The sequence below is a fragment of the Canis lupus genome, chromosome 10, assembly GCF_003254725.2.
Source record: "Canis lupus dingo isolate Sandy chromosome 10, ASM325472v2, whole genome shotgun sequence".
Lineage (NCBI taxonomy): Eukaryota > Metazoa > Chordata > Mammalia > Carnivora > Canidae > Canis > Canis lupus.
This window is the reverse complement of record NC_064252.1, coordinates 65,990,231-66,062,319: the sequence shown is the minus strand read 5'-3', so window position 1 is coordinate 66,062,319 and position 72,089 is coordinate 65,990,231. Positions and strand designations below refer to the sequence as shown.

General features: G+C 41.4%; 1 long non-coding RNA gene across 1 annotated transcript; it reads right to left on the bottom strand.

Moving 5' to 3' along the window:
- Positions 1 to 28,859: 28,859 nt before the first annotated feature.
- Positions 28,860 to 42,548, bottom strand: LOC118350028 (uncharacterized). The gene is made up of 2 exons (XR_007413658.1): positions 39,759 to 42,548; positions 28,860 to 29,312 (listed from the first exon to the last, which is right to left on the bottom strand). It is a non-coding gene; the product is annotated as an uncharacterized LOC118350028 (long non-coding RNA).
- Between the last annotated feature and the right edge of the window lie 29,541 nt (positions 42,549 to 72,089).

Below are 72,089 nucleotides of genomic sequence, written 5' to 3'. Positions count from 1 at the left end.
TTTGTGTTGTTTTGCTTCATTCTGCTATTCATGAGTTTCATATTCTCCCTCACAATAAAACATATTTATGCTGCTTCATTCTCTCCCGTGTCTGTGCAACATGAGAATTCACATAAGCACTATAAGCTGAAAATGTGTACACACACATACACACATCCCATTACATCACACTCAGGTTAGCCTCTTGATCCTTGGGAGCTCACATACTTAAATAATTTCTAAACTGCTGTAAAATGAATCCTAGGAATGATACTACTCAAACAGCATCAGGAGAACCTATGTGTGGAGTTGGTTTCCAGCCACTAGAATAATTCTGACTTAATGTATTACTTAATTAATAATTCTGACTAATGTATTACTCAGGTTCCCACACAGTCTCATCAAATCATAAACATCCAGGCCTGAAAAAGGCTCTAGAATCATCTGCTTCCAAATCCCTCATTTTCAGACAAAGAAATCAAGCCCAAAGAGAAAGTGCTTGCCCATAACCAGATGATAAGTTGGTGCCTGGGCATCCAATCCAGTTGTGTCTCTCCTATGCCATATTGGGACCAATATTTTGCACTTAATAGATAGCTAGCTGGCAGTTCAACAAGAAAATTCATCTAGAGCTCTCTTAGTAATGACTGCAAGATCTAAATTCAATTTCTATAAATAATTGCCAATTTTTGTTACAGTTCCTGAAGAATGCTGGACTCCAATAATCAATAGTATAATAAATGAATTCTAGCTCTTCTTTTTTGTTAACTGCTTTCTTAAGTGCTAGTGGCTAATGCAAATAAAATATTAAAAAGAACAGAGACTTTAAGGTTCAGAAAATCGACCAACTAGATATTCCCATTGGCTATATGCTTTCACTTCATAACTCCAACCCTGGCCATATTTGAAGAGGTGATATCCTCTTCAGTGTTTCTCAAACTTTTATATCTCATGAACCTGAAAAAAAATGCAAATTACGATTCAGTAGGTTGGTGGGAACTTGAAAGTCTGCATTTCCAACAAGGTCCCAGGTGACCCTGATGCTGCTGGTCTCAAGGCCACACCTTAAGTAGCACCCATAGTGATCAAGGTATTGACACCACGCAAAACAAGGTGGCAAAGAGTAAAAGATCAGTGAGCAGAGTCTGAAAGCAAGGTTTATCAAGAAAATGGCAGAACTGGCCAACCACAGTTAGTTACAAGCTAATAAAATAATGCCCTCTGGGCCTTAGGTCTATCTTATCTAGACATCAATGTCAGAAAAACCCTCCATGTCATCATTCAATGGCAGTAAGTTCTACTTATTCAGGAAACTCATCTCCGAGAAATAAATTGGGGAGCGCATATGCAGCAGAGGTTCTAATTCTCTGCATTAATACTTGAGAGTGAAGAATAAATGAAACAAGAGCACTTTCAGTTGCTTATGAGTAATTTCAATGCCAAGTACAGAGAAACAGATCTTTAACCATTCAGCCAGAGAGTGCAACACTAGGTCCAGCCTATCCTTAGTTTATTAAACAAGCCAAACCATCATGTCTAACAACTTTGCTTGGAAAATAGGTTTTGTGCCAGATGGACATTTATTTCGGAAAATCAAATGGGCAACTTAATTTCAACCTTTCTGATTAAGCAGATTCTAGCCATTCTATGAACATGCATCCAACCTTTCCCCCAGGGAATTGAGTGGTAACATGGAGAGCATGACCGTTTATTTGGCTTAAGGAACACATTAATTTATCTGGTTTATAGAATTTAAACATCTGACGAATGACAGTGGGGTTGATTTTATTCATCAGCTAATTGCTTTGCCACCTGGAGCTGAAGCTTTATATATGCAGCTTATAAAAGATCTGAAAAGGATCTCAATTATTCTTTAATTTGTTCCTTGAATATAAAGTAGGAAAATCTGGCTTAATCAAACATTGTCTCAATTCTACTGGGATATGTCTAGTTACCTTATAACAAGGTAAGCTTTCATTTAATCATATGATATGATAATTCCCCACTTTCAAGCCAAGTATCCTCTTAGTTACAATCAATTTTCCACTGAAAAAATAAACATTGTCTCTTTACTAAAATCCCAGTAGAGAAAAATAGCCCTTTTTAATGAAACTTGCTGCTAATACAACCACACTAGGAATTTCTGTGTAGGAATCCATTAAACCCCTTAATTTGACATTGCTGGTAAATTGCAGAATAAAGCAAGTTCCATGAACAATTCTCTATGCACATGGCCATTCTTGGCACACACAGAAGAAATGGATAATGAGTGCACACACATACACACACACACACACAGCATTACTGGAATCTATTAAATCTCACTTAATAAATGTTTTAATCAAGTTGAATTCTACAATTTATCTGAGGAGGAAAAAAAGAGGAGAAACTAGCAGTCATGCAATTTCTTTAATTGCACTGAATGAATCTGAAATGCCAGCATGTGCTAGAAGGCTGCTAGAAATCCCAAGACATAAAAGCAGTAACTGGCAGGCAACTGGGACACCTCCTGAAATGTAATCTTGCAACAAGCTGAAAGTTAAAAGTGTAATGCCATTATTTTAATGATCCTGGGTATTGTGGGTTTAAAACCAAGTATTTGGCCCCCATCTTCCTCATCTCTCAAATGCCATACAGCTCCCAGGATAGGCCAAGTCAGGAGAACTGGGGACCAGGCACGGCACAGGCTTCCTGGAGCAGAGCCGGTCATCAACTAGCACCCCACTTGAGAAGAAGGGGGCACCTGAGGCATCTGGCAGGTGAATGGCAGACGTACAGGCAGACAGGTGGCAATAGACACAGTCATTGGGAGCAGGGACTTGGGTTCAAAAGTAGATGCCCTGTTCACAGAAACCCTGTTTAAAACAAAGGAGAATTCAAATCCATGAGGAACGGTTCTGTGTGATAAGTCAAGGAACCAAAAGAAAGCACAGACAAGAGGGTATGCCACAAAGATCCAAAAACAGACAAGGATCCAAAGAAGGGATCTAGCCATAAGGAGTAATGCAAGAGACCAGGGAGTGGCACAGGGATGAAATTTTAGAGTAAAACCAGCTGCATATCATCATCTTCTAAAGTACTAACTCTGAGCCTTCCTTAGAAGTAGTTTATTCAGGGACGCCTGGGTGGCTCAGTGGTTGAACATCTACCTTTGGCTCGGAGCGTGATCCCAGGGTCCCAGGATCGAGTCCCACATTGGGTTTCCTGCAGGGAGCCTGCTTCTCCTTCTGCCTGTGTCTCTGCCTCTCTTTCTCTCTCTCTCCCTCTCTCTGTGTGTGTGTGTGTGTGTGTGTCTCTCATGAATAAACAAATAAAATCTTAAAAAACAAAAAAAGATTAGAGGAGGAAAGCAGGATGAAGGTTCCTCAAGAAATTAAAAATACAGCTACCATATGATACAATAATCCCTCTTCTGGGTATATACTTATAGGAAAATTACCTTGAACAGATATCTGCACCCTCATGTTTATTGTACCATTATTCATAATAGCCAAGATATGAACCTAAGTGTCCATCAATGGATGAATGGATAAAGAAAATGTGGTATTTTATATAGTGGAATATTATCCAGCCACAAAAAAGGAAATCCTGCCCTTTGTGGCAACATGGACGAACCTTGAAGGCATTACACTAAGTAAATAAGTTAGACAGGAAAAGACACTCTACTCATTCGTATGTAAACTCTAAAAAAGCCAAACTCAAAGAAATAAAGTAGAATGGGTATTTCCAGGGACTGGGGGAGGGTAGGGGGAGGGAATGAGGAGTTGCTGGTCAAAGATACAAACTTCCTGCTATAAGACAAATAATTTTTGGGGATCTAAGATACGCATGGTGACTGTCATTAATAATATTGTATTATATGCTTGAAAATTGTTGAGAGTAGGCCTTAAAAAAAAAAAGAGTAGGTCTCAATAGTTATCACCACACACACACAAATGATAATTATGTAAGGAGATGGAGGTGTTAATCAACTTCATTGTTGGTAATCTTTTCACAAAATCTACACATATCAAATCATCATACTGTACACCTTAAACTTACATATATGTTATATGTCAATGATAGCTCATTAAAACTGCAAAAATATTTTTTTAATTACCCAGAGATAAAATTATGTGCTTGCTGGAATTTGCTGCAGATTAATTCCATGGGAATCAGATTGATTATGAGCTGATACTTTTTGAGGCAAGGTGATAGATACATGGGAGTGGATTTTTCTACTCTCTCTGCTTTTGTAGACTATATTTAAAACTCAAACAAATTTTTAATAAAAATTGTATATCCAGTTCATTGTTCATATCACAAGGGTTAGAAAACAGAACACTGCAAATATGTTTTTACGTTAAATGAGGTCATATGGATGGACCCTCATCCAAAATGATTGGTGTCCTTATCAGAAGAGGGAAGACCACCAGAGATGCGTGCACATAACGAAATAACCATGTGAGGACACCGCAACAAGGTGGCCACCTGCAAGCCCAGGACAGAGGCCTCAAGAGAAACAACACTGCTAACACCTTGATCATGGACCTCCAGACTGCAGAACTGTGAGGAATACATTTAGGTTGCTTAAGCCACCCAGTCTCTTCTGGTAGCCCTACAACACCAATATAGTCGCTATTGATATTATCTGGCCCAAGTCACACTGCAGATGAAGACTCAGCCTCAATTCTCTTCCATCAGCTCCCACTGCCATATTATTTCCCCAATTCCCTACTTGGTCTCTTATACTAAAACAGTAGCTCCTTATCTGGTGAGAGGCTAAGATATTATTTGAGAAAAAGAAAGTGTAAGAAACATGTAAATCTCAGAGGAAATCAAGGGTCTGCCTCAAAGAGAGCTGCTAGTTCCAAAACGTATACCCTCCCTTACAGACACTCAATATGCTCAAACAGATCTAAAGTAGCTGCATTGAGGAAGCCTAGGGCTGAGGCCCCCAGCTGGGCCTCCAGTTCACAGGCTAGACCCAGTACACAGCTGGCATCACCTCACGACAGCAGGAGCATTCCAAGGAGCTGGCCTGGATCTTTTGATGTATAACCAGACTTCAAGCACCTCAGTGGCTGTCACCGTAGTCTTGCCTCTCTGCCTCTCCTGAAGTACCACATAGGTTGGAAGACTCCCTATGCAGACAGGGCACAGCTGTTCTGCAAGCAGTTCCGCCTCCCTAAGACTCAGTCACCAACATTTCTAAAGCATGGACTGAAATGCGGGATGTACAATTTGTTTAAAAACATCACCAGAGATCAACAAATAGGACTGATACAACTAGATATCCAAATGGAAAAGACTGAAGATGGACTCTTCTCTCATTCCATATTCAACAAATGACTCTAAATGAACCAAAGACCAAAATGTAAGCACTAAAGTTATTAAAATCTTAGAAGAAAACAAGGATAAATCTTCATAACCATTTGCCAATGGTTTCTTAGATGTGACATCATATGCATGAGCAACAAAAGAAAAAAAGAGATAAATTAGACCTCATAAAAGTTAAAAGCTTTGGGCATCGAAGGACACTATCAAGAAAATGAAAAGGCAAATTCACAGAATGAGAGAAAATATTTACAAATCATATATCTGATAGAGGATTAAATCTAGGATATATAAAGAACTTTTACAACTCAATAACAAAAAGACAACTCAATTTAAAAATTGGCAAAAGATCTGAATTGACATATTGCCAAAGAAGCTATGCAAATGGCCCATAAGCACATCAAAAGATGCTCAACATCATGAATCACTGAGAAAAAGAAAATTAATATCACAATGAGATACCACTTCACACCTACTAAGATGGTTATAATAAAAAATATGAACAAGTATTGGCAAGGATGTGGAAAATTCAGAACCCTCATACACTGCTAGGAGGGAATGCAAAATGGTGCGCTTTCTAAAACAGTCTGTTGGTTAAACAGATAGTTGCCATATGATGCAGCAATTCTACTACTAGTTTCTTCCCAAGAGAGATGAAAATATATGTCCACACAAAAACTTATACACAAATATTTACAGCAGTATTATTCGTAATAGCCCAAAGGTGGAAACTACCCAAATGTCCATCAATTAATGGATGGATAAACACAATACAGCACACCCACACAGTAGAATATCAAATGGAATATTAAAAGGAAGTAATGATACAAGCTACAAGATGGATGAATCTTGAAAACATTATGCTAAATAAAAGAAGCTAATGATAAAAGAGCAAATATTATATGAAAGGTTGGTATGAAATGTTCAGAAAAGGCAAATCTATAGGGATAAAAAGTTGACTAGTGGTCTCCTAGATCTGCAGGGGCTGGGGGTAAAGTATGGAGGTTCTTTTGGGGTAGTAAAAATGTTCTAAAATTGTGATCGTGGTTGCAGAACTCTGCGAGTCAAGTGAATTATACACTGTAAATGGTGAATTCTATGGCAAGTGAATTTTATCTCAGTAAAGCTGTTCCCAAAAAAACACACCTCCGTGTTCAACCCTTTTCCTTAGTCTTAAGCATTCCATATTTTGTACTCATTCCACCGGGAGGCCCATTTGCGATGCACAATATGCCTCTGTATGACCTTGCAGGTCAAACTCACATTTGTAATCCTGTGCTCTTGGCCTTTCGAATTCCCTGTATATTCTTAGTTCTCCTTATCCTTCCTAAGGAACACTTTATTTTCCAGAATTTCATCATTTTTTCCAAGGTAACTATTTGATATCTTAATCACAGATAACAAATATATGTCCAATAAAACCAAAATGAAAAGGTTGAGATCAAACTTCTGCTCTCAAACCTTTTGCTCCAAGCAAACAGATGGCCCAGCTGTAGGTGGAATGTATGTCACACGAAAAACATAGATTTTCTTCCCTATTTTCAGATACTAACAGTTCAGATATCCAGTGAGGTTTGGGATTTCTAAATTCACTTTTATTAGAATTAAAAAGAAATTAGCAGAGTGGAAGCTATCTGAATAACCAGTAAGAAAACCACAAATTAACCTCCCAGCCTATGCTTATAATGAACAATTCCCACACTCTCTAGTGGTTAGTCTTTTCTACATACTATACGCACTCAAAATTATCTCTCTTTACTGAACTTACAAACTCAGGTATTGTCTGAGTTTTGTGCCATGGGACCTGCTTCTTAATAGTAAACCAGATTGTTGGTGTGCCATAAAAAATGCCCCTGAAAAAGTCCAGTTAAACAGCTCTTTGAGAAATCAAGTAATTCAGCCTACCATTTTCAGGCAGAAAAGAAGCGATCAAAGTAAATAAGCAAAATAAAAAGTAAGATGATAGATTAGGGATCTTGGCTTTTGTTATTGCTTTCTTTCCTCCCATCTCTCCTGCACATCTCCTTACTTCTCCCCAAAAATATGATTCCATGGAAAACAACAGAGTGATTTTTTTCTTCTTAAAAATGAAAAGAAAAAAAAAGAAGACTGGAAACAAATAGGGCATCTGTTGAAAATGGATAATTCTGGATACTGAGAATATGAAGAGACTTTCATTCTCTTTTTTTATTATTTTTCTGTATTTTTAATTGCTCAAAGATAATTTTTTTAGATAAATAAAATTTAAAAACATGTCCCAGGTCATTCAAAGCTCTGTTACCACAACCCCAACTCAGAACCTTTTTTTTTAAGATTTATTTGTTTTGGGGGGGCAGAGGGAGAGGGAGAGTCTTATGTCTCCAGTAGTCTTCTTTTTTTAAAAGATTTTATTTATTTAAGAGAGACAGAGATAGGAACAGAAATAGCAAAAGAGAACACAGGTGGGGAGGAGAGGGAGAAGTAGGCTCCCTGCTCAGTACAAAAAAATGCAGGGCCTGGATCATGACCTGAGGCAAAAGCAGAATGACTGAGCCACCCAGACATCCCAAGCCTTAAGCAGTCGTAAGTCCTGACACAGAGCTCAATCTCACCACCCTGATATCACTCTTGATTTCAGCTCCAGCTGAATTGGATGCTCAGTCAGGTGCCCCCCAACTCCCAATATAATGTCCTGACAAGTCCTGGCCCAGAAATAAATGAGAAATATTGTAATTTTTCTTTGGAAATCGTCCCCCCCCCTTCGATATTCTCTCCCCCTCCTACCCTCATAATAACTCTATCCCTTGCCCAAGAATCTATACTTTCCCATCTAGGCCTTAGAAGTCATCCCATTGAGGATTATTGGCTTTTTTTTTTTTAACCTTTTATTTTGGGATAACTAGAGATTCACAGGAAATCACAGAAATATACAAGCAAGTCCTGTGCACCCTTCACCTAGCCTTCCCATTGGTTAGCATCTTACATAATAACTATTACACGACCGTGCAATATCAAAACCAGGACACTGACATGATACAAACCATAGTGCTGACTCAGACTTCACCAGTTACACATCTGTGTGTGTTTGTGTACGTGTGTGTACTACCTAGTACAATTGTATTACACACCCAGCCTCGTGTAACCACCATCACGTTCAAGAGCCAGAACCACTCCATTACCACAGGACTCCTTGTGCTATCCTTTTATAGCTACATCCATCCCCTTCTTCCCTCATGTCTGATATCAGCATAATTTCCTTTAAGTTCATCCAAGTTGTGTGTGTGTGAACATCTCATTCCTTTTTATTGCTGAGCAATATTCCATGGTATGGATGTACCACAGTGTGTTTAGCCATTCACCCACTGAAAGGCATTTGTGGAATTTTCAGTTTGGGGCTATTAATAAAGCTGCTATGAACACTCCTTCACACGTTTCTGAGTGAACACAGTTTTCATTTCTCTGGGGGGGAAAGTCCAAGAATGCAATTAGTAGGTGGCATGGCAATTGCATGTGTAGGGGTTTGGGGGGCCATTTTTTTGTTTTTCTTTTGTTGTTTTGTTTTGTTTTGTTTTGTTTTTGTTTTTTTTTAGAGAGGGAGATGGGACAGGCAGAAAGAGAGGCAGAGAGAGAATCTGAAACAGGCTCCATGCCCAGGGCGGAGCTCGATGTAGGGCTCAATCTCACAACCCTGAGATGGCGACCTGAGCCAAAACCAAGAATTGGACACTTAACCAACTGAGCCACCCAGATGCCCCTGCGTGTTTAGTTTTTTAAGAAACTGCCAAACTATTTTCTAGAGCTGCAGTATAATCTTACAGTCCCACCAACAATGTATGAGTGATCCAGTTTCTCCATAATCTTGCCGGCATTTGGTGTTGTCACTATTTTTTATCTTAGCTGTTTTGAAAGGTATATAGTGACAGCTCATGGCTTTAATTTGCATCTCTAATGCCCAATGATGTCGAACTTGAACATTTTTTCATGTGCTTGTCATCCATGTATTCTCTTCAGAAATGTATATTCACGTCATTTTCCCATTTTCTACCTGGAATGTTTGGTTTTTTAATACTGAGTTTTGAGCATACTTTATATGTTCTAGATACAAGTCCTTTGTCAGATATGTGACTTGAAACTGTTTTCTCTCAGTCCGTAATTTGTCTTTTCCACCACTCTTAATAGAGTGTATCACAAACAAAAAGTTTTAATTTTGATAAGGTCCAATTTTCTCTTTTATGGACTTGGCTTTTGATGTCAAATCTAGGAGCTCTTTGCTTAGTTCAAGGTCACAAAGACTTCTTCCTTTTTTTCTAGAAGTTTTATAGTTTTATGTTTTACGTTTAAGTCCATGATCCATTTTGAGTTGATTAATGTACAAGGTGTGAGATTTAGGTTTACGGCTGGATTTTTTGCCTCTCCAATTGCCCCAGAACCATTTATTGAAAAGACTGTCCTTCCTCCACTGAATTGCTTTGGCTCCTTTGTCAATAACTAATTGAGCATATTTATGTGGATTTATTTCTGGGTTCTCCATTCTGTCCTATTGATTTGTGTGTCTGTACCTCTGCAAATACCATACTGTCCAGATTACTGTAGCTGTATAATGAGCCTTAACATCAGGAAGAATAATTCCTCCTACTTTATTCTTCTTTTTCAAATTTGTTCTGGATATTGTAGAGCCTTTCCTTTTCCCTATGAATTTTAGCACAAGCTTTTATGTGTGTACAAAAAAAAAAAAAACTGCTGAGATTTTGGTAAGAATTACATTAAGCTTATAGATCAATTTAAAAAGAATTGACATCTCTGTTGTATTGAGTTCTCCCATCTATATTATGTCTCTGCAAATATTTAGAACTTCTATTTCTTTCATCAGCATTTTGTAATTTTCAGGATACATATTCTACACATTTTGTTAAATTTATAGGCAAGTACTTTTTTGCAGCAATAGTAAATAGTGTTACATTTTTATTTTGGTTCATTGTCAGTATAAAAAAAATGCAGTTGATTTTTGCGTATTGATTTTGTATCCTTCAACTTTACTAAGCTTGCTTAGTTCTAGAAGGGTTTTTTTGTAGATTCTTTTAGATTTTCTGTATAGACAATCATGTTGCCTACAAATACAGTTTCATCTCTTCTTTTCCAGTCTATATCCTTTTTATTTCTTTTCTCCCCCTTTGTATTTCTTGTTTTTACTTCATCACATTGGCCAGAACTCCCAGTACTATACTGAATAAAAGCAGTGAGAATAGACATCTTTGCCTTGTTCCCAGTCTTAGCCTAAGAGCATTCAGTCCTTCACCATTAAGTATGATATTAGCTATAGTTTTTTTTAATAGTTTGAGGAAGTTCATGATTGTTTCTATTATGCTGAAAGTTTTTTATCATATAAAGGTATTAAATTTTGTCAAATGTTTCTTCTGCTTCAATTCATATTATCATATGATGTTGGACTGGTGGATTACATGGACTGGTTTTCAAATATTCAATCAGCCTTGCATACCTGGAATAAATACCACTTGCTCATGGACTCTCATGCTTTTTATACAGTGTTGGATTTTGATTTGCTAAAATTTTGTTGAAGATTTTTGCATGTAATTTCATGAGAGATATTGACCTGTAGTTTTTTGGTGTGTGTGCTGTCTTTGCCTGGTTTTAGAACCAGGGTAATACTCACATTATAAAATGAGTTGGAAAGTATTCCCTCCTCTTATATTTTCTGCAAGATATTATGTAAGTTGATGTTAATTCGTCTTTGAATATTTTATAAAATTCTCCCAATAAAATCATCTCAGTCTGGAGATTTCTGTTTGGGTAGCTATTTAATTGCAAACTCAATTTTTAAATAGTTTGAATAGTTTTAACCTAACCTTTTAGGTTAGCCATTTAATCTTGGCTAAGTTTTGGCAGCTTCTGGTTTTTGAGGAATTGGTCGATTTCTCCTAAGTTTTCAATTTCTGGGCATGGAGTTGTTTGTAATGTTCCCCTTTATCCTTGACTAGTTACAAGATCTGTTGTGATATCCCTGTTTCCTTTCTGATATTGGCAATTTGTGCATTTTTTTTCTTTTTTCATCTTTGTCAACTTTGCTAAAGAGTCACCAATTTGTTTTTCTTTTAAGATTTTATTTATTTATTCATGAGAGACACAGAGAGAGAGGCAGAGACACAGGCAGAGGGAGAAGCAGGCTCCATGCAGGGAACCTGACATGGGACTCGATCCTGGGTCCCCAGGATCACGCCCTGGGGCTGAAGGCAGCGCTAAACAGCTGAGCCACCCTGGCTGCCCAAGTCACCAATTTCTACTGAATAACTTTTCAAAATAATTTTGTCTATTGTTTTCCTGTTTTTAATTTCATTGATCTCTGTTCTCTATTATTTCTTTCCTTCTATTTGCTTTGATTTTCTTTTTCTAGTTATCTGAGATAGAAACTTTGATCATTGATTTGAAATCTTGCCTTTTCTCTAACATAAGTATTTAACGTTATAAATTTCCCTCTCACCGTTGCTTCCCACAAATTTGGAATGTGATGTTTTCATTCTTTTTTCAGTTCCACATACTTTTAAAAATTCCCTTTGAGGGGTGCCTCATTATGCATTACGTATCCAACTCTTGGTTTTGGCTCAGGATATGAACCTGGGTTCATGGGCTTAAACCCTGTACCAGGCTCTGTGCTCAGGGTGGAGTCTGCTTGAGGTTCTTGCTCTCTCCCTCTATCCTCACACCTGCATGCTCTCTCTCTCAAATAAATAAATAAATAAATAAATAAATAAATAAATAAATCTTTTTTTAGAGATCCCTTTGAGTTTTCCTCTTTGACTCTTGGATTGTTTAGTAGGACTGTATGGTTTCCAAGTGTTTGGAGATTTTCCTGTTATCTATTATTGGTTTCTGGTTTTATCCCATTATGATCTGAGAACATTACAATTTCAATTCTATATAATTTCCATTCTTTTAAACTTGGTAAAATTTATGACCCAGGATACAGTCTATTCTTCTGAGTGTTCAATGGGTGCTCGAAAAGAATGTATGTTCTATTATTGTTGGGTTTAGTGTTTCATAAATGTCAACTAGATCCTATTGTTTAAGGATTTGGTCAAACCATCTGTCTACCAGTTCTGTCAATCACTGAGAGTGAGATGTTGATGTTCCCAATAGTTGAATATTTCTCTCTCCCACCAACCATGCTATATCCCCAAATGTCATTCCTAAATCTCTTTTACCACAGAGCCCAATATTTTCCCTTCTGGAACTTAATCTTTTGTAGGGTTCAAGGCACAGGAGTCACTCCTTTGAGGATTATTGGCATTTTACTTTATTCTTTAAAAATATTTATTTTTTTAATTTATTTATTTAAGAGAGAGAGCGTGCACACACAAGCACAAGCAGGGGGAATAGCAGAGGGAGAGGGAGAAGCCAGCTCCCCACTGAGCAGGGAGCCCAATGTAATGAACTAAGTCACCCAGATGCCCCAAAGATTATTGGCATTTTAAACCAAGACCCTGAACACTGGTAAAATGTGATAAATGCCAATCCCAGGACTTGCTGAAGACAGATGCCAGAAAAGAGGTAGTCACATATCAAAGTTGGTCTATGAGGCAACTGATGAGACAATTAGGTAAAGCCAAACTTAGTTCCAACCAATAGACTGGGAGTTGTGAAGAGCTAAATGGAACAACCAACAGTCAGGGTCTTAACCAACCACCAAAGTCAGGAACCAAGAAGTGTCAAGATCCAGGACCTAATGAGGTCAAACGTGTGTCCCATTTAATTTCATCTAAGCCTTGACAGCCCACGACTCATGAGAGGGTAAAAGAGCTTGTTCTTAGCCATGCTGTTGTTCATCTTAAAAGTATCCATACCTTTCAAAGTAACCCCAAGGAATTGCTATTAGGAAAATTTCCAGCATCAGCACAGGATTCAGGGGAAGATATTCTGAGGTATATTTCTTGGATGTCCTAAAATCATATTCCATGAGTATGGTTTTACAACTTGAACGGAATGCCTAATAACCTACAAACCTACCTACTTATTTAAGACTTCTGATAAGCAGAAGTCTAGCATTTTCTAAAATCGTGCTCAAAGACACATAAGATTTATCATCTTAATCCTTTAAAGTATACAGTTCATTAGCATTAAGTACATTCACATTGTGCAACCATCACCACTACCCATCTCCAGAACTTTTTCATCTTCCCAAATTGAAATGCTATATACGTTAATCAACAATCCCCCATTTCTCCCTCCCCCCAGCCACGGGCAACCCCCATTCCACTTTCGGAGAAGATGGCCATCTTGATGGCCCTTCATGCTTAACTACAAATTACGTTATTTGATCAAAGATAACTCAAAAATTATGCTGACAATATTCTTAACCACACTGGCAAATGGCCGGTGATTCTTGTCCTTTGAAACCAACATTCCAACCTATATTCCAAGAAACTCAGCTCAAGACCCTGGTCCCTTCCTACAAGTTGGGGAAAGGTTTATCCTTAAATGCACAAAAGCCTCTGCCTGTGATCTGGCCTGGAGCAGCGCCCTCAATGTGATGTAACAATACCCTCTAGAGAAGTGGAGGCAGAGAGCCACAAGGGGAGCTGAGAGCTCTGTTTCCTTACTCAGAATGGGAGACAACAGCTTTACCCATCTCACAACCACCCCAAAGTCAGGCCATCCCAGGCCCTTGCACCGCACCACACTGAGTTGCCCCTCCCAGGCCTCACATCTTTGCTCTCCAAAGTCTCAGAATTCCCCAAGATAAGGCTTAGTGATGCACTGCCTTAAAGAAGTTCCAGGGCACCTTTGCAATCCTTCACATAACCACTTGTGCCAGTCTAATATGTGTCCAGAAAAAGATGAAACAGAACGCCCCCATATGAGATTACTGATTTATTTTATCACATATTTTAAATGAGGCACAAAGTCTACACTGAAATAAAGTGGAACCAGGGCATTTGCAAAAAGCACCACTCCCATGGTAAATGAAAGTCTAAGTACACTGAATTGGATCACTGCCTCATCAAACCAAGACGCTATGTAGTGATGATGTGCTGCTACAATTCAGTACTGGGCCCCAACAATAAAGCCGGGACTGTAATTACTATAATGACCTCCCACTGCTATTGTGTCTTTAATTAAGTCTTTATCAGTAGGCATTTGCCACTTAAACCTAACTCACTGTAACTACGGCAGCGTATCATCTACATTTTCACAAAGAATTACTGAATCCTATTTCTGTCACAAAGATGAAAGGGAATATTTTAGTTCAAGTGCCATTTGCAGACAAGCTGCATAAAGAAAAATCAAGCTGTCCTTTAGCAGCACTTTCTGACAACTGAAACTCAACTGAGAGATGCCAAGGGGTCTTGTGTGTGTGTGTGTGTGTGTGTGTGTGTGTGTTTGGGCTTCACCGAGTTTCTTTTTAGCACAACTCCACTTCCTGTCTACATAAACTACAAAAAAAAAAAAAAAAGAATGACATCAAATTAATAACACACTTGATTCTATAAATTTCTTGAGGCAGCAGGGTTGAAACATTCTCGAGAGGCCTGCGATGCTGAGTTGCCCCAAAGTGCATGGTGGTGACTCACCGAACGGGGCCTAGCTCCATCTCAGCAAGGAGCTCTTGCCACTCCATGGTGAGGCCCCGTGGAGCTGGAAAAGCCCAACAAGGCTCGCTAGAAGTAGACCAGGCCTGAAGAGACCACATTCCAAGTTCAGGTTTGCAGTCGTAATCACTTCCTCACATCAGCATTAAAACGAGCTCTCAGATGGCTTTTTGGCAGAGCCTGGTCAAACGGGCCAGACAACGCCAGAAGAAAAACCTGTCCCAATGCAAAGCCTCGCCGTGGGTTTCAGAGGTTTTAGCCGGGGTCTCGACCTGCCGAGCTTGCCTTTAGGGGAGGAGAACCTGAACATAGGCTCTGATCCTCAATCCTCTGAGGCTACTTGATTCCCTTAGGACGCAGAGAGGGCCCTCACCCAACCCCCGTCACCCCCTTGCCCCATCGACCAACAAGTCTGAACTGCGCTGGCTGCCACCTAGGGGCCAGGCTATGCTGTCATTATTTGTGCTTTCACACATCATGAAAAACCTTTTGGCTTTAAAACCTGCTCCTCCAAAGCGGCATAAATCCTTCCGGAGTCGAGGAAGGGTGTTCACATGATAGGGGTGGGTGCGGAGAGGGCAGCAGGAAGGAGAGGGGGAGTTCTAAGGGAGGGGGGCTGGGACATTTCTGGGGTCTGAGCGGCACCACTGTGCTAGAAGCTCAAGGACAGAAAGTGGCCCCGCAGCTCTGCTTTACTCCAACAGACCTGTAGGCACCAGAGACGTCGATGACTTTCTGCTTATTTATTTGAAGGCTTCTGACTCCGGTTGGGGAAACCTGATGCTGCCACCAACTGCTGCCTTTGTCAGTGTCATCTTTGGCCACAACTGCTCCCCCCTTCCCTTTCGGTTCTAATTTCATTTTTAACAACATAAAGGCTTTAACTGGACACAGAAGAACTGAAAATGAGAACAAAATGGAGAGGGAGGGAGGAAGCACGCTTCCTGGAGGGACCCGGGGGGAATTCTATTCAATTCTCTCCCACATATTTGCACCCGCCAGGAGCGTCTCAGATTTTCCCACCTTGGCAGGGCCGCCCGCTGCGAAGGCCGCCCCAGTTTAGGTGTGGCCACGGCCGCCCTGCCGGCTTACTTCCACCGCGCACTGCCTGCCCTCGGGCAGCCAAGCCTGCAAAATCAGCAGAGGATCCCACCTTCGGAGAAGAAATCCAAACTGTCCTCAGCCCGGAATTCAGCAATAATTTCAAGATGTTTCACGAAGCTTTGCTTCCGCCTATTGAACAAACGCAGCCCCCCACCCGCACCCCGCCAGCCTGGAATCTGCACACTTCTGATGACATAAGTGATGCCAGGAAGCTAGACTTTGTCTTTGAATACTTTCAGACACAGCCTATTCCTGCTCACTGGTCTTTGTTCTCTAAAGGGCTCTTCTCAGCTACAGACAGGGCAGCGAGCCTCTGGATAACCCTGTCACCGGGTTCCTGCAGGCGCCTCTTGGCCCTGCTTGTCCCTCCTCCGCTGACCACGGGGCAGGTACGGCTGCTGCTGGACGATCGCTCCCCAGGCTCTGCACACAGCCAGGATGCATCTTGGCCCGCGCCCCGGGGAAAGAGGGAAAGAGGGCCCTGGGCCTGGTGCGTCTGTGTTGATGAGGATCACCGCCGCTGTCATCAGCCCACACCCAGACTGCCACCCTCCTCAACTGAGCCTGCTGCTCTTACAGGGAGCTTAGGCCCAGGATTGTTTCTGCTAACGCTCTCAGCTGCTACCTTTTCATCTGACAAAGGACTTGGACAAGCGATGAAAGACATAAGCCAAAATCTACTCTATGCCTCATCGTACAAATACTTGGCTTTCCTGGGGCCAAGACACCTTCTCGTGACTGACACATTTCTAGGTTCTTTACCGCACCCTGTTATGGATGCTGGGACGTTTCTCTGAGTAAATGCCAAGATCCTCCCTGGAAGGCAAAAGAAATGTCAGACGCACTATTCCTATTAGACAACCTGAAATTATCGTACGCCTAAAAAAACATACTCACTCAGAAGACTCTCTCTTAGAGATTAGGCTTTCCAGACATAGAGCAATTCCCATCCCCAAAACATGGAGACAAGCCCAAAGCACTTCATAAATATTTGCTGAATGTGGATAAATGATGTGCGCATAAATGAATGAATGAATTTTTCTCTAGAGAATGACCGATTTCCTCCTCCATTTCTTCTACCTCCTTATTGCCAACCACTATGTTGTTGATGACTCATAAAAAGTCATGTATTACTTCCCACGTGGGAGATGAAGGGATAAATGGAAAGCATAAGGTAAATAATACTTATTACCATGAAAGAAAAATCAGGATACAAAAACTGAGGTAAAGCTAGGCATGAGGTTAGTTTATAATACCTGTTCTCAACCTTGTCTGTGTCTGTGTGTTAGAATCCCCTGAGGAGTTTTAATAAGTATTGATGCCCAAGCCCCACTCCCAGAGATCCTGACTTAATTGGCACAGGGTGTGACCTATGTGGATGTTCTTTAAGTGCCCCAGGTGATTCTACTATACAGCCGAGTTTAAGAAACACTGGTTTACAGTACAACTAACTAGAGAATAGCAAACTTGACTCTGAGCCTCCTAGCAGCCGAGGTGAAAGAGAGAATACAATCCATTGCACAATCCAGTGTCTAGAAGAAAATCACGTATTTTAAAAATACATTTAATCTTGGGGCACCTGAGTGGCTCAGTCAAACATCTGCCTTTGGCTCAGGTCATGACCTCAGTGCCTTGAGATCGGGCCACATCAAGCTCTCTGCTCAGTGGGGAGACTGCTTCTCCCTCTCCTTCTACCTGCCGCTCCGCTCACCTGTGTGCTCTCTCACGTACTCTGTCAAATAAATAAAATCTTTATAAAATAGCAAACAAAAAAAAAAGTTAATCTTGAGACGGACCAGAAATAGATTTGTCCTCATGACGCAGATATGGAAGGAGTCAAGTGGTAACATCAGTGATGTCCCTATAGTGTTCAATATTTCCTGAGCACCTACTAAGTGACAAAAAGATTGACAGGCTTGAAACTGTCTAATGCCGATTAACAGCTACTATTATTGAGTGCTGTTCTGCACTAAGCACTTTATATCCATTGCCTCGTTTAATCCTTACAACCACCTGAGGAGGTGGGCATTTTATACTCAAGGGAAACTGAAGTTCAGGGAGAGTAACTGGCCTATCATGGCAAGTCTCACAAATGGCAAAGCTAGGATTCCAACACTGGACTAACTCCAGATTCCATGCTCTCAACCACTGTATTATATACCTGGAAATACACATGATAACAATGTTCACAGGTTTCTATCTTAAAATACACTTCAGTGTGAGATTATAGCATCATTCTAATTACCACTCAGTTAAAGCAAATTTTTAAAGAAGTTAGAACCACGTCGCTTAGGCACCACTAAAATTATGGATCACTTACCCTTTACCTCAACAAAGGTAGTCCTACAAGCATAGCCTCACACATGCCACATACATACCAGTTTGGTTGTTGTGTTGTCGTTTCTAATAGCTAAAGACTAAAAACAATGCAATAGTGTACTGATTGAATAAATGATGGTACATTCACACAATGAAATACTGTTACCATAAAAAATGACGAAGCTCTTTATGTTCTGATGTTAAGAATGAAAAAACAAGGTTAAAGACAATGTATATAACAGTTTACCCTTGAACAACATGGGTTTGAACCGAGTGGGTCTACTTACACATGGATTTTTCTAAAAAAATATAGTATAGTACTGTAAATGTATTTTCCTTGTGATTTCTTAATAACATTTTCTCTTCTTTCACTTATTTTATTGGAAGAATACAGTAGATAATAAACATAAAATACAAAATATATGTTAATCAACTACTTTTTAAAAATTATTTATTTATTTATTCATGAAAGACACACAGAGAGAGAGGGAGAGGCAGAGACACAGGCAGAGGGAGAAGTGGGTTCCATGCAGGGAGCCTGACGTGGGACTCGATCCCGGGACTCCAGGATCATACCCCAGGCCAAAGGCAGATGCTAAACCACTGAGCCACCCAGGGATTCCACAACTGTTTATTCTATTGGCTTCTAGTCAACAGCAAGGAATTACTGGTTAAGTTTTTGAGGAATCAAAAGTTATATGCAGATTTTTGACAATGCAGGGGGTCAGCACCCCAACCCCCACATTATTCAAGAGTCAACTGTAATATAATGTCTTTTGAGTAAAAAAGGAAGAAAATCAATAATACATATTCATATCTGCTTATTTGCTTATATTTCCACTAAAAACCATCACAAAAAAAAAACAGTAAGAATCTAATAACAATGGTTGCCTATGGGAATCAGGGAATGGGCAAGCAAGATGGATAGGGATAAAGCAGAAAATAAGATTCTAAGCCCATATATTTTTACATGAAAAATTCTGTCAAACTTGTTAAAGCGTTACCCATTCAAAAAGAGAAAATAATGAAAAAGATAATTGTGCATGGGTTGAAGTCCCTCTGTTAGGAAGTGATAGATATGGAATTTGCACCCAATTCTATCTGCTCCCAACTCCATATTCTTGACACTATAGTCCTCTGTCTTCCCCCAAACTCAAGCAACTTATCTGCTGTTAGCTGGTCTGCAGGACTGACTTGGATGCATAGGGCCCTGCTCCCACTCTTGGGTCTGCATCCAGAGGTTCCAAAACATCAATTCTTTCAGGTTTGTTGTTTTTTGTTTTTTTTTTTTAACTCCATCAAAGAATCAGATGGCAGCAACAAGTCAGAGTAGAAAGCCATCTGCAAAGAGAGGTAAGCCCTAATAAAGATAAATTGAGTAAGTTTAAATTTACAGCACTTTGTAATCCAAGTATTTAGAGCTCATCTGTTTAGGGGGAGTTGCGTGCTATAAGCCCTTCTAGTAACAAATAACAAATTCCAAACTCATTATACCTGTCGGCCTGGTTTATGGCCATGCCTTGGCTTATATTAAGGAAAGCATTGTTCTGCCAATACAGAGCAAGGATGCTGTTCTATAATGAATAGAAATTTCAAACAAAATCTAGAATTTCACAGCCTGTCTACACTAATTTGCAATGATATGTCAAGAAAGAAAGAAAGATTTCAAAGAAAAAGGTCATTTCCTACCCTCAACTTTCTTTTCTCAGGTTTGAAATCATCCAAAGCTACTGAGAAGATATTTAGAAGGATCATTTTCAAAGCTACAGACAGTAGAGCTATCTCCAGAAGTTATAGCTGATCTGAAAGTGTGGGAAGTTCCCCCACTGCCTGCCATGTTGGAGGAGCACATGAAGGAGATAATGGGTGGTGCCCTTGGCATTGACAGGATAGACTCTCCTCTTTCTAAGGTATTGCCTTCTGGTTTATGGTGGATCTTACCTAACCAATTGCTTAACTAGTCTACCTTTTCTAGGGTAGAAAGGTAGATCAATGTCCCTTCCCTCTCCTGAACCTAGGCTAGCCATGTTTGCTTTGCTCCCGAGAGAGTAAAACCTGGGTTTGTGGGTTTTCAAGATCTGGATAGAGAAAAAGAATTATTCTAGGTAGAACTAATGTTATATAAGGGGCACAGATTGATAATACATTGGACTCTAAATTCAAATATGTAGAACCAAGGTCTGTTTGATACAAGATTATGAAATGAGAGACATTGTTGTCAGCATTTCTTGAGTCCCCCTGCCCCCTTTCTGGACCCATTCCCCCTTATTTCTGTTAACCTAACAAACCTTCTCAGTTCAGTTCCAATGTGGGTACCTATCATGGGCCACTTCCATGGTCTTAGAGATATGACAGGGGCTGGAATCAGAAAGCAAATTCTTCAAGCAATTACTCCAATAAAGTACAGTGAATACAACATTAAAGGTGCCTAGGATGTACAAGAGGAGCACAGAGAGGGACTCGGGGAGATCAGGGAAGGCTTCCTAGAGGAGATGACACTTGAGTCAAAGTTTGAAAGTTCCATAGGAATAAGCCAAGCACTAGATTCAAGTTCAAGCCTCTGCACTTCAAAATGCCACCAATACCAGGTAGCTTTTGACTGTTCCCAGTTGCGAACAATTTACCTGTCCTGTAAATTTATCTGCCATTCTTTTCAGAGCCTAGCTTTCTGCTAGTATGCATGTATTCAACTGATTTGAGATAGTGTTGCCCACTACAGGAGGCTACTGTTCTATCACTCCCAAATAGCATTCACATATATTTTTAAAGACTTATTTTATTTAAGAGAGGGAGAGAGCAAAGTATGGAGGGAAGGAACAGAAGGAGAGGGAGAGAGAAACTCAAGCCGACTCAACATGGACCCTGACATCAGGGCTCAATTTTATGACCCTCAAGCTGAAACCAAGAGTCCAACAGCAAACTGACTGAGACATCCAGGAGCTCCAGCACTTATATCCTTAAAAATCCCTAATTCACTACCCTACCAAGGCTGAAGGTATTTTTACCTAGAGGAAATTTCTAGTTTACTTCTGTTCTGCTCTTAGATTGTGACACACTATGCTGGAATACATTTAAATAGGCTGAAATCACCATCACATTTAAAATGGGACTCCATGAAAGTCCATCCCCTGTTGTTTGCTCCTCCTCCTACCACCCACAGTTCCAAAGTTTCCCTCTCACACACACATCTCTCTTTTGACCTCAGAAAAGATCTGTGTCTAGATCAGGACTAAAGCACCACACAGGAGGGGGACACAGCAAATTCCTCATCTGGAAGTTCCTGTCACTCAGAGCATTGCAGCCACACCCCTGTATAGTAACCCTCATGAGCTACTTCCATATACTGACAAAAGCTGATAGTTCATGACTTCCCATGTTGTACCCGTTCCATGTTAAACACTTTGCCTGCAACGGGACTTTTCATTCCCACAACAGGCCTAAGAGCCTAGAATGGAAACTACCATTTCCTCCTCTGAGGAACCAGGAAGGAAGGGCATTTGTTCAATAGAGTAATTAGTGGTGGGTTTGAGGTTCAAACCAAGGAGTCTGACTCTTGAGCCCACGCAACAGCTGTATCTCATGTACTTGCAGTGGTGAAGAGTGGAACCATCAGAGCCCCTGACCTGGGTTTAAATCTCAGCTTCTCCACTTACTAAGCTGAATGACAACAGGCAAGCTACAGGCCCACCCCAAGCCCCAGTTTCATCATCTGCAAAATGAGACCAGTAACAGAACGTACTTTGTTAGGATTGTGGGAAATAAAAGACATTGTCCTGCATGTAAAGCATTTGATATGGGGCCTGATATTTGAGGCAGGGGAGGTGTTCACACATATTTACAAGCCTAGGTATCTCCCCCAACATCCTTGATGGCAAGGATCAAGATTACTGATGTCTTTCTTCCCAGGTACCCAATAGAGCACAGGCACTTGAAAAATATTTGTTGAATGGATGGTTTATTTTTATCTGCTATTTCAAATGATCAAGTAAGGGCCTCCTCTATTTTGACACACAATAGCCTCTTTTTGTTAAATTCTATTCCATTCAGAAGTAAATTATCAAGTGTATAAAGAGATTACTCTCAAATTCTTAAATTAGCAGAATTGTATTTCTCTACAGAAAAGGAGAGAAAGTTAGCCTCCCTTCACTCTCCCAAACCTGCTTGGGCTCTCACTTGCATTTCAGCAAGTTCCTCACTTTCAAGTATAAGGATGGAAACTTCCAAAATAAAAAAATGCCCCAGCTGGGAAGGGGAAATGGGTTTTTCACTTTGTAAAAAGATTTATGGTTTCTTGAAATGTGGATGATCATTTTAAGATTTACTTTCTTTTGGAGACATTTGAGAAAGATTAAGCTTATCTGGAATATTTTATTTTATTTTTTTAAGATTTTATTTCTTTATTCATGAGAGAGAGAGAGAGAGAGGCGCAGAGATACAGGCAGAGGGAGAAGCAGGCTCCATGCAGGGAGCCCGACGCGGGACTCGATCCCTGGTCTCCAGGATCATGCCCTGGGCCGAAGGTGGTGCTAAACCGCTGAGCCAACTGGGCTGCCCTGGAATATTTTAGGAGTGTATTCATTTTATAAAGTAAAGCATACTCTCATTGAACACAGGTAGCTCATCATTCAGAAACACCCTCAAGACCATCCTTCCACATAGCCTGCATGTGCCCTACCCCTCGGCTGAAGAGCACACACCTCCTGCTCTACACTCTACCACTACTCTAGTCAACATCAGTTACCTGTCCCCAATCTCCCCACAACCCCTCCCTATTGCTGGACCCACTGGGCTAATCCTGAACATTTAGCAAATATCTGGCTTAATCAGTGCATTAGCTTCCAGGGGCTACTATGACAAAGTACTACAGGCTGAGCAGCTTAAAACAACACAAGTTTATTCTCTCAAAGTTCTGGAGGCTGGAAACCAAAGTGTTGGTGGGCCCATGTTCCTACAGGGAAGAATCCTTCCCTGTCTTCTGATGGTTTCACAATCCTTTTTGCTCCATGGCTTATGGACACCTCACTCCAATCTGTCTCTGTCTTCACACAGCTACATCCCCTGTATGTATATATCTCTATGTCCAAATTTACCTCTTCATGTAAAGACTCCAGCCATACTGGATTTAGGGCTTATTTTAACATGAATACATTCGCAATGACTATTTCCAGATAAGACCACATTCACAGGTTCCAAGTAGACCTGAATTTGGGGGGGTGGAGGGGAACTATACAACCCAGTGTGGGAAGAGATCAGTATGAGTAGAGAAACTCAGCAGCTAAAATCGAGGTATGACATGAAAAGTTTCAGGATTAAAAGCCTCCCTTCCCTCCACAAAAAAATTATAGTACCTTTATTACACCATCACAGAGAGTTTCCTTTTACTCTCAGTGCCTTTCTAGTGCCAAATAAAATAAAAACAAATCCTGTAATATAGCAAACACTGTCTGGTGGGATGGCATTCGTCAATCATCAACTCATACTTGAGTGGTCATCAGCCCCTTTATAAGCATGGCAACCAGCAGAAGCAAGGTTGTATCACAGTGAGCCGGGATCTGTGGCTGGAAGGGAGCCCATGGCACAGGACATGTAAGTACTGGGACACCAAGGACAGACACCCTGGGAGAACTGCCAAGTCCCAGTGAGCCCAGAGTATGAGAGACCAGCCGCCAGAGGCAAGGCACCATAGGACAAGCAGGAGCAGAGTTCATATTCATGCTGGTTTGCATTTATGAAGCACCTACTGTATCCCGGGATCCATGCTTGGTGTTTCCACTGAGCCCTCGCAACAGCCTCAACCTCAATATGAAGAACATATCACCTCCCAACTCACAGATGAGGAAACTAGCACACCAGGGAGTCAGGTAGCTCAGAAAAGGTTGAGAAGTTAGCAGTAATGACTAAGTTCAAGCCTAGGTGCCGACTTTGGCCACATGACAGAGGAGAGAAGAGGCAACTGAATCCATGATTCCCAGTCTCACTTCTGCTGGGAGCCAGTCCAGCTCGCAGCTCCCTTGTATATGCAGGTTTGCTCTTTCCCTGCTTTTGAATTGGCAGCCGTTTTCTATCGTGTTCCCAACGTGCCTCTGTGTGTATGTTGGAGAGAGAGGGAGAAAGAGAATATATGGGTCAATATAAGCAGACTCTTAAAAGCTTATACTTTATCATTGTAATAATCATAATATATTTTACTTTACAGCCACTCATAACTGAAGCCTCTGGGCACCCTAACAAAAATAGCTAAAAGAAAAAAGGAAATTATATTAAACAAAGGAAATACGACTATAAAACCCCAATAGCCAGGAAACTAAATGAACAACATAAAACCTCCAAACAACAAAACTACAATGAAACCAAGAGGGGAAAGAAACCTTTTCACGAGCTTTACCCTGAAGGATTCCATGCTGTGAGATCACATCTGTTTAAAGCACCATAATTTATCGATATGACATCAAACCAGGAACCAGCCATTGTAAACCTTTCCCGCAGAAACTCTCAGAAAACTAACCAGGTGGTCGATGGGGGGGTGGGGGAGTTGGTGTCTGAAGCACGTAGCCAGGGCAACAATGGCTTTAAAATTTTATGTTCAAACACATCTATGTGAAGTTCCAAATCTTGGTTGAAGAGCAAAAATTAGTTTACTCCATGGGTAAGGAGAATTTACAAACAGAACTTTTTTAACAATAATTTCTTTTTCTGAGATAGTTCATCCATTAGTACCTATTGGTGGCCTCTCAAACTGCTGCATTAAACGGACCACTTTCAGGAATGTATCCACTTTAGAAATAGCCACTGAATCCCAAAAACTGTGGAAGTCTTTGGGGGAGGATAAAGACTCCGATTTATAAAGCAACTGAGTTATTCAGCCTTTCTTCCCATTCTGATGTTGCAGTCATTTCAAAAACAGGAACTCCTATTGATTCATGATACCATCATGAACATTTGTTTAGGAATGACTGTTATCTCCACATTTGTGTTTCTGAGAGCAATATTTCCCAACAATTGCTTCCTATTTTCTACTACACACTTTTCTATTAAATATGGAAAGGAAACCCTCTGGGGAAATATCTTTAAAAGATTTGTAGGATTAGGATAGCCCAAGGGTAGTTAGGATAGCCCAACCAAACTATTTGGTTGGCAAACTCAAGTAAAAACTCAAGTAAAATATTAAAATGTCAAAAGGTACTTCATGCCTGTGCAAAATGTTTTTCAAAACATTTGTTCATCCTGAAGTACCTTCTACACAGATTTAGCCCCCAAATTAGGACACTTACATCAGAAACATGGACCTAGAGCCCAAAGTAGCTTCAAGAGTATAGCAGGTGATTTTTTAGAAGTTCTTTATATATTTTGAATATTAACCCTTTATTGGATATGTCAATTGCAAAAATCTCCTCTTATTCTGCAAGTTGCATTTTAGTTTTGTTGATTGTTTCCTTCACTGTGCAGAAGCTTTTTATTTTGATGTAGTCCCAATAGGTCCTTATTTTTGCTTATGTTTCCCTTGCCTCAGGAGATACATCTAGAAAGCAGTTGCTATGACTGATGTCAAAGAGGTTATTGCCTCTGTTCCCTTCTAGGATTTTTATGGTATCAGGTCTCACATTAAGACCTTTAATCCATTTTAAATGTATTTTTGTGTATGGTAAAATAAAGTGGTCCAGTTTCATTCTTTTGCACACTGCTGTCCAGTTTTTCCAACAACGTTTGTTGAAAAGACTTTCCTTTTCCCATTGGATATTCTTTCCTACTTTGTCAAAGATGAATTGATCATATAGTTGTGGGTGTATTTCTGGGTTTTCTATTCTGTTCTATTGATCTATGTGTCTATTTTTGCACCTCTACCATATCTTGGCAAAAAAAAAAAATGGAAAGAAAGGAAAACTTGTGACTGTTGGTGAGAATGCAAACTGGTGTAGCCACTCTGGAATATAGTATGGAGGTTCCTCAAAAAAGTTAAAAATAGAGCTACCCTACGATCCAGCAATCACACTACTAGGTATTTACCCAAAGAATGCAAAAACACGAATCCAAAGGTATATATGCACCCCTTATGTTTACAACAGCATTATTTACAATAACCAAGACATGGAAGCAATCCAAGTGTCCATTGATTTTTGAGTGGATAAAGATGAGATAGATAGATAGATAGATAGATAGATAGATAGATAGATAGATTCTATATAAATACTATTTGGCCATAAAAAAGAATGAAATCTTGGCATTTGCAATGACATAGATGAGCTAGAGAGTACAATGCTAAGCAAAATAAGTCTATCAGAGAAAGACAAACACCATATTATTTCATTCGTGTAGAATTTAAGAAACAAACAAAGGGGAAAAGAGAGAGAGAAACCAAGAAACAGATTCTCCATTATAAAGAACATACTGAAATTACCAGAGATTACTGGATTGTGACTTTATAATAATGACTTTCTTTCATATTTCAGAAGAGACTATTATTTTTATATATTACTTATGCATGACGGGAAAACAAACTTGAATGTGTCAAATAAAAACTATCTTCTACCTTGTGTCAGGGAATATACTGACTCTAGATGAGTCTCTGCCAGTCAAGAAATGAAACGTGATGTTAAGAGGAGGCCAAAATTTGGAGAACCCAGAGTTCTCATTCAGTATGATATAAGAATGATTTCCCCTACTGAACTGAATATTTCAAAAATTGGCTCAAACCTTATTTAGAAATAGACCCTGTGGCACTGATATGTAAAGTGGAGTTGCAGCCAGGACTGAGGCATTTTGTGACAGGTTGAAAACCTGAAAGCATTCCCTGCATTCCATCATGTCAACCAAGGGGTACCAGCTTTGCCTTCCACCATGTGCCTGCCAAGTATGGAACAGGTACCCACATTAGCACCCAAAACCAGTTTCTGGGGACTCTAATATGTCAATGACACCCCCTCATGTCAATCAGGACAAAGAGCCTTTGGTCCCTTCTCACTTGGAACTGACCAGGTTGACCCATGCTGATCTGAGAGAGTCTTGATCTCCCACATTACTCAATTTAAGTATGAAGAGCCTCCATGGGCTTTCCTGGAAAGACATTTTCTTCTTGTATACACCAGAGAGGTAAAGGTACCATGACCACCCAAAGAGAAGAGAAAATGAAACAACCTCTCACATCCTGAGATTGTCTGGCAACCAAAATGTACTTTTTAACTTTAGATGTAGAATAGAAATCAAAGCAAAATTTCATTCCAGAGAAGATTACCCATTTCTTCAACTGACTTATTTAGATTGGCTAATTAAAGCAGGTCCTACAGCTAGAGGACGGGGAAGATCACTTGCAGCTTGCACCAAAATGTGCATTTCCTTTCATGGACATTTTTAAGAAATACATTCGACCACACAAATAACAGGAGATAATACAGGATCAGTGCTCCATGTTTAATGAAGGGAAGGAGAAAGGCTACCAACATCTAAAATGCAAGAACATCAGGAAGAAGGGCAGATTTCCTTTCTTTGTTCAGACCATTTTGCACAAGTCAAATCCCAGATAAAGCCTCCCGGAACAAGGTACTAATGGGTGAGCAGAGGGCCTGGTAGCCTATGTGGTTGTCAGTTCATTTATTCCAGGAGTTGGGCTCCAAACACAAGCTTATTTTAAAAGCAAAACAAAAGTAGGAATTTTAAGCAAATTAAATATCAACTCACTTGAGAAAAAAAATTTATGTTGCCATTTTTTTCACTGTATAATAAAAAAATCGAGTCCGTTCCTATTTAATCTGGTAGACATCGTTCAAAAAAAGTTTGAGTTTGATTTGTGTGTGCGCATGCGTGTGTATGTGTGTATTTTAAATCAACATTTGGGTTTAGCAAATTAGTGCAAGTTTGCCTGTTTTCTGTTGTATGGATCAGTTCCAGATCTGTTTTTAAACACCAAGCTACTGAAGGATTATTTTTAGAATTCATCTTCTTTCTTAATCCCCTAATCCATTTGGGGGAAATGTCCAGATTTTCAACGCAACATATGAGAAAACCTCAATGAAGCAGCAAGAAAAAAATACAAAACAATAGACAAATAACCATGGGATATATTGTTCAGCTTTTGTTGAGCTTGAAATGTGCCAAGTTGGAAATAGAGGAGAGAGGTTTGTGATATTCCACTGGAACATATTGTCACTGTTATAACCAGCCCACGTTCACCAGAGCTGCCAATTATTCCCCAGCCACCATTTTTTTCCTTTAGATTGATCTCCTGCTTGAGGCTGTTTCACACCCATGACTCTGAAGCTTCCCTAGTGGCATGTTGGCTAATTAAGAGCAAAATCCATCTCTTGATGAAATAATGCTGCCACTGAAAAAAGAATTCACTTTTTTTTTTTTTAATTCTTAATCAGGCTGGAAGGAGCAGTATTCTAACACTTGTATTAAGCATAGGAAAAAGGTCTATAGCTAGCAATTAGCAATGATGAAAAGGACAGCGATTTAAAGCATGTTGCAGTGACATTTTTATCAAATTAAATGAGTTTGCTAGGCCCACCAGCTGCATATGCTTATTGTCATTTACTGTTTGGACAGCAACACATCAGCCACTGAGTATCACGGGGTGCTGAATTTAATAAGTCATTTTGACACTGGTGTGAAACGAGCAGATCAGCATTCTGAGGAATGTGTTCACACTCTGAACAGACAGGCAGACATTCTAAGCTTGCGAGGTGACACCAATCAACAGGAAGAAATGATGAAAGCCAGGCTAGGAAGCAGGCAGGAGTGGTGACTAGAGCAGCAGCCACAGAGACACGCCACCGTGAGCAAAGGAAAAGACACATACGCACACATACACACACCAAACCTACTATTTCTTGGTTTCGCTAGACAGACCAACTACAGAAGCAAAGGCTTTTCAAAACCATGGAAGTGTACCCATTCTAGTCACCGTAAATTTTCATTTATAATTTAAAAACCGACACAGTTCCTCTGGAGCAACCACTAGAAGCAGCTGACAAATCTTCAGATTTTCTTTTGGCCCCCTCGTGTTTGAAATCCGGCATCCTGTTCGAAAGAAAGAAACAGACAAACAAAAATTCTCCTGAATGCTAGGAAAGGAATATTTTGGTTTACTCTTTTCACCTTATATGTTTGCTCTAAACTGATTACCACGCTAGGACAGGAGGAGGTAGTGTTCCTTGGTTTTGATTTACGGCGAGGTGAGGGTATACATTGCTTTTGAAACTTCCTTGGAATACGAGATGTGGAATGACATTCTGATAATCCCAGCAAGCTATTTATGTTGAGGGAGAGACCTGATACCAATATCTTAACTGTGTACCTGGCATCAGAGTGAAAACACACCAGAAAGTCGAATGCCAACCACCTCTTAAAACATGCAGGTGTGATTACAGCATAACAAAGGTGACTAGTTAATTAGTTCATGGCTTCAGAAGTTTCTAATGCCATCTAGTGGAAATGGTAAATTTGATCACTTGCACATCAAAGGGGAGCCTAAAATCCCAGATAATATGTCATTATGCCGCCACATATTCAGAAAAATTCAATGCCAGAGTCCAATCTCATATATATCTCAAAAAAATTAGCTACGGTGCCTTCATAAGATTAGAATGCACGTCAGAAAATAAGACTTGCCTGGAATATCCTTGGATGCCTGCCCACTGCAAGTGAAATAATTATTAGCACCACCCCACACCACTGCCATGCCTATACAATCATTTTCCTCATCATTGTTCTCTTATCTTCTAAACTCTAGAATCTAAAGATGGACGATTTGATAGATGTTTTTCATTATTCTGCAAATATAGTGGTTCAGTAAAATCTGAAATACCTTTTGAAGTGAATGTTTCACTGATTTTAATCTAAAAAACAGTACAAGAGGAACTAAATATATTTTGCTAGTTTAATCTCAGAAGCTGTTCGATTTTCAGTGAACTCCACATAGATTTTCCTCCAGTGAAATTCTATGGTAAAATTCTGAGTAAGAAGAATAGCCTTGGGGATTTTGTGCTTCCTTTCAAGATGGTCACCAGTCAGCTTTAGCCATGGGGCTATGACTCAGGAATCTAAAAGTGCTTCACATAATTGCAAAAACAAAAATAGGCCATATTTTATTTGCATGCAAAGATGAGTAGGTAAATAGTCTGCATATGTCACTTTCTTCTGTATCACCCTCAAAGAGAGTCCTCTCCAGGAGCGGGGTGGTAAGAGAAATCACTGGAACCCTGAATTCTCACGCAAATTAATGTGAAACTCAAAGCTACTCACCTCACTTTTCACTGTTTCCTCATTCATCAGATAAGGAAGTTGAACTCAACTCAAAAGCCCGTTTTTCTCTAAAACTATGGTTTGAAATTTCAAGACCAAAACTCAAGTCTATTTCATTGTAATACTTCTTTTTAAAAGTATTAATTTCATCATAGCTATTTTACTTTAATTACTTTTGTTAACAGTATTTCCTTAGCGTGAGTCTTGCAGCGACTTTCAGTGTTTGAACCATCATCAATTTTGAAAGCAATTTATTTGTTGTGTGTTAACTACACCTGAATTTTTTTTAAAGCAATTTATTTGTAAGAGAAGAGGACTGAGGTGTGATGATAGGATGGGGGCCCTGGGTGGTGGAAGTATTTACCAGAGGCAAGACAAAGGAAGTAGAAGCTTACTGAATACACTGCAAGGACACAGCTGGCAGGACGGCCAAGGAGAGAGGCGGTGGTGAGGGGTTATAGTTAATTATTATAATTATTAGCACCACCCATAATAGTTATTATAGGGCAGAGTGAGGGGTTACATGGGGATATACAGAATTTCCCCTTTTTGGTAATTTTAGGAACTGTGCTTGGTTTTAAGTAGCCTATTGGTCAGTTAGGACCTACAGCCATTTTGAGGTGGGTCACTCAATAGGTCAATTTGCATCCAGCTTGGTGGTCACTGTGGTCCCTTTTGCCTTGCTCAAGTTTCCATTTTCCAAGCCTATTGCCTAAAAGCAGCCTCTACAAGGACTATAGTTTAAATAAACACTACTTTGAAGAATTAAAAATGGAAAGTATATTTTTTCTACATACATTCATCTTAGCATTCTTAGGCTAAATATTTTTTATTTTAGCATATTTATAAAAAAATTTTTCAGTAGGAAAAAATAAATAGCCATTTCACATGTAAAAACTGTTTTTAAAAATAAAGAAAGAGAAGAAAGAAAAAAAACCATCTGTAGTTCTAACTGCCAAAGACAGCAGACTGTCCATTCAACACCGTGGTATACTTTTCTCAGTCTTTTCCTCCTATATATCATTTACCTAATTTGTATTATGTGATATATATAAAACATATATATGTTGATTTTCATAATAGCTATTTTTCTGACATAAAAATGTAATTTATTATTGTAGAAAATTGTTTAAATATAGAAATACATAAAATTAAAATCATGCAGAATTTCACCACCACCATACAGAATTTCATTTACTATTTCTTTAAAGTTTTTTTCTATGCATAATTTAACAGTTAAGAGTATATTACATATTCTGATTTTAAGTACAATTAACCCAAGAAGAGTCACTCACAAGTCCTAGTTGGAAGATGTTACAAAGAGGGTCTTAATCATAGATAGTATCTGCCACTGGTAGTTTACTCATTTTTCATAATTACAAAAAAAAAAAAAAAACCTGTACACTCAGGTCATTCAAAATGAGTTCTAAGAGCAGAGATTGTTACTCAAGTTCTTTGTCAATGCAATGCTGTTATATTGCTGAAGAAAAAATCAGTTTCAGTGGAGGGAAGGAAAGTGTACTTTCTGGGTCTAGTAATTCTGCAAACATAATGTCATTTAAATATTGCGGTCCTTGTTTTGGACTAGAAAAGAAGTAGTTTTTGTTGTTTTAGAGAGAGAGAGAGAGATGGGGCAGGGACAGAGGGGGCGAGAGGGAGAGAGAAAATCTTAAGCAGGCTCCACATCCAGCACAGAGCCCGATGCCAGGCTTGATTTCAGGACCCTGAGATAACTTGGCAAATTGCAAAAACTTGAATATTATCTTCACAAACTAAGACAATTCTTGGGTCGCAACATTCTCTCCTCCTAACCTTCAAAACTGTGCATTGCCATTGTCTTCCGGCCTGTAGTTCTGCAGAGAAAAATCTAAGACCAGCCAGGTTTCTACTCCTGGGTAGATCATTTTGAACCTGGGTGCTTAAGTATCTTTTTCTATAGCCTTATAATTCAAAAGACACAGGAAGAGTCTAGGAGTAGACTTCTTTTGTGAATCTTATCAGGACCACCGTGAATCCTTTCAAACTTTTTTCAAGTCTTCCTCTGCCCCAGGAAACTTCCTATTATTCCCTTGATTATCATTGATTATCACTTGTTTGGATAACTGATTATCACCAGTTTGGAGAGTGCCCCCCCCCCCCCCCAAGAACACCATCACTTTTGCTGATCTCTTTTTTTCTGGCTCCTTTATCCTTTCCCTCATCATTTTTTCTCCCTTTTTCTCTACATTCAGAGAAAAGTTTCGTTTTCCACAATATGTACTCTGCACTACAAAACTCCATTACAGGCTTAAACCTGCAATTCATGTCTTAACTCTCTTACAATCCATTATTTCACTCATTTTTTTTTCATCCCATGCTGCTGCATTTTCACCTCAACCCACCTACTTCTTTTAGGTAATAATAATAATGTAAATACCTTCAACTTAAAAGATCTTATTTTCCAAAGTTTTTCCTTTATTGAAAAAAAGTTTGTATGTAGAAAGATACAAATAATAGTAAATATCCATGATTTTTAATACATATGTAACACATATTAATAGTTTATCGTATTTGCTTCAAATCTTTTTTCCACAAATATCAGATGAGGTTTGAACATCTACGGCTAGATGTGATAATTATTTTGAACTGATTATTTATCCTTTGGTATTTTCATACTTTTACTTCTCTTATGTGTACCTATATGTGACCCACAATGGGCTGCAGTTATTACGTCTATGCTGCATCATACTAAAAACAGCACCCTCTTACAACTTTTCCCCCTACCTATTATGTTCTAGGGAGAGGTCACGTGGAGGGGTTCCAGCTCACAGCCAGAATCCACCACCTGAGCCTGAAACCCGTGCTTTGCATATAAACTTTTAATCTACTTAAAACAAGGCTAAACTATTGTTGTCTTAGGTTTAGGGCAGTGAGAGGGAAGTAAACCACAACCCCAGGCACACTGATTCTCACAATGGACTTTATAACCGCCCGCTTCTCAGTGGCTCGGAGCCGAGGTAATGGACCGTAAGGTTCCTACAGATAAATTCTCTGACCAGCAGGTCACAAGATACTTGCTCAAGCTGTTTTCCAGGAAGCAAGACGCCCACCTCCCGGGACAGAGCTTGATGAGCTACTCGCCTGTGTGAACCAATAGTTAGCTAGACTTTACTCAACCCATTCAGGCCTCCAGTCACATCCGTCCAAACTCTCCTTAAAATCTCATGAACCCCTCCCGCTTCTAGGGGGGATTTTTTTGTTTGTTTTTTGGAGTTTTTTTGTCCTGGAAGGCAGATTGGAGCTCTTTTGGCTGCCTTGCAAATTAAACTTCTTTCTTTGCTGGAAGCTCAGCCTCAGTGTTCTGTTTTTCAGTGCACGGGGTATACACGGGGTATACAGGGGCCTTCCTGAGGTTACCAGCCTTCACAGGATCCCACCCCTAGTCTCTGAGCCACTCCAGCCAGTGCCAAATAGAGCAGAAATGAGCTGTCACACTGAACCCTGCCCAAATTGTAGATTTGTGAGCAAACTAAATGGTGCCAGCACTTTACGAAGTTTTGTGGTAATCTGTTATGCAGCCATAGTAATTTGAATAGCTTCCTCCTGTTCCCTGTTCTGGTCCCTCCACTTCCTTACCTGTTCTCCTAGGAGCACGGCCTTAATAAATTGTTTGCATATGAATCCAAGAGGCCAAAGCAGAGTTACGGGTAATCCACACCAAAGGTGAAATGTACAACTTGCCTTAAGATCTGCTCTTTAAACGTCAATGAGATGCTATTTCTGTGGAACCAGCCACTGGGCCAAAGAAGCAATTGAGCTAAAACTAAAAGGTAGAGAGAAGGAAGAAATCTGCTCTCTGAATTCTTTTCTGAGTAGCCGTATTTATGGGGGAGCTGGAGTATCAAGAAGCATCTGGATTCAGTGACACTACGAAGAGAAGTATTTTGTAGTGTGGAAAATCCTATCTCGTAAAGGCAGTGGTCTGAAGTTTCACCTTAAAGAATGCCCAGGAAACATTCTCCCTCCTAGGTGGGGAAAAAAAGTGGAGCAAGTGCCATGTCTTGGCTCTCTAAAGAAATGGCCAGAGTCCCTGTGAACAGGTGCCTTGCTAAACAGCTGGATAGCAAGAGCTGGGAGGAGACTGAACATCAGTCCTGAGCCTCTAGCCAGCAAGTTATACATTCACAAAACATAGAACCTTTCATAGGTAGTCTGTGGGGCAATAGAACTCTATCATCTGATGAGAGGGCTGTTCCTGATAAGGTCTTAAATTTCTCAGAAGTTTGGCCTCATAGGCGCTACCTGCTGCTCCCACTTCAAAGTAACTGATCCAGCCCACCTAACTATACTCCTCTTTACCCCTGGTGCTTGATTCTCGCCCAGGAGCCTCAATACAGTCACAAAGAACTGATGTGCTTTATGACAGGGACTTCACTTACTGGGTCTTTTGAATGGATGCCTCCTTCTCAAGCCTATTGGCATGGTTCATCTTCTCAAGGGATTTCAAACTTGCCTACTCCCAATTTCCGACTTCTTTCCAAAGTCATCACTATCAAAAACTACAAGTTCACAGCCACATCCTATAGCAATAGCCACATAGTTATGGGCTTTTCTTGGCTACCACATAGATAAGCATACTTCAGAGCACTATAAAATGAGCCCTAAAGAATATTCCAGGATGGGATGGATTTATTCTCCATCGTGGATCTTAATCATCCTTACAAGACTTCCCCTATTCCTACCATGGTGAGAAATTTGTCTTTTCCTGGCCTTAAGTTACCCAAAGGAACTGAAAACCAAAACTAACCTAGGAAATGCTGGAGGTCTTCATGGAGGACTGATCTATTTCTCTCCTGAACTCAATCTGGCCACCATCTCATGCCTGGGAAGAGAGTCTTATACTGACAGTCTGCTAAGAGACTGAGAAATACCTGGTGTACTGCCAATGACAGTGTAACAGGACCTGTGGAAAACAAGATCTTGGGTCATCACCAGGATTGCCAAGTCCTGTAAATTAAGTAAGGCTATCTCGTCCTTGCCTTCGGTGGCCAAGAAAAAGAAGAAAATGTACCATGTGCAGTTGTGAGGTGCTCTGAGGAAGAAGGCTTCATGGAAGGTCACTCCCACGAGAGCAACCACCTCACGCTGCCCAGCCCCATAAACCTTTAAATTCTAGCAAACTTAAAGATGTCTTTGGAGCTTTGACATTTGGTTTTATTTGTTTTAATCTTTTTTTTTTTTTTTGCCAAAATATCCACATTTCAAAAAGCCTAAATTTAATTTAATCTGCAATAAACTGAATTACCATAGAACTTGGAGTTCATGGCAGAGTGCATACAGCCTAGGTTTCAAACACCAGCTGATTTCATTCCTTAAATACCGGTTTTGTGACCTTGGAGAAGTTAGGTAAACTCTCCAAGCTTCCGTTTACTCATTGTAAAAAAAAACAAAGTGTTATACTGGTTGTACCTTTCCACAGAGTAATTATGAGTATTTCATGAAACACTGCATGTGAAATACTTACCTGACACCCAGTGTAGACTCAACTAATATTTAGCTATGTGGAGAGAAATCCTAACAAATTTCATTTTATCCATTCACTCTTTGTGTGGAATATTCAGGATCAAGAGTGGTCTCTAAAATGTTAGGGCAGTCTTACAGCATGTGACAGACATTTCAAAGGCACGAATGTATTAGACACACACACACACACACACACACACACAAAATGGAATAATAACCTGGACGATCCCTTGCAAAGCATTCAGTGTAAAAAAGACCAGGCTTTCGGCCAATATGCATTTTATGTGAAATTGAAAATCCACCCCACAATATGTGCTATGTTATTCAGACCCAGAAGCTTCAGTTTGGAGACATTATGCAAAATGGAATAAACAGGGTGAGTTGTATTAATTGCGAGCTGTTTGGAACTCTTTCTACAAAGTTGCCCAAAGATACAGAGAGCTTTTTCCTTTTGTTATGGATAACTTCAAACACATGCAAAAGCAGACAAAAAAGAACAGCAAACCCCTATGTTCCCTTCACTCGGTTTTTACAACTATCCATTCACAATTTTACATGATTTAGACTTTTATTTGCTTCCTTCATCATATTATTTCAAAGCTCATCCTAAACATTATTTCATTTCACCCACAAATATTTCAGTATGTGCTCTAAAAGGACTCTTTCTTTTTTTTTATGTTATTTATTTTTTTCTTTTTTAAATATTTTTTTTATTGGTGTTCAATTTACCAACATACAGAATAACCCCCAGTGCCCGTCACCCAATCACTCCCACCCCCGCCCTCCTCCCCTTCTACCACCCCTAGTTCATTTCCCAGAGTTAGCAGTCTTCACGTTATGTCTCCCTTTCTGATATTTCCCACACATTTCTTCTCCCTTCCCTTATATTCCCTTTCACTATTATTTATATTCCCCACATGAATGAGAACATATAATGTTTGTACAAGGACTCTTTCTTAAACGCAACTACAATACCACTATCATAACCTAAGATCTTTTTTTTTTTTCAAGTACTCACTATGCCCAATGTGGGGCTTGAGCTAATGACCCTGAGATCAAGAGTCACATGCTCTACTGACCAGCCAGGCACCCCTGCCACATCTAAAATCTTTTTTTTTTTCACATCTAAAATCTTAATAATAATTCTTTAATATCAAATATCCAACCAATGTTCACATTTCTAATTGTCTTGTAAATGTCATGCTTCTTTAACAGTATATTTAATAAAAATTCAAATAATGTCTATACATTTCAATTGATTGATTTGTCTCTCTTTTCTTTTTTTTTTTTTTTTCTAAGTAGGCTCCATACCCAGCATGGAACCCAATGCAGGGCTTGAAATCATGGCCCTGAGATCAAGACCTGAGCCAAGATCAGGAGTCAAAAGCTTAACTGATTGAGACACCCCCGATTTGTCTCTTGACTCTTTTTTCAACCTTAGGTTCCCTCTCAATCTTTTCCCTTGAAATTTATTTGTTAAAGGAACCAAATTGTTTATTTTGTAAGTTTTCCAAAGTCTTGATTTTGCTCAAAAGCTTGCAATGCTATATTTAAATTTTCAAACAATTACTCTCTAAGTGAGATGAGGAGCAGAAAAGCTGAAGAAAGTATTGATCTGCTGATGAGAGTATTTTTATATTTTTCATAAAAATTGCTGATGCAATCCACAACATCACTGGCATGTCACTTGCAGACTAGAGTGAGGACACCCAAGACTGTTGCACTCCCAGGTCTTTCCCTGTTTCTGGTAATGAAAACATTCCAGGCACCATCCTTCTGTGTACCTCATTATTACTCACAAAGTGATTCCTGAGAACTTGCTCCCTTCTGTCTGCCCTGACAAGCATGGGTCTGCACAACAGGAACTCAGGGATGAAGATGAGGGTGTAGAGGTGAAAGAAGAGCAATGGTGAGAAAATGAAAGGGTAAGGAAGTATTAGTTGGATGCAGCCAAAAGCAGGTGGATTAGGGATTATGGGCAAATAGGTTGGGCAGGCAGCAGATAACAAACAAATGTGTTACAGTAAAGACGGAGAGAAAAGGCTATGGCCTGTGTCATGATCATTAGGCCTCATGCCTTCTGTTTGGGATGAGGCCACTCAGGCTGCCCTTAACACAAACTATGCTCCCCCAAGCCAGTAACATTTAGGCCTTCATTGGAAATGCAATACCACAAGACTTCTCCCTTTGCCAAACCTTTTTCTTTTCCTTCCCTTCATCTAAAGATAAGCCCCAGATCATCTCCCCAGTAGACACTGAACACTACTAACCTCCATCTCAGAGTTGGCCTCCTGGGGAACCCTACCTGCAATAGTATATGAGATTTTCATAAGTCAAGAAGGTATGTTTAAATTCTAGGGTAGCCTCTAAAAATGTAATAGAACAAAATTTAAAATTAAAAAACTAATAGAGGGGAGAAATGGAATGATAAAAATTAATTTATCTAAAATAAGGCAAGAAAAGAGACAAAAAGGAACATAGAAAACAAATAGTAAAATTTTAAAAGATGGAAATAAATTGGCCAGATGACTGCGAAACTTAGGAAAAGATACACTCAACCATTACTATTCCAGGAAATTCAAACAGAGGCAATATCATTATTCATCAGATTTGGACAAATGTAAAAAATGATACTGTCTAGTACTGGCAAAGATTCAAGGTTATGGGCCCTCTCAGATATTGTTAGTGGGGATGTGAATTTTTACCACCACTGGTAAAAAGTGATTGGATAATACATATTTAACCTAAAAATAAAATACACTTATCTTTTGTGGCGGAAACTGGTTAGCTGATCACAAAACCTGTGTCCTTTTCCTCCTTGGCACACTGAAACTGCATTTGCCAGACTGCTTTGCAGTCGGTGACTGAGTCCTACTCAGGTATGACAATAGAGTCACTTGTTGAAGGTAGCAGAGCCTCCACAGCCTGGACCCCTGAATGACTCTGTGGAGCAGAGATTCCTTGGCACCTGGAACCAACCTGGACTTTTATTATATCTGAAATATCATATATTCAAGGATCTATTTATTACAGCAGTTAGTGTACTCTAAACTAAAATATCTAAATATCCCATGACCTACCAAAATCACTTCTAGGCATCTGTCTTTAGAGGTAAAAAGTAACAACGGTACAAAACAACTCTATATAAGAAAACTTGTAACTGGAAAAAATCAGAAACAACCTGCATATCGATCAATAAGGGAAATTATAATGCATCCATACAAAGGAAAATTATGTGTTTTTTAAATGAGTTATCTGTGTCTACTGACCTGAAGAGACCACCATGATGTATAGTTAAGAAAAAAAATTAAGCTGATATAAATGCTTGATGCAACTTTGTTTTTATGGAGGAAGGAAAGCCATGACATACATATTTATATATATTCGGATAAGGATGGAGGTTAAGTGTGCAAAGATACAAATTAGGTTTCTAACATTAGCTATCTCAGAGGGTTAAGGATTAGTGAATACAACTTATGGGAAAGAATAAAAAGATTGTAGCAGAATGGAAGCATACCTGTGTGAAACTGAATAGAAACGCAGAATATAAAACTGAATCATAAAATATTGAACCAAATATGTAAAAACTGAATATGTAGACAAGTATGAGAAGGTAATGTCAACTTAACATAAAATTCATTTATCTTAAATGTTAATATTTTAATATTCTTTTACAATAAAAGTATATTGAAAAATAAAAGGAACTGGCCTAGGTCTTACCTGGAGTGAGCTGTTGATGCTCACAGTTCACATTTTTAATGCTGAACCTGGATTTGAGGATATATACTGGTTGGGGTTCTGGGACTGTCTTATTGAGCCCAAAGGGCCACAATACTGTGAGGGGAGAGACTTCTTTGAAAAACAAAAACCTGATGTTCCCATTGTCAATCATCCCGGGTAAAGTTCAAACCTGGAATAAGAAATGAGGATTCAAGAGACAAGCCTTGACTAGAGTAGCTCCATCAACTTTAGCTGCATACAAATCACCTAGGACTCTTGCTAAAATAAAATTATGATTCAGTGGGTCTAGGGCATGGCCTGAGATTTCTGCATTTCTAATAACTTCCTGGGTGCTGCCACCACTGCTGGCCCTTGGACCACTTTATGTGGCATGGGAACTGGCACGAAGGGACTCTTTCCACTCTCTGTGTGGCAGCATGATGGCAAAACAGAAAGTTCATCTGCGAGACACCCCAAAGATGGGGTTTGAGCCAATGCCATGATCATAAACTACTGTGCACATGCCCTTCCCTTCCATGGTCCATGAACCTTCCATGAAATCTCATGGAAAGTTACATTTAATTCTCTGCTGTACTGGATTTATGAAAATTATGGGGGTAATTCCTAGAGGGAATGATCCCACTCTTGAGATGAAGTAGTCAAAAGTAGAGTCTGTGTCCCCTGAGGTCACTATGGTGGCAGCAGAGTGGCCATCAGCAGGAAGTAGCCCTGTGCAGGTGATCCCATGAAGAGTGGAAGCAGCTGAGACGGCATGGGATAAGGGAAGAAAAATTGTAGCCCTGTTTTTCCTGCACAGGGAGCAAGCAGTACTCTAGTATATAAGTCAAATAATCAAGGATTAAAGTAAAAATAGCTTAAGTAATAAAGGGGTTTATTTTCTCATGTAAAAAGTCTGGAAATCAAGCAGTTTCGGGGTTGGTTGATTTTCAATCTAATGATACCATCAAGGACCCAGGTTCTTTCCATCTTTCTACTCTGCTCTTCCAGGTATGTTGGCTTTTGTCCTCATACCTGTCCCTTCATGGTGACAGATAACTGGAGGTTTTAAGCATCATAAACTCACAAAACATGTAAGACAGAATGTCCCTACCTTGTATCCTGTTTTTTAAAAAAAGATTTTTACTTATTTATTCATGAGAGACAGAGAGAGAAACAGAAACATAGGCAGAGGGAGAAGTAGGCTCCCTGTGGGGAGCCTGATGCAGGATTTGATCCCAGGTCCCTGGGATCATGACCTGAGCCAAAGGCAGATGCTCAACCACTGAGCCCTCCAGGCCCCTTGTATCCCTTTTTAATAGCAAAGAAAACTTTTCCAGAAGCACCCCCATCCCTTAGATTTCTCCTTGAAACTCACTAGCCAGAATTGTACTACCTGCCAACTTTCTAGAGCAACCGTGTGCATCTCCCTCGGAACACACCTCTACCTCCATAAAAGAAGCCAACAACCAAAGCAGTAACTGCATTCAGCTTAAATCCAGGTTGTATGAGTAATGCTCAGTCTTCTCCATCAGGCCCAGGATGTAGCTCTTAATGGTCATGTTATTCTATTACACACTCAAAATAAAAATGGAAGAAAAGAAAAAGATAACAGCAATAAAGAATCCCATTTGGAAATGGGAAGAATGGGAAATGTCCCAAAATTACTGGCCCATCACTATTGTCATAACCCACTGGGCAGGGATAGTAATGACTCCCTTCCTTAATCGTGAAGTCAGTTCCTTGGTTAGGCCAACTGGCAGCCTCTCATTCTCCTTTCTGCCAATCCCTTTGTCCCTGGTTTTGCCCTTTGGAAAGTTCTTCCTTATTCAGTATTCTCTTAACCACATCTGGAATGGGGCATCATCTTTCTGTGCCCTTGTGGCCTACTACCTGCCTGAGCTCATGCTCAGCACTCCATTTCAGAATTATCAACTACTAAGGATTAGTTTCATGGGAAGGTTTCAGTAGGCCAACTATACATGCTGGCTCCATGCTCCTCAGGGCCCAGGCTCCTTTGCCCTTGTTGCTCCATCTCCTCACCATGCTGCTTCCAGTTCTGGAACCAAGATGGCTCTTCCAGCCCAGACAGTTGTATCCCATCCGGCAGGAAAGGGAGGTGAAGAGAAAGACATACCCTCTCTCTACAAGGCATTTCCTAGAACTTGCCCACAGCACTTCTACTCAATACACCATTGATCAGAATACAGACCATGTTAAGCTGCAAAAGAAACTGAGAAACATAGTCTTTATTTTGGGAAGCCATGTTTGCACTAGTGAAAGAAGTGGAACAAATATTGGGGGACAATCAGTATTTTCTGTGAAAGTGGTGCTTCCCTTCACCTCCAGCTCAGAAGAGCATCAGGGAGACCAGTTAGAACTTGCCCGATGTCTGGTGAAGTCTGTGGGGCACCAGGGGCTGGTGCCAGAACACTGCGTGGACAAGCCTAAGGGTAAAGGGTGGCCACCCTTTCTGATCTGAAAGCAGAGAGGGGAGGGGATGGCTCCCATGGTGGAGAGAGTCAGCATGGTGCCATCCTACAGGGACTCTGTCTACAATGAGCTCCTGGGGAGACACTGGGACATCAGCAGGATCTCTCTTTGTGAATCAGATTGCTGGAAACCCGTGGGAACTGCAGAGGAGAGATTCCCAGACTTGGAAGGCAGTCTCCCAAGAATACACAAATGCTCGTGCCCACCCCCAAAATGAGACAGCTTTAAACCTCTGCCACAGCCAGAGACAGCCATGTCAAATAGCATCAACACCAGTCACATCAGACCCACCGCCCAGCCCTCCCCTCTTCACCCCCACCCCCCCACCCCCCACCCCCGCACCTCAGCCACAGAGCAGTCAGCAACTTTGGTGAGAGAGTTGGCAGGGAGGAAAAGATGTGTAAGATGAGAAGTAGAAGCTTCCCACACCTTCCTCCCCGACTCAGGACTGGAGGCCAGGGGAGCAGAAGAGGAGAAGCTTTCATTTTAAATAAAATTTGAAGTTTTCATTATTTCTCTGGAACTGCACACTTCATTTCAGGGGTTCTCAATCCTGGCTGTTCACTGGGATCACCTGGAGAGTTTTCTAAATTCCTGATATCTGGGCCCCATTCCAGAGTTACTGATTTCATTGGTCAGGGGAGCGGCCTGGACATCGATATTTTTAAAGAGCTGCCCAGGAGATGCCGATGGGCAGCCCGGGGCTGAAAAACCACAGTGGTGATACTAAATTAAGAACATTCTGCAAACAAAAGATTTGTAGAGTGACCAGAAAAGTGAGACAACTTGCCCTAGATCTCACCCCAGGGATAGAGAACTAGCCCCACAGCCCAGGCACGGAATGAATGAACAATATGATATTTTATGATTGCACCCTCCAGGAGTCCTCACTTTCGATCTGATGCTTACATAAATCCTACCTCTTTCAAGGAGACTGGAAGTTTCTTCAGGGCAAGGGCCATGACAGGGATTCTTTGGGGTCTCCACACTGCCCTGCACTTGCTAGACTTATTAGAGAGAGCTGAACGTATATTTGTTGCCCTGTTGTTAACCTCTGACCTCCATGTTGGGAATAAGTGAATTGTCAGTTATGCACCGGGCAAACTAAGGTGACTCCAAGATTGCCTTGAACTCTTAGAGTCAATGAAGAAGATAGAAAGTGCAGGAGATACAGTCATTATGAAGTGGCTGGAAGTTCTGATTAAGCCATGACCAATTTGTATGGCCTACATGGGGACCTATACGAAAATTGCTCCACATTTGAGTTTTGTCTTACTGATGCGAGGGAAGGTATCATGTCCCTACCTCTCCTACCTAGACCCGGGCAGAGCAGCCTTGCTTCTCACACACCATCACCATGACCACCACCCTCATCACAGGGAGCCTGGACCCATGAATAAAGACACAGCACACTGACAAGAGGCAGGAAGAGAGCCAAGGACTTGCAAAACTCTCAGCTAAATCCAAGAGCAGCTTTAGTCTGTCAACACAAAGATGTCATGTCCCAAGTAGTCTACAGCACCAGGATCCCACAGGAATGGTTCTCAAAATGTTCCTTATTCCCCCAAGCCCACATTTATTGTACAGCTCCATCAAACAGGCAGGGGCTGATTGCCAGATGCATCATGCCTCCAGATTTGACACTTGAGAAATCGCACTTTCCTGTGAATGGTCCCGAAGCTTGATATCAAGAGAGCACCCTTTCCATAACCTAAAAAGGAAAAGCAAATGATTTTAAGTGCATCCTCGTATCAAAATTGGCCTTCTCCATCACCAGCTGCTGTCTTTTGTCTGATTCGAAGACATTTTTTAAGTAGGAATAAAATGTACTCTAACCAAGCTCTAGCCCAAGCTCAGAGACAAGTCCGCTTAAGCGGCATTTGGTGAAAAGAGCTTTCCAATTCCAACATATTTTTCTGGACTTTTCCCAGCAGAGGGAATCCCCCACACAAAAGGTAAGTTCAACCAAAGATGGGGTTCCTTGTTCAGACATGAAAAGCCCTGCCCCGTTGCTCCCAGAGTATGTCATCACCAGGAATTTGATCACCTTGTAGAGGGATCAATTAAAAAATTCAAAAAACAGGGGATCCCTGGGTGGCGCAGCGGTTTGGCGCCTGCCTTTGGCCCAGGGCGCGATCCTGGAGACCCGGGATCGAATCCCACATCAGGCTCCCGGTGCATGGAGCCTGCTTCTCCCTCTGCCTATGTCTCTGCCTCTCTCTCTCTCTGTCTCTCTGTGACTATCATAAATAAATAAAAATTAAAAAAAAATTTAAAAAAAAAAAAAATTCAAAAAACAAAACAAAACAAAACAGATCCTCTAATGCTGGCAATGTTGCTTATAGTGTCCATATTTTACCCTTTCAAAGTACGCACTGGCTAGTTCCAATTGCACCAAGCCACAAGCCCCAGTGTTTGGTTTTAATCAGGTTTTAAACACTGGAGTGTTAGTTAGACAAGTGACGCAGTTGATGATGACGATAATGAGTGGCCCATTAAAGGTAATTTTTTTTTTAAGTTAATGAGCTCTCCCCAAAGAACGGCCATGTACTGTACTGAAAAATGTCCACAGGACGCACTGCACTTTCTCCCTATTTATTTAACTTTATGTGGATGCCATAAAACTTCTTTATTTGCTTTCAGTTAGCCCATAGGTTTTGACAAGATAAATTTTTATTTAGGTCTTTGCCCAGCTACAATCAGAAACTGGAGACTTGCGTTGCAGAGCCGGGCTGATAGATGGATTCATCAAAGCCCTCCCCACCCTGCTTTCCTTCCAGCAACCACAGGGATCAACAGACGGAGTTTTTTCTTAATTAAAGAAACTCAGCAACAAGGTGATTTATCGATGATGAATCTTGCAGGCCTTTTCATTGTGCGGTCACCGTTGGCCACTGTTTGAAATTTACCAACATAAATAAAGCCTCTCCATGACTAAACAAAGTTAAAGTAGCAATAAATTGAGCCTGCCATGTACTCTGGGCTAGATCCGAGGCCAACATAAATACCAGAATGCCTGACACGCTTGACACGATGACATCATACACTCCCAAACAGAACAGCCCAGCCCAAGCCAAAGCCTAAAACCTAATACAATTCCCCCAAATGAATCAAATTGCAGTGGTCTAGACTCTGCTGCGCTAAGTGTTCAACTTCTGGCTTCCTTGCCCTCCGCTGTCGAGTGATCACATTAAAAAATAATCTATACGCTGATCTAAATTTCGCTTTTTTCTGCATGATTAAATTTTGGCAGGAGTAAATCTCTGTTATTCTCACTCCCTGGGAATGTTTGGAAAGTTACGAAAAACTCAGAATTTATCAGCTTAAGGTCCAAGTGCTGTGGTAGTCCCATCCCGAGGCGTGTCCACAGTCACCCTCCGCAGGAGACCGCCCCACCGGCTGCAGGGGACACTGAGTGTTAATAAGGGGGTGAATTTCTGCTCACTTGAAAAAGGCTCAAGTCTGCGTCTCTCCGGAGAAACTTGCTTTGCCCAAATCGAGCAACAGGCTGCAGCGAAATGCCTTCAGAAAATGAGCACGGCAGCTACCTGGGGGCTCAACCGCCCCCCAGACCTGTCACTGCCAGGAGAGGAAAGGGGGAGGAGGAACCGTTCAGAACGTGCACGCAGGACATCAAATTAAAAATGGAGAAAGTCTAATAACTAATTGGTGAAACCATAAAAGCTGCCATAAAAGACATTTTCGTTAAACTACTTTACACAGGGCTGTATAATTTTATGTCACTTTTTATTTATGTTGCTGTAATGAAAGCGGTACTGGTTGCTGTGGAGCTTAGGAAGAAAGGAATTGAACTATTTTTAAAGGGGGGAAGGGAAGTCCAGCTATAGGCCTTCAAACAAGACTCACTGGGAAACAGAGAGAGGTTGGGGAGAGAGCCCATTTACCCCTAGAAGCCTCGGGGCAAGAATGTTTACCGGGAGCATCATTCTTCCACCACTCTCCTCTGTACCCCAAGGCCACAACCGCTTAACATTTATAAAGTTGGTTCCATGGTGTTTTCACAAACTAGGGTATGAATTAGATAAACCCGTGCCACTTAGATGACTTTGGGGAAACTGGGTTTTTATCGCGTGAAATATGTAAAGGAGAAGGATTCGAGCTTCTGGAGGGACACAAATAAAAATGAGCCCCATTTTAACAAGGTATCGACGAATCTCCCAGGCTCCATAGGATACTACTATAAGCCCAGATCCAAGAATTCCAGAAAGGCACTGCTTATTATTGCCCAGAGGATCAGACAAGCTCTTTCCCTCTCTTGATTTGTATGTGACAACTCAGTGGGGAAAAGAGGAATAAGTTTGCAACTTAGAAAACCTTGGGTAAATTATAAGCAAGAGAAACTTAAAATTGTATACGCTCATGTGGAGGCCACGGGCGAGGGGCTCTCTGGGCGCTGATGATGCCTTGCTTCTTCTCCATCTGGGGGCCAGTTGCCAGGGTAGCTCCGTTTATGAAAATCCACTGTGCTCCTAGGTTGTGGGTTGTCTTCTCTGTGTATATTATAATCCAATAAAACATCTGAAAAACAGCATGTTCAAATGAATCTCTTAGAAAAGCTGCAGAGAGGTGGGTACTGCGCATACAAAGACGCAGAAGTGTGGTGCCGTTTCCCCAGGGAAAATGTAGGTCGCCCCTTAAGATGCGGGCCCTCTGAACTCTGGCTAATTTTCAAAGTGAGATGAGGTTGTTTTTAGAAACAATTTGCCTTCTATTAACAATGAAATCCAATTCGGCTGCGAATATTGGAAAGTGAAACACATATACAACTTAGAGAGACTGCTGAAGTATCAAACAGATAGGGCATTATTTGGGTAGACTCGACAGTCAAGGCCACTTTACACCATTACGGACCAGACTAAACAAACCTGACCCACGGGGTGACCCTCCAAGGATCCCAAAAGATTGGAAACTCGGAAAAGACAGCCCTGACCAGACTTTACAGCCTGGTAATGGCATGCAAACGACACTCTGTCTCTGTCACGCAGCCAAAGGTTGGTGTTGTATATGAGAGCAATTTCCTCAAGAATTCAGAGGAAAATGTGATACTTTGCCTTTTCTGCATGAGGTTCACAACAGCAAGTGTATTTACTAGTCGGGGACACCCAAACCTCCTGATAAATGCCCCCATCGAATCCGCCTGCCCCAGGCAACAAGTTTCCTGGCTCCTGCCTAATCAGTTGGCAGAGGCAGGCATGTCAGATGCAAGAGGAGGGGAGAACCCGCTCACCCAGAACGGCAACGGCCTCATTTGCAGGAGGTTTTAAAAGCCGAGATTGGGTCTAGGAAAACATCATCAACATTCGGAGTCACTCTTCACTGGAAAGCAGGTTTTCGCTCACACCCTCACTGTCCTCAGCACGTGCAACTCTCGCCCGGTTACGCCAGGGCCGAGGTCCGGCCTGCGCTTGTAATTCAATCGCGCTCACCTGGAAAACGCTGGCAGCGGGCGGCCCTGGGCCTGGCATCTTCAGGGGCCTGTTTCCACACGTTCTCACGACGTGACTATACACCCCGCAAGGGATGATTCAGGCCTATCTTGTGGGGAATTAGTTACTCCAAACAGTCCTCCACAAGAAGTTGGCTGGCAAAGAGGAGTGTTGGGGTGGGGGGGATGGACGGGGTGGGGGCGCGGGGAAACACGGGGTACAGGAGCTATGACTCTGTGCTCTGATGAGAACATAAACTTCTGAGATGACTTCGAATTTGAAAATCACCATGATTCATCTGGAACCTTTTACTTTCCTTACTTTTTTTCTCTCACAAACCGGGTGGGGGTCCTGACTTCCTACTCGATGCCTGTGGCTGCCTCCCAGAGGCCCCTGAGACCCAGAGGAAGGGATCTGTGTCTCTGTCTCCAGACGCGCAGAACCTCTTTTCTCTGGCCCTCCACACACCAAGCTCTCTCAGGACTGCCAATAAGGTATCCAGGCCCACGGCCCTCTGTGAGAACAAACTGTATCTGTGGAGCCTAAGGAAAAGACATAACCCCACGCGGGGGACTTAGAGGCTGCCCGTGACCTCTTTCACATATCCTCTTTACCTCTATTTAGAAACCAGAATTTAGGGCTGATTTGTCATCTTTTTGAGACGCTCCCTGGCCCCACATAAGTTCAAACAAGATGCACCTTTCGGCCCTTACTAGTGCACACTCCTGTCAAACGGTTCAAGGGACCCTTATTTTCAGGGGGCTCATAAGCTTTGTGTCGGACAGAGGTGGCAAATGTGTAACATTTGTGTGTTTGGAAGCACATGCAACTTGATTTTTTTTTTTTCTTCATTAAAACAAGGATCCTGTTTCCGACAGATGAAAAGAAACATAATGTGACTTCCATGTGAAGTGTACCCAGAACGTGGGGATAAAGAGAAAGCAGCCAGAAGCATCTCCACAGAAGGAGCAGTATCCTTCCTGCCCTGGAAGCGGGGAGGGCACCAGCTCTGTTTCGGCCCAGGCATTACACAAACGGTCTCGGCCTCAAGATGAACAAGGCCTTCCCCCGGGAGAAGCCACGGGGGACCTGGGAGATTCACTTACCTCCCAGAAGAGAAAGGAAGTGCCTTTTCTTCTTCAGCAGCACTAACATGCCTGAGCAAAGACCTGCTCCCGCCTCTGTGTATGTCCCACCAGAAACCAGAAGCGAGGTGGAAAGGCCCAAGAGCCAGCCGGCCCAGCAGCCCCACGTCCCTCAGCAGCCACCGCCCCCTTTCATCTCTGTGACAGTCCCTTCCCAAACGACCCCTGGCCCCACGTAAGTTTAAAAGAGGCGAGGTGTTGCTTTCAGCCTGTACCCACAGCACATTCTTGCCCTTTATTCAAGGGGCCTTTATTTCACCACTCCCCTTGCCCCACAATCCCCTCCAGGGGGAATTCAGTTACGAATATTGCATGAAATGAGGACCACAGGCCCGGCCTCTACAAGCTGCTAATTGAAAACCGTGTCAGAAGTGGGAGGAAGAGGCAGAGGGAGAAAAACAACAACCCTCGACAGAACCCCTCATATTGTGCACAGCAACGCGCCCTTCTAGAAGGGTGGGCCTTTCTCCATCTCAGGCTTACAAGAGTCTTTCCCAGGAATGGGACTTGAGGATGGAGGCTCTGGGAGACAGTGGCTGACAAATCAGAAAGGGCCACAGGGATGCAGCTAATGGGCCTCCAGACCCCCGCCCGACTCTGAGGCCCACTTGCTCTATGAGCCCCGGGTGCCCACGGCTCTGGACACAGGCTGCCTGAGTCAAGGCTCGGCCCTTCCACTCTCAGCTGCAAGATCCCAGGCGAGTGACTCGACTTCTCTGGGCCTTAGTTTCCTGCTCTGTAAAATGGGAATAAGAACTGCATCTACTTCATAGGGTCACTGTGAGGATTAAAAGTGATAATGCATGTAAGCATTTCACACGATGCCTGATGCAGTAAGTGATTAACTGGTTAATGTTTTGATCTTGTTTAGAACAGCGAGAGTGCTCCCCTGGCCAGACTGCAGAATGACCAGAACTAGGGGAGGGAGAGAGAGCGGAGACTTCTGTTCTACCCCATTTCATAAGTAGACATGGTACCAGTTCTATGGAAGCTTCCAAATGGGAAAGGGAACAGGAACGTGTGCGTGTGAGAAGATGGGGCAAAGAAGGTGCTAAGATTTCGGTGGAGGGAGAGCACAAGGGTAACAGGGACGAAAAACAAAGCTATTATTCTTCAGTAGTCGTTTACATAGCAAGCATGTTCTCGGTGCTTTCGTGGACGTTCAAACAAAGCTCTAAGGTAATTGTGATCATCCCCATTTTCCACGAAGAATCTGAGGCTCAAAACAGTTAAATAAGCTCCCCAAACCAGCTCCTCACTATGGCACTGAGAGCTCTTTCTGACTCTCTAAACCCCGACTCCTGCTGTGCACTCTTACTGGGGGTTCCTTCCTGCTTTTGGGCAGGAGCAAGAAATCCTTGGGTGACAGTCTTAGGCCACCTTCTTTGTTCACAACAGCAGTCTCCAGTCCATATTTCCTTGTCAAAGATAGGTGGAAATGTGACCGAAGCAATAAATAGAAAGCTTCAAATGCTTCCCTAAAAAGAGCTTTGGCTGAGGCGTTAGCACCCAGATTAAGAATATAAAAAGCAAGTAAATGAAAATACAGTGATTACAATGGTGGTGACTCTATCAGCGGACCTCCAAAATCACTAGCAATTATGTGATACGAAAACGCCTCCATTATGAAAACTGCGATGATTTTGTGTCTACTGATGAGGATAATGACTAATATATTCTGTCAACAGACATGACAGCTGTCTGTACATATTTGGAGGCATATATTTTTAGATGCTGTTACTGTACCTCTAGCTATTTTAACTACTAAATTTTGTTGACACGATGCAATCCAGCAACAAGGAGGCTTACGGGAAAAGGTTAAAATTCCTATTTCCAGCTGTTTCTCTTCCTTACGTCATTTTTGTCTCATTATTCACTAGGGTCCATAAATCTGCCACTCAGATCCTGGGCTAAGTGATGTGCTACAAGGAAATTGCTAATGTCACTAGGAAACAAAATAAAATTGAACACTGGGTTCACAGAATTCAGCATCCAGAGTGTTGTCATTCTAGCATGCTCTCTCCCACACTGACCAGAAGAGCTTCTGTCTCATGAGGGACACGCGCTTTACTTCCTCTGTCCCAGCTCCCCATTTTCCATATTGGGGGGTGGGAAAGGAAAGGAGGTGGAAAGTTTTGCAAGATGGGCTCTAATTTTAAGACAAAAGCCATCCCATTAAATCTTAACAGATGTTTCTCAAGTTTAGAAGATTAAGAAAGATTTCAGCATCAAAAATCAAAGAAAATACTCCATGACCTTAAAAAAGGATAAAACACAAAGCTCTAACAAACCCAAAGTCCACTTTGACAGCTGTCTCTGATGGAATTGACGAGGTGCTATTGATGTTTGGATTAAACCATGCCTCTGTGATCAAGTACTCAAACATGGGATAAAAGACGAATATATTCTTTAATCCTACCCACTAATTTTGTCTGGGCCCTGAAAAGCAATGGGTACTGAACAAATGTTGAAAGTGGCTTCTCTTCTGTTTATTGACAAAGCTATTTTTATTTCATTAATTTGCCACGTATCTTATCAGCGTTTAAACCAACGCAAGGAAATCCATACAAGGTACTGAACTCTCCACAAACAGATCACTGCAGCTTCCAAGGCCACTAAAGGTAAAATCAATAGACGATGATTCTAGAAAGTGAGGAAGATGTTACAGGAAAACGTAATAGAAAAATTGAGTTCCGATTTATTTTTTCTTTTTTTTTTTTTCTTTCTCTGCTAAACTGTAAAATCACATTGGGAATTCCAATTTTCAGCCTGGCGAGTTTTGAAAGAAAAGAAGAAAAACTTTCTTTTCTTAAAAAAGGGAAGGGTGAAGAGGCAATTAAGTCATTAATTACTCTCTTTGTCTCATGCTATCCAACCCATCAAACTTGGCCTCTTCTGTCTTCATCAAAGGTGGAGCTCACTCTACTTTACAATAAGTACCTCTTAATAAGACAATCTCATGTCTCAAAAGCTGTTCTATGAGGAATTTAGATGAAGAGAAATTAAAATAACACTTAGCAGCAGACCCCAGAGTTTGACAGCTGCACAGCGCCCGCTATCACGAAGGCCCTCAAATGAGCAGTGAGAGGTTCCACGCACAGGGACCACGCACAGGGACACCGGTGAGACACAGTGTGCCGTGTGCAAAGGACAAGGAGTCCTGGGCAGGGGGGAGACAGAACTGACATCAATGCCAGACACTGGGGACCAACCACACCTCCCTTCAAAGCTGATCAGGGAGAAGCAGGTCTTTGCACAGGGACCCTGAGAAAGTGACTGGGGAGATGATGTCTGGCAAAAAGAGTTAGATCAGTCTTCAGACCTCTCCAGGGGGCCGGACCCACCTCGGGAGATTTGCTGCACGGGGGTCTCCACCTCTACCCTTCTAGTATGTCTTCAGCCCCCTGCAGATCCCGTCTTCTAGACATAGCTTCCGTGCAGTCAACTGGTACTTACATGAAAGACGCTTCTATGGCATGTGTGAGCATATATACTCCTTTACAGAGCGTAATGAGCTGCTTTGGGGAGAAAAAAAAAGAGTCCTTAAGAAAAGTGACAAAGTATGATGCACCTCAGTTTGCATTCTCATGTCAAGTTTCCTGTCGCTGATCCCGATGGAAGCGTTCGTTTTATGAGATCTTGAACCAGTTCTCCCCAGTGCCAAGGGAACAAAGCCACAACACACAGGACAGTTGCACGTGCAAGCGAGGAATGAGCAGGAGGGTGCATTTTAAAGCAATTTTTAACAACTTATAACAGATGCTCCCTTTTCCTAGCAACTTCCAAAGATCCAACCAGGTTACATTCTGAGAACCATGCTGAGAAGATTCAGCTAAAAATGGATTGACTTCACCCTTGGACGCTGTGCCTGCAAGATACTGGAATGACATAAGCACTAGTGTGATAACAACAGCTTTATTTTTGTGTGTTGCTATGGAATTTCGAAAACAAAACAAAGAAAACCACTGATCAGTGATTGTGACAAAACTTCTTAGCCACAGCATTGAGAATAGGGCCTAATTATTTCATAAACACACTTTGATTTGTTTACTTCAACGTCAAATTAACTCCAAATATGTAACAGCCGACACTGATTTGAAACGGTACAAGACGCTGCTGCAGAGCGGTTCCGTGTACCTTGTGGAAATCCCTCTCTTTTTTTAAATAGATTCATTTGTAAAAGTCTCTCCCTAGTAAACCCTACATGCAAAAGAGGAACCACATATGCAATTTATGGAAAAGAAAACTGTTTCCACAATGGAGCGTGTGTGTGATGCTGTGTTTTGGCCTGCTCTCATTTGCCCCTTTATGGTAAAGAGGAACGTGTTTTGGAAAATTAGCAGCCCACAACTACAGAGATGCTGAAAGATGCGATGGGAGCCTAGGAAAATTAAGAACTACGAAGAAAAGAAACTTTTTAAATTTTGTGGGGGGGATCACTGTGTGTTGAACGAAACAGGAGAAAGTCAAGAAAGGGAGAGACAGCCAAACCCGTGGTAAGGCCTGGACTGGTCATTCTGTCACCAAGTGTTTATTGAGTGCTTATTCCGGTCCTGTTCCTTTCTATATAGAGCTGACTACTTGAAGCAATCTACAAATATTAACCCACATATTCCTCCTACTAGCAATATGGGGTAGGTACTATTAATATCCTCATTTTAGGAAAGAGGAAACTGAGGCATGGAGAGGTTAGTGATTTCCCCAAGAACACACTAGTAAGTGGCGGTGTTTGGCATTCAGATCCAGACACACTGTCTCCCCAGTCCACACTGTGCTAAACTGCTTCTGCCCACCATATTCTCAACCCTGGGCCCTGAGTAATAACATGTTTCTTGCCTTCAAGAAGCTTCTAGTCTAGAGGACAATTACAATATAGTGTAGTAGGTCTGTGAAAGTGATAAGCACAGGGTGGTGTCCTAGGAGGCCAAGGGAGGAAAACCCAGCCTATCTTAGAGTGGGCAGGGAGTGGGTGGGAGATTGGTAAAGACTAGTAGATCTGGAGGAGGGTTTCTCAACCTCAACACTATTGAGGTTTCAGGCCAGATAATTCTTCATTGTGGAGGGATGTTCCACACATTGTAGAATATTTAGCAGCATCCGGCCTCCACCCACTAGCTGTCATTAACATGTCCCTCCCCCAACATGACCAAAAATATCTCTAGACATTGCCAAACACCTCCTGAGAACAAAACTATCCCTGGATGAGAATCATTGATCTAAAGGAGGCAGTGTCCAAGGCAGACTTGAATGATGAATGGTAGTTATCAGAGGGAAAAAGAATTGAAAGAGAGGTCCAGGCAGAGGATGTAGTACAAGGGCCCAGAAGAAAGAGAGAGGATTTCAGTCCTGGGAGCTGGAAGTAATTCCACATGAATGGCTCACAGAATTGGACATAGGGATTAGGAAAAGTGAGTCCGGAGTGCATGCAAGATGCTCATAAAAGGCCTCCTACTGTACGTTTTGGGAGTTGGACTGTAACCTAATGCAAGTGGGGGCTATTAAAGGGAGATGACATGATCAGATTTACATTTTAGAGCCCTCACTCTAACCTATGCATAGACAACGAATTAGAGAACAAGAATGGAGACCAGCCAAAACACTGTTACGTTTCTACTTTCTTTGCATGTTGATCACTTTTCTTGTTAACCATAATCTTAACATTTGAAATGAAACGTGTATTTTCATACGTAAAAGATCTTATTTCTCAATAAGAAAAAAGATCATACCAATACCAAAAAGAGTGAACAAGCAATTCACAAAGGGAAAGTGCAAACGGCCAATAAATGTAAAAATGTGCTACTTTTCCTAAAGATCAAAGATATGCAAATTAAATAATGAAATCCCATTTCCCATCTATTGCACTGGCAAACAATTTTTCAATTTTTCCATCTATTGTACTGGCAAAAAATTTCAGATGCAGTTACTGCATCTCTTATTGCAGTACAGAGAAATTGCATTCTCCTACACTGTAGAGGGAGTCTATACTAGCACTGCTTCACTAGAAAGCAATTGAGGAAAAAAAAGGGTTTTGTGAAAAATTAAATGACAAACTATTTAAATGATCTAAACATCCAATAAATGATCAGTTGACCAAATTATAGCAATTCTGGGTAATAGGATACCATGTTTCCTTAAGATTGATTTTATAGAAATCTGGGATCCCTGGGTGGCTCAGCGGTTTGGCGCCTGCCTTCGGCCCAGGGCATGATCCTGGAGTCCCGGGATCGAGTCCCGCGTCGGGCTCCCTGCATGGAGCCTGCTTCTCCCTCTGCCTGTGTCTCTGCCTCTTTCTCTCTCTGTCTCTCATGAATAAATAAATAAAATCTTTAAAAAAAAAAAAGATTGATTTTATAGAAATCTATTTGTTGAGATGGAAAATTGTTTGACACATGGCAAAAAATAAAAAACATGAATAACATTTAGTGTCAGTGTGAGACTGGCCACAGTGTGACAAAGCTGGCTACCTGCCGCCAACCCCGGGGTCACACTCCTGATGGACCCAGGTCTTGAGGCTGAGCTGGCTTGCCTAAAAATTGGAAGTGGAGAGCAGTGTGTCAGCACAGTCATCACCTCCTGGAGCAATGATCATTAGTACTCCCTGGGCTGGCATAATCACCTTGGGTACAGACTTCACCAACAGCTTTTAGAGCCGTGCTGCAAGAGCAGTCTCCAAGCACAACCCCTACACACAAGGTCATCAAAGGGCTACTTGTAGCCTCCCATTGTGCTATCCACTGACATTTCACTGGAAGTTTATAAGCAATCAGACTGCGTATATCAATTAACCTTTAAAAAAAAATCCGTTTTGGTATATAGGTCCTCTATTGCTTGGAGAGAAAATCTTCTTACCCTGGATTTTGGGGAATTTTTGAGCCCTTAAAGAGAGCAGAAAAAGTCCCCAGAGCCACTAGTGCCTGGCACATGGTTAGTGGCAGTAAACATTAGGTACATGAATGACTGAGGTGAAGTAACTAGGGCAGTCTGTGCCACATTCTAAACCTAACTTCTACGGAGGATATAAACTTATACTTGGTGTGATTTGGGGACCCCCGAACAGCACAATAAAGTTTTATATTTCTCCAAAATTCACATCTATCTAAAAGTGTCTCATATCCTGGCGCATATTTACTGAATTCAAATACAAGATGAGGCATTTCTTTGCACCCCAGAAATTAGCTTTCAGAAAAGAGAGTTAGAAGTAACTTATCCAAAAAATACATAGGAAATGTCAGTACCCATATTTTAACTCAGCTCTGAAACCAAAGATCAGATGAGTTTAGAAAACTTTCATGAGTGGTATTTGGGTTCCTACTTCACCTAAATTTATGGTGCTAACTATACAACTTGTCACTCATTACTACAGAATCTTTTCCTGTGTCATTTTACTATTTTACACGTGTTCCCAGCCCTACTCCTCAACTAGATTTAAAATTCTTGAAAGGTTCTTGCAGGAAAAGTCTTTCCTGCCCCTTTCCCATTCCTGCAGACCACACACACTCTGCTATCCCAGTACCTAACATAATGCTTTACACAAAGTAGGTACTAAATAGGTGCTTACAGAATAAATAAGTGCTAATAAAGATTTCTGTGATGTGCTTAAGAATCAGACCAAGTCCTATTCATCACTAAACAAATAAATTCTTCTTTGTGCAATAATGAGATGGGGGGGCACCTGGGTGGCTCAGTCGGTTAAGCATCTCTGTTTGGCTCAGGACTAATCCTAGGGTCCTAGGAGCAAGTCCCATGTCGGGCTCTCTGCTCAGTGAGGAGCCTGGTTCTCCCTCTCCTCCCTGCACGTGCTCTATCTCACTATCTCTGTCATGATGTCTGTTTTTCTCTCAAATAAATAAATAAAATTTTAATAATAAGATGGGGAAAATATTTTAAATCTAAAGACTGTAGAGAAATTGGAAGACAAACAGCAAACAGGAAAAAATGCTGCAGTGTAACAAAGGGTTAAAATCTTCATTTTATAAATAGCTCATACAAATCATTAAGAAACACACTAAGTTTCCAGTACATAAATAAACCAAAGGGCACAGCAAAAAACTCAAAAAAGAGGGATTAAAACTAATTTGCAAATGTAGAGAATTGCATATGCCTTTCAGTAATCAAATAAATGCAAATAAAGCTATAAAATGCCATTTGTGCATGTCTAATTTGCCTAATTTTAATTATTATTTCAATAGTAATGCCCAATGTTCATGAAGATGAGAAAAAACATACTGATAGCAACAGGATTTAAGAGCCTTATAAATTAACATGTGACCTTAGGCTCAGTAATTCTGCCCCTATAAGCCAATGCCAAAGAAATAATCCCAAATACAGAGGAGAAAGTATAGCTGGTAACCATGAAGGAGGACCTAGTGTCCAGGAATATAGACTTGTAAGTCAGATGTATCTGGATTCAAATCCTAGCTCTACCATTTCTTAGTTGGGTGACTGGGCAATATGCTAGCTTCTGTGAGACCTAATTTTCTATCTGTAAAATGGATATAATGATAGTGTCTAATCATAGAGTAGTTAAAGGAACTAAATGAAAGAATGTTTGTAACATGCTTAACAAGGTCAAGCATATACAAAAGGCTCCATAAATATTAACCAGTATTATTATTATTATGAGAAACAAAAAACTTTATGTACAATCATATTCATATGACAAAAAAGGAAAAAATCTGAATTTCCAGCTGTATGGGTAGAGTTAATTGAACAATGGCATAGCCATTCAAGGACATGGTATGCAACCTTTAATTTCATGATTGTGTTTGGACTGTAGAACTTTAAGATATATGTATTTATGAGAAGTATCCAATAACATGGAAAAATGCCCCCATAACCACCAAGATCTGTTTCAGAAACTTGGGATATAAAATAAGGTCATATCTCTTTTATTATTGAAATTAAATTGATGTAAGCCTCCATCTCACCACTAAATCTCCTTCTTCCCTCTCTGGGCTTTTTCTTCCTATTATAAGCCCATCAATGCCCAAGGGATCAGCTTGGGTTACTCTCACACTGTGGCCAGATCAGAGCTTTGCACAACCCACCCAACTCATTCAGAGCTCCATACTGAGTGCCTCAAAACAATATGATAAGGCACCAAAATTATTTGGAAAACAACAAAAATTAAATGAAAAATACTATCAGTATTTCCACCATGCAAAAAAATATATATATAATTTAACAATTAGTGTATTTCATTCCAGGATGTGAACAGATTCTTTTTGCCAAGTTATTATTGTACTGTATAAAAAAAAAAAGCTGGGGGATCCCTGGGTGGCTCAGCGGTTTAGTGCCGCCTTTGGCCCAGGGCGTGATCCTGGAGTCCCGGGATCAAGTCCCGCATCAGGCTCCCTACATGGAGCCTGCTTCTCCCTCTTCCTCTCTCTCTCTCTCTCTCTCTCTCTGTGTGTGTTTGTGTGTGTCTCATGAATAAATAAATAAAATATTTTTTAAAAAAAGCTATATCATCCGACCCTAGAAACAAGAGACAACTCCATCCTGCCAAGAAAGGATTTGCCCAACCAACTGTACCACGTTGAGCTTCCATGGATTCCCACAAAATCTGCAGCAATCTCACTCCTCAATCCTAATAGGCCCCAAGTGGCAAATGTACTGAAGAAACTAAAGAGTCTCTCTCCAGAGGCCCTGGATTGATAGCAGCACTGCCATTGTTGTGCCTTCCTGCACACTATCAGCAATCCTGCCTCTCTGGATAATACTTGCCACACAGGCATCTCTGTCATCCATGGCCCCATTGTATTTTTAAAACTAAATCTCTTAGATATGATGAGATGGAGTGAAGACATCACAGAAGGTATGTGTTCTTATTATTTGCTTAGAGGATACTTCATTAGTCTCCTTTGCAAAATTGAGAGAGCTGATACATGAATATCATAAAAATGGAAATAAAGTCATCTAATGGGGCAAAGAGCACTCTAAGAGATGTAGTCAGTTATTCCGTTACCTTCTGTCATGAGCAAATTTGGTTGTTCACAAGTATTAGGTTCTTTCTAGTCAACATGGGTAACATCCAATAGTTAGAGGTGGGTGTAGTCTATAGATGTCTTCCCTTGCCATGTGAGTAAAATGAAATTAAGTCTCAGACCAAAGTCTGCCACATATACAATTATTCATTTAGCAAGCAGGCCCCCAAACACTCACACAACCTAGTCTGCAAGCTTGAAGAAGCTTTCTGTCGTCACTGAAACTTTTAGGTTCACCAAAAGCAAACGTGACAATAATCTAGCAGCAGGTTTCAGCTGACTTTATAATTAGATTCATGAGACCTTATAATTCATGAGGCTGGGCACAGCACCATTTCAGAATGAAACCTCTGGCACCATCTTGAAAAGTACAGACTATGAACTAAATTCCTATGCCCCATTTATGTAAGGGTGGAGGGCCTCTGCAATATTTCTGGCCGATCCATTGATCTTGAACACCACTACTTTCACCTGTGAAAAGTGACAAAATCTCCAGTATTGATTAGATAGAAAGAGAGCTGAAATAGGAGAGCCTGGGTGGCTCAGTTGGTTGTCTGACTCTTGATTTCAGCTCAGGTCATGATCTCAGGGTCCTGAGATCAAGCCCCACATCAGGCTCCAGCCTTAGCCAACAGTCTGTTTGAGATTCTTTCCCTCTGCCCCTCCCCGACTCCCCTGCTCATGCACACACACATTCTCTCTCTAAAATAAATAAATCCCGAAAAAAAAAAGAAAAGATAACTGAAGTCTGCCTTTGTTGTGCAGGCTTCTGATTAGCAGCTTTCAAAACACTAACTACCTACGCCAGAAGTGTAAGCTCCCTCCTCCTAGGGTAACAGACTGTTCCTAGGATATAGACAAAAATAAGTTTTCTTACACATATCATATATACCAACATAAGGGTGTTTTTGCATGTGCACATGCACATAGAAGTAAATAGATAAACAGGTAGCTAAAGATACAGATATATAAAATCAGGGGTGCCTGGGTGGCTTAGTCGGTTAAGCGTCTGCCTTTGGCTCAGGTCATGATCCCAGGGAACTGGGATCAAGCCCCACATCAGGCTTCCTGCTCCTTGGAGAACCTGCTTCTTCCTCTCCCTCTGCCTGCTGCTCCCCCTGCTTGTGAGCTTGTGCACTCTCAGTCAAATGAAAAAATAGAATCTTAAAAAAAAAAAAAAAATAGGCTATCTGGGTCAAAGTATTTTAAAGTAAATTATAGGCAACATAATATTGCCCTCATATTAAAAACAAAAAGGCTTATAAAATCCAAATAAAAGAAGGAGGTAAGTGTGGGACACTTAAAGACTTCATTTCATTTTTAGGGATGAGTTTTAAAATCATTTCATTTGAAAGAAGCCTGAATACATTAGACACATAGGGAAATAATCTCACTATTAGTATAATCACTTACATCTGTCAAATGTGCCCTGATGTATAATATGCTTTCTCTTATTCCAGAGGATCCCAAAGAAACAAAACTTGAAGTTACAAAGGGAGGAGAAAGAGTATTATCATCCAGTGTTGAATCTTGTCAATAAATATATATATATTCAAACCACTCATAGGTCAAATGATTACCATCCTTTAGGATGGATGCTATAGAGGAGAGACAAGTTCAAGAGAAGGAGGAGCCCATGGCTGCTGGGAAAATCAAGGAACAGAATCTGAGGCATCACAAATGAGCTGGGTTTTGCAGAAGTTTGCCCGGGTGAGAATGTTCACTTTGGCTCCTTAGTCTGTCAAAGGACGAAGATGGAGCACCTGTCTCTCAAAGAAGTGAGAATTAAGAGGGACTATGTATTTAAATCCTGATACGGTATCCATATGCAGGAATCCATCTTACAAAGTCAGGAAGCAGGCTGTAAAGAGCTCTACACTAAGATTCAGAAGCCTTGAACCCAACCTCAGCTGGCTACCTTACCCTAGGATTAGTCTCTTTCTCTCTCTCCACTTGAGTCCTACTTGGTGAAACTGTTCTTTCTCCCACAAGGACCAAGAGGGATCAAAGATTGGAATTATGTTGAAGAGTTAAGCACTTTGCAAATACTAGGTATTATTTTCATCACAAACAGAAGATACTTAGTCCTGAGTCCAAATATGCTAGAAAGGAAAATTCAGGAGCCCAAATACGCTAGAAAGGAAAATTCAGGGGGTCAGGGTAGAAAGAAAGGAATCAACCTGTTCCTGTTCGGTGGCAGAAAATAAGAAAGCCTTCAAAGGCTAGGCCTTGACCTTCAAATCCCCCCCACCCTCTTTGGCAGGATGCTCTAGACTCTGATAATTGGGCCATGAAAGAACTAAGGCAGATCTAAATGTGTCCCTTGGAATCCAACACTGAATGGGGAGGGTCTCTAGCCATTGAAGGTCTGGCCTGAGGGTCACTCATCTCTCTCTCTTCCAGGTAAAAGAGAAAAAAGTCAGTTCTTGGTCTAGGGTGGCCTCTTCATTCTTTGCACAGAACCAGGAGTACTGATGAGAGCTTCCCAGTAAAGGTAAGAAGTCAAAGGTGATCCCCCATGCCACTTAGTCCCTTAATCCCCATTTTAAGCCCAATTTAAAAGTCTTCAAAGCGGATGTGTGATCAGAAGGAAAATGTCATTTAATTGAAAAGACTGCCTTTCAGGATCAGTTGGTGTTTCCCCCAAGGGGCAGCCATTTTAAAGCATCCTTCTCATGGGAGAGTCTCTTGGGCTTTAATGACAGCATCGCAAGTGTTGGCTCTGGGTTCTGGCAGGTACCAGGGGCCTGACTGGCCTTGAAGCTTATTTAAAATAAATAGATGCTTGAAAAGAAGAGACTGACTAAATCCCAACAAAGCATTTGAAATGGAATCCCCTTTAAGCTGGTCACCGATGGTGCATGAGTAACAAACCCTCATTTATTCGCAACATGAAGCCATTAACTGTTCACTCATGAAACAGGCGTTTATTGAGCACCTACTATGTGTTGGCACTAGAGTAGTCATTGAGTCACCAAAAGTGAATATGATGTGGCGATGGCTCTCAGAGAGTTCAAAACGTAGTAAGGAACTAGAGAAGTAAACAGAAGATAACAATGCCTCATTATGAAGGCTTCCAGGAGTGCGCAGAGGCCTGACCATCCCTTGGGCACACCGTAAGGGGCAGACCAGATTGCCTAGAGCAGTATGTCTTGAATTTCACTGTGCACACAAATCAGGAGTTCCTGTTAGATGCAAATTTCTGACTCAGTGGATCTGTGGTGGGACCTGAGAGTCAGCATTTCTCACAGGCTCTCAGGAGATGCTGAGGATGCTGCTGGTGCACAGACCACACTCTGAGCAGGAAAATCAGAGAGAATGCCAACAGGTGAGCCAAGTCTTGGAGAATGAATAGAAGTTAGCCAGGGTAACAGGAAGTTGGAGGTGGGAGGGGTCTCATGGCCCAGGTACAACCGTGAGGGGCTGGAGGGTTCAGGCAGGCCCAAGTGCTTTGGTTCGGCTTGAGTGGGAAGTGCAAGGCAAGGGTGGAGCAGAGGACAAGGAGAAAGGCACAGGGGCCCATGTATGTCCAGTTGTGACATTTGGACTTTATGGGAAAGACAATGAGGACCATTAAAAAATGTTTGAACTAGGAAGAGATATGACCAGATGGCATTAAAAAAACAGAACAGAACAAAAATCCCTCAATCAAAAATGTAGGAAATCGGGCATCTGGGTGGCTCAGTGGTTGAGCGTGTGCCTTCGGCTCAGGTCGTGATCCTGGGGTCCTGGGATTGAGTCCCACATCAGGCTCCCCATAGGGAGCTTGGTTCTTCCTCTACCTATGTCTCTGCCTCTCTCTGTGTGTCTCTTATGAATAAATAAAAATCTTAAAAAAAAAAAAACAAACAAACGTAGGACACAGACCAGCCAGGGTTACAAAAGAGAGAGAGAGAGAGAGATACCAGTAAAGAGGCCAAACGGAGAAATGGATGGAATCAGGAGGTATCAGTAGAGAACATCAACACGTATCATTTCTCCACAGCTTCAAAATAACCTTCCCAAGAGTTAATTTGCTTTGGTCAATGGCTTTTCCGCATCACCAACATAATTTTGAAACTTTTCTGTCTGGATTTCAAAACATGCTACCACCAGTTTGACCTTCATCTCTCCACTGGACGCCCCCCTCCCCCCACCCCCAGAAGTCAACCTGAATGCCCATTAGCTATCCTCCTACTAACCTTCAGGGCTGAGATTCACACCTTCCAGGCTCAGCCCCTCCACCATGCTTGCTTAGCTCTCACTGTCCAGCTCACCTAGAATGGCCTTGCTGCTCCTCTCCACCTGCCCACTTTCCACTGTTCTTCTCAGTCACTGGTAATCTTTCCCAGACTGCCATAGCCCTACTGGTCTGTGTACTGCCTGCTTTGTTCTGTTTGGCCTCAATCTCAGAGGGTCCTATGATTTTTTTTTAATGCCTTCTTTTATTTCCTTTTGCTTTTACAAAATAACTCATCCTTCAGAAGTGTATCTATAGCGTTTATGTACAGATTAAATAATAATAATAAAAGGAAACCTGCGCACCCTCCTTTTGGGTTCAGAAACAGACATTATCAAGCTATCTGAAGCTCCTGTATGCTTCTTCTTGGTGGTCTTGGTGTTATATTTTGTTTGTTTTATTTTTTTACTGTTGTGGCTAATCCTAACAACACAACATAACTAAGGAATAAGAGACATCCTCTATCTCTTTTGCCTCTTCCCCAGAAATTGTCATGATACTTTCTGTACTAAAAAATCTGGGCATGCAACCAGCCAGTATGAGCATTATTTGTGGGAAAATGACAGCAAGTAGTTTAAATCAATCCTGCTTGGAATAATCCAAAGCACAGAGTCATCAACCCCTTAGCATTTAGCAGACTATCCATCCACTAAGAAGACGGACCCTCAGTGAATATTTATTTAATTGAATTCTGGTTTTACTTCATCTAGTGGATATAGCATAGATTCTGATCAATGTCAGACATAAAACTACTGCACTAAGCAAATGATTTCCAAAGCAGGGCTCAATCCCCTCCCCCACAAGGCATGCATTTACACCCATTAGGGTATAGGAAGAAACATTACAGCTTCTATTTATACTTAGGTTTTTCTCAACCTTTTAAATGTTTTTATTTTGGATTTATATCTTATGACGGATATAATAGATAGCACGTATGTGTATATGCCGCATGTACTACATAGGATAACATACTACATGGTATAGCAGGTGCAGCGTGTAGCATAGCAGCATGTTGGAGCAGGGGGCCAAGGCACCATACTCACACCTAACCAGAATAGACAGCAGGATTATAAAGTGAAAAACCCAAAGTGGGTTCTTCCTGTGAGCTTCTAGGACTCATTCATTCATTCATTCATCCACCCAAAAACATATTTTATTGATCTCCTCATGTGTACCATGTTCTGTTGCCCAAATTGCATCAGACAGAGGCAACAAAGGTCACACCCTGTCCTGTCCTGCTGCCCATAGGGCTCCGGCTACTTCATGGCTCAAATAACTGGTGTATAAAACACTGAGTCGCTCAGAGTGAGCACATACACATCCAAATATGCACACGCCCCCCCTCCCCCCATGAGAGGATGAAGATGAAAGAAGTCAATCAGACCCCAGCTCCTAATCCTGACCACACCCAGCCTTCTCCACCAGCAAAGACAGGAACTACCTTCCTGACAGATGCCTAAGAGGAAGCTCTTGCCCCTCAAAAATGCCTCCACCCTACTCTAGGTGTATGAAACTATTCTAAGAAAAAGAAAGTCCTACAATTGATAAGGAATGTGATTTGATTTGATTTGATTTTTTAAAGATTATTTAAGAAAGAGAGCACGGGGGGAGGGGCAGAGGAAGAAGGGGAGAGAGTCTCAAGCAGATGCCATGCTGAGCATGGAGCCCAATGTGGAGCTCAATCTCAAGACCCTGAGATCATAACCTGAGTTGGACGCTTAACCAACAGGACACCGAAGGGCCCCAAGAACGTGATTTTAAATGCCCTTGCCAAGGAGTAAGGTAACCTATCAAGTTGGCACTGAGTTGTAAATGACTTGTATCCAACGCTCTCTAGAGAACCAGTTTTGCTGGAGGGAGAGACAGAAGAGAAATTAACACCCGAGAACCAGCCTGTGGTGCCCACAGGTGAGGTGAGAGGATCTTACCAAGCAAGCACAGGCTTAGAAAGAAGACACCAGGCCATACTGTGCTGGGACAGGAAAGTTTAACTTGCCAGTTTTGCCAAGAGCTAATTGAGGTCCAGCACTCGCTCACTGGTCTCAAAACCTTAATTACTATAAAGAATGTTAGTTCCAAAAGGAAGCAAATGTCTAGGGGAGGCTAGATTGAGGCTTCCTGACCACTGGTCCAAAATCCCATCCAATGAGCTTTCAGCAAACCTGGAGACAGGCAAATAAGCAAAATGAGATTTAAAAACTCTCAGCCATGTTTTCCTATTGAAACACTAGCTCGATTTTACATTCTAAATGTTTTGAACCACTTAGCTCCAGCTCTTCCTCTGGGTTTGGTTTTGGATTTGGTTATTTTTTGATGCATTTTTTTCTTTCCCCCTCTGGGATTTCAATGTAACATTCTTAGCACTTCTGAGTATTGCCAGAGGTGAGGAGGCAAGAGTGACAATTCTTGTCCATAATCCATCCCAGAGGTGAACCTAGGAACAACGCACTGTTGTTGTGCTAGATTAAATAAGACAAAGAAAGAGACTTTGCTTATTCTGCAAGACTTGAGGTTTAAATGTCCTAAGACAACTTGGGGGAAAGATAGAAAGAACACCAGCTAAATGTACCTTCCTAATTCCCAAGAATAAGAAACTGAAACAGCCAAGGAGTTATATTGAACCCAGGCACAAATACAGTTGGCAGCACTCATCTGCAACTTATGGAGAGGTTATTAGCTCAATCGCCTGAGTTTCTATAAAGATGAGATTTCATTTTAAACAATTCTACTTCAAAATTACTGATATTAAAACTGTTCAATCCAAATCATGGGCTCCCTTTTAAATGTGTAGAGATATCATTTTAACACATTGACTTTTGAAAACAATTGCATATATAACATACTTATATACACACACACACACACATAATATACAGGTATACCTTGGAGATATTTTGGGTTTGGTTCCAGACCACCCCAATAAGGCAAATATTAAAATAAAGCAAATCAAATGAATTTTTTGGTTTCCCAGTGCATATAAAAGTATGTTTACACTATACTGTAGCCTATCAAGTGTGCAATAACACTATGTCTAACAAAACACAACGTATATAACTTCAATTTTAAAATACCATTTTACTGGGGTGTCTGGGTAGGGCAAGTGGTGATCACTTACTCTTGATTTCAGCTCACGTCGTGATCTCAGGGTCGTGAGATCAAGCTCTATGCTCAGTACAGTCTGCTTGAGACTCTCTCCTTCTCTCTCTATCCTTCCCCCTCCCCTCCTCTGTTTCTCAAATAAATAAATCTTTAAAAATAAAATAAAATACTGTATTACTAAAAATGCTAGCCATCATCTGAGCTTTCAGCAAGTCATAATCTTGCGGGTGGAGGGTTTTGCATTAATACTGATGGCTGCTGGCTGATATGGGAGGGTGGTGGTTGCTGAAAATTTAGGTGGCTGTGGCAATTTCTTAAAATAAGACAATAAAATGTGCTGCATCCGTGGACTCCTCCTTCCACAAATGCTTCCTCTGTAGCACGTGATGCCCTTTGAGAGCATCTTATGTGCAATTGAACTTCTTTCAAAATTGGAGTCCGTCTTCTCAAACCCTGCTGCCATTTTATCAGTTCAGTTTATGTAATGTTCCAAAACCGTCATTGTCATTTTGAAAGGAATCTTTTTTTTCCCCCTGAGGTGTAGGTCTTAACAGTGGGCTTAAGATATTCACTAAACCACGGTGCAAACAGATGTGCTTTCATCCAGGCCTTGCTGTTTCATTCCTAGAGCACACGCAGAGTAGATTTAGAATAATTCTTAGGGGCTCTAGGACTTAGAGGATGGCAGATGAGCATTGGCTTCAGCTTAAAGTCAGCAGCTGCATCAGGCCCTAACAGGAGAGTCAGCCTGCCCTCAAAGCTTTGAAGCCAGGCATTGACTTCTCCTCTCTAGCTATGAAGTTTCTGGATGGCATTTTCCTCTGATAAAAAGCTATTTCGTCTACATTGAAAAATCTGTTGTTTCGTGTGGCCACCTCCATGAATGATCTTAGCTAGACCTTCTGGATAACTTGCTGCTTCACCTTGCACTTTTCGTGTGTGGAGACAGCTTCTTCTATCTCATGAACCAATTCTGCTAGTTTCAAACTTCTGCAGCTTCCTCACCTCTCTGAGCCTTCATAAAATTGAAGAGTTAGGACCTTGCTCTGGATCAGGTTTTGGCTTATGGGAATGTTGTGGCTGATTTGATCATCTATCCAGCCCACTAAGACTTTCTCCACATCAACAATAAGGCTGTTTCACTTTCCTACCATTTGTGTGTTCACTATAATGACACTTTTAATTTCCCTCAAGAACTTTTCCTTTGCATTCATAACTTGGCTAACTGGCATCAGAGGCCTAGCTTTTGGCCTATTTCTGCTTTGGACAGGCCTTCCCCACTAAACTTAATCATTTTTAGCTTTTGATTTAAAGTGAGAGACATGCGACTCTTCTTTTCACTCAAACATTTAGAGGCCATTGTAGGGTTACTAATTGTCCTATTTTCAAAATTGTTGTGTCTCAGGGAATAGAGAGACCCAAGGAGATGGCAAGGGGATGTGGGGGTGGGGGGAACAGGGAATGGCTGGTTGGTGGACCTATCAGAATACGCACCTTTATTGGGATCCCTGGGTGGCTCAGCAGTTGAGTGTCTGCCTTCAGCTCAGGGTATGACCCTGGAGTCCCAGGATCGAGTCCCACATCGGGCTCCCTGCATGGAGCCTGCTTCTCCCTCTGCCTGCATCTCTGCCTCTCTCTCTGTGTCCCTCGTGAATAAATAAAATCTTTAAAAGAATACACCCCCTTATTAAGATCACTATCTTATGTGGGTGCAATCCGTGCTACCCCAAAACAATGACAATACTTAACATTATAGATCACCGTATCAAATATAATAATAATGAAAAAGTCTGAAGCAGGGTGAGCATTACCAACCTGTGACATGGAGACACACTGTGGGGCAAATGGCACCAAACAGACTTGCTGGACACAGAGTTCACTGAGTTTACCACAAACCTTCACTTTGTAAAAAATCCAGTATCTGCAAAGCACAATAAAATGAGGTATGTCTGCGTGTATAAAATACCAGTTTGTTAGGACTGTCATAACAAACTGCCATAGACTGGGTGGCTTCAAAAACAGAAATCTGTAGGGCGCCTGGGTGGCTCAGTCAGTTACACGTCTGACATCGTTCATTCAGGTCATGATCTTGGAGTCCCAAGATGGAGCCCCACACTGGGCTCCCCTATGAATGTGGAGTCTGCTTCCCCTCTCCCTCTGACCTTCCCTCTGTCCCTCCCTCTGCCCTTCCCCCTGCTTGTCCTCTGTGTGTCTCTCTCAAATGAATAAATAAAATCTTTAAAAAAAAACAAAAACAGAAATTTATTTCCTCATAGTTTTGGAGGCTTGAAGTCTGAGACTCAGGTATCAGCAGAACTGGTTTCTTCCAGGGCCTCTCTCCTTGGCTTGTAGATGGCCATCTCCTCCCTATGTCTCCATAGGTCCTTCCCTCTGTGTGTGCATCTGTGTGCACATTTCCTCTTCTTATAAGGATACCAGTCATATTGGATTAGGGCCTACCCATATGATCTCATTTACCTCTTTAAAGACCCAACTCCATACACATTCTGAGTTACTAAGGTTAGGTCTCAATATATAAATATTAGAGAGACACAAATTGTGCGTATATACATATAATGTTAATATGTTAGCCATATATATACACACATATATATGTTACATAATTAACATTATATAATATATAAATAACATTATATATATTACATATATAATCATATATAAGGCCTGCACATAGTGTACTGTGCCCAGATAACAAGCATCTTTGCCTTAATTGTCACAGAGATTCCTATAAAACCAGAATGTGATGCATGTGGCTGTGTTCCTAGTCAAATTCTAGTACATTCTTAACAGAAGTGATGAGGGTCTGTAGATTATAACTTAGATTCATATAAAGGATAACACACATACAGCATTAGGATAATTTCCCTCAAAGGAACAGCTACTCTTTAATTCCGAACATTTTAAGACATCCAGAATCACTTTCCCTAAGCAATTATGATTTTACAAAATGCTGTCAAGACTATCGCAAAGTTTTACTGCCCAGACAGAGCTAAATGCCTGGAGCTTTCGGTGGTGATTTATTATTTACTCTGGAGGTAAGTTGCTAAGCAAGATTTATTCGGTAAGAACAGAGCCATCCGTAACAGTACAATATATGTTTGACTGTGAGGGGGATTTTTTTTTTCACCCTTTCTCAAGAGAGTTTGTTCTCTACAATCAGAAAAAATATATCTGTATATATAAGTTTTTATCCTTTTGTGAAATCGAGAGCACCAATATGCATTTGACAAACCAGTGTAGCTTCAAATGTTCTCGTGTGACCTTTAGCTCTGAGAAATTTTCAGTACATTTTCATAATAAAAACAGTAGGAAAACAGTATCAAAGTCCATTGATAGAATCCAATGGGCACCTGCCTTACCTGTACAGGGCTTCCCCCCCCCCTCCGTTGCTCCATTGCACTACAGTGGCCTCATCCACACATCCGTATCATCTCAGAGACTCAGATTCCTAAGAAAAAGAGAGCAGTAATCATGCATATTTGCCAACTTTGGTTTTCAGAATTGGTAACGAGTCCAGAGACCAACTGCCGGCCTACTTCTGCCCCCTAGTGGTCGTAACGTCTTGTTGCTTTCTGCAAAAGGAGCCTGGAGAGCTGGGAGCCCTGACAGTGGCCGGGGGTCTGTCCCCCCAACTCTAGCAGCTGTTCCCCAAGACACCCACTGCCCGCCAGACGCCCTTTCACCAGGTACCGAGAAGGGAGGTGATAAACTCACTCACCTTAAGGTGACTGGGACTAAAATCTCTCCTTCTGCCCAGACTGTCTGCATTTTAACAAAGGCACTGAAGTGGGAAGGCAATGCTGCTTAACTCAAAAGAAGAAAAAAAAAAAAAAAGAAAAAAAAAACTCTTGCTGGAAATTTAGGCTTAGGGAAAAAGGAGTTTTGTCTAACGGTTCTGGGCTTTGCTCTTTTTATTTTTTGGAGGCGCACCTTTGAAAAGTCACTCAATGCCTCCATTTTTTACTTTTTTTTTTAAAAAAAGATTTATTTGAAAGAGAGTTCATGCAAGTGTGTGCATGGGGGGGAGGGGCAGAGGGAGAGAGACTCTCCAGCAGACTCCCCACCCTCCCTGCTGAGCCAGGGGCCTGACCCCGGGCTCCATCTGGGGACTCCAAGATCACAACCTGAGCAAAAACCAAGAGTCCAATGCTTAACTGACTGAACCACCCAGGCACCCCTCAACACCACAGTTTCTTTGACAAATCATTGCCCCTGCTATCATCGGTGGGGGGCAGGGGAGATCAATAGAGAGCCCAGGAAAATGCTCCATTTCCCAGACTTCTCACCATCCTCAGCTGCTCCAACCCCTGTGCCCGGCTGGAAGGTGTGGCTCTGGGGCAACCACCGTGTCCAACAGGGCAAATCACCCTGCAGACATGAAGTGGGTGGAAACATGAGCGAGGAATGTTCTGGTCAGGCTCCAATCACCCTCCCCGCAGCTGCTAACAGGACTCCCTGCTGCAGTTCTTCAGCAGGTCAGGGAGTCTTCAGGCAGGTAGCCAATCCCCAAGATGGCTTTTGCTCAGGAGAGGCAGGGTTAAGCAAAGGGAGTCAGACCAGGCGGCAGGCTCTGGGAAGGTGGGGAGGCCCCAAGCAGAGTTTCTGAACTCCGGCTTGGGTAGGTCATTAATCAAGCCCCTCCCAGGTGTTCAGAATTGCTGTCTTCCTCATTACGAGTACCAGCAGAAGGTGGCCCCTACCACTGGGGCCCACGTCCACGCTAGACAGAACCACAAAGAAAATGGAAAGAATGCAGGGAGTGAGGGCTGTTCCGTGTTGCTGGTACAACTTGCTGAGAAGCTATAGGGTCCCCACACACACACCCCAACCCACCATCACCAGCTCCCAAAGACCTGGGAGTGCATGGAGGCAGAAGCTGGGCTGGTGTGGCTGGTGGCTAGAGTCAGGGCGCTGATTGCAGTGCACAGTTCCATCTGCATGTGGGAACGAGATATGAACAGAATCTGGACTCAGACAAACCCGAGTTTGAATCCCAGCTCTGCAGCTGGCTAGCTGTGTGCAAACTTTGACAACTTCTACTCCTTCCTTTAGTAGTCAGCTCAGAGAAGCGACACCCTTTCAACCACAAATTAGGTCAGGTCCCTATTTGTGAATCTCACAATCCCTTAAAACTTTTATTCATAACACGTATCACCGTTTGTAATTTTACCATTTATATGTTGAGCAATTTGTCTAATTTCTCTTTTCCCTACTGTATTCTAAACTCAGAGAAGACAGTGACCACGTCTCCTTCAGGCACCGTCTTTTCCCAGGGACTAGAACGTAGAACGTACTCAAAGATTTAAGAAGTGAATGAATTACACTCAGCCTTTGTCATCTATACAATGGGTTGATAGTACTTCCTTATAGGTTTATTGTGATGATTTGACGAAAGAGCGGTTTTGTGAAAATTGTACCCTGTGTCTGACACAGACGAGGTGCTCAAAAAGGGGCCGTGCCCCTGCCACTATTCCACTGGGGACCCACCTAGGAGGATGGTTGTCCCTGACCACCAGAGGTGCCACTGAGCAGGGAAATTAGCCAAAATAGGAAACCAGAGACCTGAATCATCCACAAATTCTATCACAAGTCCCTGAATAATCAAAACTAGTTGGCACATTACAATTCATCGCCTCTTCTCTCTAGGTGTCCCTTGATGGCAGGAAAAGTTATCTCCAGCTTCACTTTCCTTTCCATCCCAGATAGAGAGTAGCCAGAGGGACTGTAAATCCATTCCTAACATTTTCAGTTGTTTGAGTTATGTTCTACCAGAATTAAGAAGGTGACTTTAAAAACATGAAGGAGAAATAAAGGTTGCACTTCCCAGAGCAGAGTACAGGTGTAAAATGAAACTGAACTTTTAATATGAAACTGCTCTGGAGGAGAAAGGACTAAGAATATTTTTATAGAACACTTGCATTGTG